At 46.5% G+C, this 70,367-nt stretch overlaps 3 protein-coding genes and 2 pseudogenes across 10 annotated transcripts in view; 2 read left to right on the plus strand and 3 right to left on the minus strand.

Annotated features, from left to right (window-relative positions):
* The first annotated feature begins 9,077 nt into the window (after positions 1–9,077).
* Dhrs7b (dehydrogenase/reductase 7B) lies at positions 9,078–29,190 on the plus strand. 6 transcript variants are annotated; one of them, XM_040748784.1, is made up of 8 exons: positions 9,105–9,227; positions 10,340–10,459; positions 17,912–18,090; positions 22,782–22,891; positions 23,485–23,701; positions 24,283–24,375; positions 27,012–27,164; positions 28,754–29,190. In XM_040748784.1, exons 3-8 carry the CDS (start codon positions 17,919–17,921, stop codon positions 28,957–28,959), a joined length of 951 nt encoding a protein of 316 aa, XP_040604718.1. In that variant the 5' UTR covers positions 9,105–9,227; positions 10,340–10,459; positions 17,912–17,918; the 3' UTR covers positions 28,960–29,190. The 6 variants fall into 6 exon arrangements, with proteins under 6 accessions (XP_005067720.1, XP_040604718.1, XP_012966865.1 ...); XM_040748783.1 differs by lacking the exon at positions 9,105–9,227 and adding an exon at positions 9,420–9,618; XM_040748785.1 differs by lacking the exon at positions 9,105–9,227 and adding an exon at positions 10,034–10,081.
* Positions 9,966–10,494, minus strand: LOC110340426 (annotated as a pseudogene).
* Positions 29,191–33,913: 4,723 nt separating the features above from the next.
* On the minus strand, positions 33,914–43,956 carry Tmem11 (transmembrane protein 11). 3 transcript variants are annotated; one of them, XM_005067662.4, is made up of 3 exons: positions 43,813–43,937; positions 40,950–41,228; positions 33,914–34,809 (listed from the first exon to the last, which is right to left on the minus strand). In XM_005067662.4, the coding sequence occupies exons 2-3, from the start codon at positions 40,961–40,963 to the stop codon at positions 34,293–34,295; spliced, it is 531 nt and encodes a 176-aa protein (XP_005067719.1). In that variant the 5' UTR covers positions 40,964–41,228; positions 43,813–43,937; the 3' UTR covers positions 33,914–34,292. The 3 variants fall into 3 exon arrangements, with proteins under 3 accessions (XP_005067719.1, XP_040604721.1, XP_005067718.1); XM_040748787.1 differs by lacking the exon at positions 43,813–43,937 and adding an exon at positions 43,602–43,622; XM_005067661.4 differs by lacking the exon at positions 40,950–41,228 and having other exon boundaries at positions 43,813–43,956.
* A 7,793-nt stretch (positions 43,957–51,749) lies between these two features.
* Positions 51,750–52,952, plus strand: LOC121141097 (annotated as a pseudogene).
* Positions 52,953–69,525: 16,573 nt separating this feature from the next.
* The window catches only part of Natd1 (N-acetyltransferase domain containing 1), a 10,038-nt gene continuing 9,196 nt past the window's right edge, over positions 69,526–70,367 (minus strand). Inside the window, exon 3 of the mRNA XM_005067660.4 lies at positions 69,526–70,367. This exon is cut by the window's right edge and continues 2,166 nt beyond it. The gene's annotated coding sequence lies outside the window, so the exon portion shown is untranslated.

Raw genomic sequence — 70,367 nt, forward strand, 5'->3', positions numbered from 1 at the left:
CATCTGTTTTCAATCATGTGTACCGGTTATATATAGGCATAGGTTGGTGAATAGGTAATTTCCCTTAAAAAGTTCACTTAGAGGACCCAGTTTGCCTGTACCCAAAACTAATTCAGGCTGGATTGACCTTCCTCCTCTTATACCTGGACATAAGTGGAGTAGAACTGAATACAATCTGTCTAATTTTAATGATCATTAAGGAAAGGGGAAACTTGTTCTATTGTTTAGAATGATATGTGCACACAGCCTGAGGCAGGTGGATTCCCTAAGTTGCTAACAAATTACTGGGTACATTGTTTGGAAGGTGTGTGTGTGTGTGTGTGTGTGTGTGTAGTGCATGCAGCTAAGTGTTCTATGATGCCAAGTACCTTATTAGAAAAGGTGTGTGTGAGCCAAGCGGTGGTGGTGCACGCCTTTAATCCCAGCACTCGGGAGGCAGAGGCAGGCTGATCTCTGTGAGTTCGAGGCTAGGCTGTACAGACAGCCTCCAAAATAATACAGAGAAACCCTGTCTCGTAAAAAAAAAAAAAAAAAAAAGGTGTGTGTGTGTGTGTGTATAGGCCAAACCAGGTAGAGTCCCAGATGACTAAACTATTTCTCTTTTTTTTTTTTTTTTTGGTTTTTCGAGACAGGGTTTCTCTGTGGCTTTGGAGGCTGTCCTGGAACTCGCTTGGTAGTCCAGGTTGGTCTCGAACTCACAGAGATCCGCCTGCCTCTGCCTCCTGAGTGCTGGGATTAAAGGCATGCGCCACCAACGCCCAGCTTCTCTTTGATTTTTTTATGGTAGGTGAAAGCAGATCAGCCTTCCTGGGATTACTTGTGCTAAGAATTTTCTTTTGGGGGAGGCGGGGAGTTTCAGAACTGTTGTGCCCAAGTTGCAAAGATCCCCAGAGGCCACCAGGAAGATAGACCCACCAAACTGTAAAAGTAAGGTTTTAATTGTTTATGTGATAGTGACACCCCCCCCCCTCTAGCAAGCTGAAGCAGCAGTCTCCAGAGGGAGTGAAGTTCCCTGTCAACTCTTAGGTTTTAGAGACAAAAGTTACAGGATTACATCAATAGGTATGGGATGGTTTCTGATTGGTTGACATTTGGGAACAATCAGGAGAACTTGTCAAAGTCATATTTTGGCATGAAATACCTGCGTTCCAATTATTTTTCATTGCTCTGTGGTTTCTATGGCATTGTCTTGTTACTTGCAGGTGGCCTGTTGTACATAGGTACCAATGGTTTTCAGAACTATATCCTGGAGACTACAGGGGAAGTTTTGGTCTACCCTGGAGTTTGTTTTGTGGCCAAACAGTTCCCAGGAACCAAGTATCTAGGAGGCTATGGGGGTGGTTGGAGTTTCTTTGTATTCAGTTTTGGCCCTAGGCTCTGGGAGGCCAGGGGATCTGGAGTTTCCTTGTGTCAGAGGCCTATGTGTCTTTTCTGTAGCCTGTCGTGGCTGCTAAAGCAGGGGGCTGAGTGAGGGTCTGGTCCCTTTATTTCTAAACTATTAGAAGTGAAACCTTTGAGTTTAGTTTACCCCTTTAAAGAACAAACTCTAAAAATTACATTTCAAGTCACATAGCATTTCTTGAATAAAAAATAAGAAACACAGCCGGGCATTAGTGGCGCACACCTTTGATCCCAGCACTCGGGAGGCAGAGGCAGGTGGATCTCTGTGAGTTTGAGGCCAGCCTGGTCTACAGAGCGAGTTCCAAAACAATACAGAAAAACCCTGACTCGGAAACCGCCCCCCCCAAAAAAAGAAACAGAGCCACATCACACTGACTGGCTAGGAATGAATAACCATGACAATACTTGGCCATGCAGGCAGGAGGCACAGCCTATCTGCACATAGCCTGAGAGAGATCATGGAGTATGGCATTGCAATTCAGGACCTAAGCAATAAACAGCTGACTGAACCTTGAGCCTCGTACCAAAACAATGAGGTTAGGAGTACATGCAGAAAATCAATTGCTCCAGGGAGCTATGTCTTAATGTCATCAGCCTGATTTTGCTTCAACAAACAGACGCCTGGGAACTTGCCCTTGTACATATTTTACAGGGACAACTAGTCTATTTTGAATTTGTTTTGAGATCTAAAATCAGTCAATGGTGTAAAAAGCTGTCTTTGTGCCTGAGAATATTGTAATTTTTCTGTCAGTCTGAGCTATGAAAAAATATCCTAGTATTTTTTCTATTCATTAAAATTGTACAGTTTGAGGGGCTGGAGAGATGGTTCAGAGGTTAAGAGCACTGGCTGCTCTTCCAGAGGTCCTGAGTTCAATTCCCAGCAACCACATGGTGGCTCACAGCCATCTACAATGAGATCTGGCGTCCACTTCTGGCCTGCAGGCATACATGCAGGCAGAACACTATACATGATAAATAAATCTTAAAAAAAAAGAGTTAATAAAAAAAGTTGTACAGTTTGAGCAGAAATCATCTTCCTGACTATCCATGACTATAAGTGTGCCCAGTAGATGGAATACACATACACACACATATATGTTATACACACACACACACACACACACGCACACACACACACAATAAACATGCAGGAAGTGGGGAAAATACCCATAGTTGTTTTTAGGGAAAGAATATAGTGGCATATGAGGAAAAATTACAATAAAAGCAACTAGTTTTCAGAGTATGTGGCCCTGTAAGCCTTAATTGATGAGGTTTTCTCCATCAGAGAGTTATCCATCTGGTGTGTCAACACCTGAATTATTAATTGTGATCTGTTGTACATTCTCAGTGGCCTCTGGTAAAGCCATTTCTACCAGCAGCTCTTGGTAATCCAGGGTGCTGGTGCTACTGGAAAGGTGACTCAGTAATTATGAGCACATACTGCTTTTGCTGAAGACCTGAGTTCAGTTCCCAGCACTTACATCAAGCAACAGTAACTCTCACTTCTGGGGATCCAATAGCCTTTCTGATCTCTGATGGTACTGTGCTTATACATACATACATACATACATACATACATACATACATACATTCCCAACACACAGTCACACAAACATGCATGTAATTAAAATAGAATAAAATGTATGAAAAGGAGGGAGGGAAGGTGGGTTAGCAGTGGCAGGGAACTGTCAGGACCCATAAAGATGGCTCCACTTCATTTTGCCTCATGGTCAGAGAGTTCAAAACTGTCCTTAGTAAGTAAAAAGACCTAAAGGTCTAAGACCTGGCTACAGCAGGATGTTTTGGTCTTGGTAGCAGATCTCTTATCTAAATAACAGACTTGGGCTGAGGTGTGTTTACTCTGGACCCTCAAGACTGGATAACAGGTGTGGTTATCAAAAGCTTGGAGGATTAAAGGAAGAAAATCTGTTTGCTCGTTATACATAATGATAGAAGTCTTCTGTCATGTCCCTCCTTTTGTTTGGGGTACTTAAGAACACTGAAGAATAAACTTGGGGCATTCAGTATTCACTGGATTGCCCTCCTGACTCTATCCTGTGACTCTGTCTTTTTCTTAGTGTCTTTACCTGCCCTTTCTCAATCCACACTCCCCTTCTCAGGAATGAAACGGGCAAGTTGGCTGGATCCGACTAAAGGCCCACAAAGATGAGTTTCCACAGGGAACCAAGAAAGGAAAAAGCTGAAGACATTTTGAGAGTCACTGTGAGTAATTCCACTAAATAATTAGCATAGGGCTTCCTGCAGGCTTCCCAACCAGGGATCTAGCCCTTTTCACAGCATGGACAAAAAGGGGACACTTGAGTCCCAGGTTAGATGTATGAACCAGGGCCTTCTGTGAAGGAAAATGTTCCCATTTGGGGTTAGTCAGGAGTGGTCTATGCATCTCAGACCCTCACCCAGCCTCCTGCTTTGGCAGCCATGACAGGCTGCAAAAAAGACTCAGAAAGATATAGGCCCCTGGCCAGGCATTGGTGGTGCATGCCTTTAATCCCAGCACTCGTGAGGCAGAAGCAGGTGGATCTCTGTGGGTTCCAGGCCAACCTGGTCTATAGAGCAAGTGCCAGGATAGGCTTCAAAGCTACACAGAGAAACCCTGTCTCAAAAACAAAACAAAACAAAACAAAAAGATGTAGGCCCCTGACTCAGCAGTATGTGCTGAGCCCTGTACTTTGCCCAACCTTGCCCTAATCACTAGGAAGCAATCATCAGACACCCTCCATGTGGTAAGGAACCAATCAGAAGTTAGCTGGCAGGCTCTGGATATGCTTTTACTGACAACAGTAAAATGCAGGGCATAGCAACTGCCTTGGGATGGCCTCTAGGCACAGTAACCTTTCTGCAGCTGCAGCTGACCAATCAACTCAGGACAGATTCCCCTAGCCTGGAGGTGCACCAATCCTGAGACTGTTGCTGTGCAACTATAAGACCCCCCCAGACACTTGACTTGCTCTGCCCCAATATATATATATATGCCCTGCCCCACTGCTGCTTGGGGGTCCCTCCTGCTCCACCTGCTGTATTGGATGGATAGAGGACCTGAGTTAACTCCAGTTAACTCGTAAATTAAAAAGATTCTTTGCGCTGGGCTTGATGGTACATGCCTTTAATTCCAGCATTCGGGAGGCAGAGGCACACAGATCTCTGTGGGTGTGAGACCAGCCTGGTCTACAAAGTGAGTGCCAGGACAGCCTCCAAAACAATACAGAGAAACCCTGTCTCAAAAAAACAAAAACAAAAACAAAAACAAAAAGCAAAAAAAAAAATATTTGCTTTTGCATCAGATCTGGTCTCTTGGTGGTTTTGGGGATTCAGAGTCTGGGCACAACATATACACTAGTTCATCCTTCCAGGCTGATTGCTAGCAGCTAGTGGGGGTCCAGTAGGATGAACCTGTGAAAGTAAGCCGTATATTCCAACACACACACACACACACACACACACACACACACACACACACACACACACACACACCTCTTTAGTTTCAGGACACAGAAGCAGCATTGGGTTTGATTGACACATTTTCTGTCTTTAGTCTTCTTTTATGGGCTTTGATTGAATGTAGGACCTCATGGCCTTGTGAGTTTAGGCTCATATTCCATTTCTGAACCATATTCCCAATCCTAATTTTTTGGGGGGTGTTTTGGAGGCAGGGTTTCTCTGTGGCTTTGGTGGCTGTCCTGGAACTCACTCTAGTAGACCAGGTTGGTCTTGAACTCACAGAGATCCGCCTGCCTCTGCCTCCCGAGTGCTGGGATTAAAGTACACCACCACTGGCTGGCTCCCAATCCCATTTTTTTTTTTGGTTTGGTTTTTCGAGACAGGATTTCTCTGTATTGTTTTGGAGGCTGTCCTGGAACTCGCTCTGTAGACCAGGCTGGCCTGGAACTCACAAAGATCCTCCTGCCTCTGCCTCCCGAGTGCTGGGATTAAAGGCGAGCGCCACCAACGCCCGGCTCCCAATCCCATTTTTATCTGTTTTAAATTTCATGAATTTCCCTATTTGCTTATTTTTGGGACAGGTTCACTCTGTAGCCCAGGAGGGCTAAGAACTTATGTTGTGCCCGGACTCTGAACTCCCCCAAACCACCAAAGACCAGATCCGATGCAAAAGCAAACAGTCTTTTTAATTTACAAGTTAACTGGAGTTAACCCAGGTCCTCTATCTATCCAACACAGCGGGTAGAGCAGGAGGGACCCCAAGCAGCAGAAGGGCAGTGTTGTGCCAGGTTTGCAGAATCCCAGAGACTAACCCAAGGAGTCTACGCTTCTGATGCAAAAGCAAAAGATTTCTTTTTATTGTTCAAACTGGTCAGCTTGGATCCCTTTCCATGGTGGAGGAAATGAGATGCCAGCCAAAAAGAGAAACTTTTAAAGGGAAAAAGGGGAGGAGAAGTCCTGAGACCACAAGTCTCAGTTTGCAAGTTTCCCATGGTTACAGAGATTACTTAGCACACAAAGTTTCCATACAAGATTATCACGAAACAAAGGGCCTTGAAGAAGGCAGTAACTGTCATCTGGTTAGGCAAAATTAATTGGCACATCTGTGGGCTAGGGCTTTATGACTGGAGCACATCCTGCAATCTAAAAGTTTTACGACCAGTAGGGCAAGAGGCTATCTGGTTCTCAGTCTTCTCAAGGCAAGGGGGTAGGTGCAGATGCTGGCACAGCTGCTCGTGGGTTTGAGCTTCTTGTCACATACTCTGTGGTAAGAGGGCTCTCTCTCTTTGTCATAGCCTAAACATTTATGTCTTTTAGTTATTAATTTTTCCATCACAGGCAGGGCATATATGGGGATAGAACAAGTCAAGTGTCTGGGGGGTCTGCTTGTTGCATAGCAACAATCTCGGGATTGTGCACCTCCTGAGGCTAGGGGAACCTGTCCTGAGTTGATTGGCCAGCTGCAACTACAGAAAGGTAGCTGCACCTAGAGGCCCTCCCAGGGCAGTTGCTATGCCCTGCATTCCACTATTATCAGTAAAGCATATCCAGAGCCTGCCAACTAACTTCTGATTGGTTCCTTACCATATGGAGGGTGTCTGGTGGTTGCTTCCTAGTGATTAGGGCAAGGTTGAGGGCCCAGCACATGCTGCTGAGTCAGGGGCCTACATCTTGCTGGGTCCTTTCTGCAGCCTGTCATAGCTGCCGAAGCTGGGGGCTGGGTAAGGGTCTGCGCCCTTCACTCACTCTTTAGCTTAGATTGCTTTCAAATTGACAACAATCCTTCTTCTTTAGCCTTCCAACCAGTCTTGATACTACCAGTGTCAACTATCACACCTAGAAAATTTCATTCATTTTTGTCCTTATTTCTTTCTGCTTTCTTTTGATTAATGTAATGTCTAAGCTCATTAGATTTGAGACTTTGTGTTGGTCTTTCTTTGGACCACTACTGTGACTTATTAATTATGAAAGCTTGGCCTTAGTTTAAGCTTGTTTCCAACTAGCTCTTTTTTTTTTTTTTTTTTTTTTTTGGTTTTTCGAGACAGGGTTTCCCTGTGGCTTTGGAGGCTGTCCTGGAACTCGCTTGGTAGACCAGGCTGGTCTCGAACTCACAGTGATCCGCCTGCCTCTGCCTCCCGAGTGCTGGGATTAAAGGCGTGTGCCACCAACGCCCGGCCCAACTAGCTCTTAAAACTTAAATTAACTCATTTATATTAATCTATATTTTGTCACATGGCTCATTTCCTCTCCTCAGTGCCATGAGTCCCACTGCCTTAATGTCTGGCTGGCGAATCTAACCCTCTTCTTTCCAGAGCTCCTATCTCCTCCTGGAAGTTCCAGCTATCCTCTCCCACCTATCTATTGGCTGTATGTTCTTCATTAAACAAGTCAGAAGGTGCCTTGGCTGAGACACATCGTCATAGTGTACAAAAAGATTATCCCACACAATGCATTGGTGGCACATGCCTTTAATCCCAGCACTCGGGAGGCAGAGGCAGGAGGATCTCTGTGAGTTCGAGGCCAGCCTGGTCTACAGAGCGAGTTCCAGGACAGCCTCCAAAACAATACAGAGAAACCTGTCTCGAAAAACCAAAAAAAGAAAAAAGAAAAAGAAAAGAAAGAAAGAAAGAGGAGGGCAGAAAGACTGGAAGGGAATATACTCAAAGTACTTTTGTTTCGAACAGGTAAACGAATTTTGCCCTAAGTACTGTCATTTTGACTTCAGACTCCATTTTACCTGCAGGGGAAAATAAAGTTCAAGTTCCCAAACTCTGGGGGAGCTAGGGACTTCCCAGTAACTGACCAACTCCTCCTTAATAGAAATAGCCTCTTATACATTTTTAGTTCTCTAGAAACATGATGACTATTCCTAACAACTAAAAGAACAAATGAATCTGATTAGCTGGACGGAAAAGCTTGCATTGTTTATGTCGGTTGACAATGATGGAACACTCAAGGAAAGCCTCTAATTTTTGAATTCTAATTGGTGAAATATTGTTTAGCTTGGCACTGATGTTTGTGATTTTTTTTATTCTTTTTTTTTTTTTGAGACAGGGTTTCTCTCTATTGTTTTGGAGGCTGTCCTGGAACTAGCTCTTGTAGACCAGGCTGGTCTCGAACTCACAGGGATCCATCTGCCTCTGCCTCTCCAGTGCTGGGATTAAAGGTGTGTGCCACCACCGCCTGGCTATATTACAAATCTTATTGCATTTCCACTCTCTTAATTGTGTGTCACTATTTTTTAAATTTGTTTGCCTGCCTTTGTATATTCCTGCTATGCTATTTTTTGTCAGCCTTTTACTTTAGAGTTTGTATTTGTGTTCTATCATGAACTATTTTTCCTCTTTATTCTCAGGTTAATTTGCTATTAGAGTTGTGCTTTTTTGTTTGTTTGTTTTCAAAGAGTTGTACTTTTTACATTTGACTAGAATTCTTTTGCATGAGTAAAAGATTCAAAGTCACTGTTTTTGCTAGATGTAATGGTGTGAGCCTTGTGACCCCTGCAATTAGGAGGTTGAGGCAGGAGGATCAAGGAGAATCAGCACAGCCTGAACTAGGTAGGTATGTAGTAAGACCCTGTCTAAAAAGAAAGTTCCCAACCAAAAGAAAAAAAGAAAAGAAAAGGCAAGCCAGGCTGTAGTGGCCCATGTCTTTAATCCCAGTACTTGTCAGGCAGAGGCAGGTGGATCTCTGCAATTTGGGGCCAATCTGGTCTACGAAGAGAGTTCCCTGGACAGCCAGGGCTACATAGAGAAACCCTGTCTTGAAAAACCAAAAAAAAAAAAAAAAAAAAAAAAAGTTTCACTCCCCCAGTCCCCCAGTGGATAGACCTAGTACTATTGACAGAATAGTAGGTTCCTAGTTGTGTTAATTGTGGCTATTAGTTGGGAGAAAAAGTCACTACTTATGTGTAGGTCTCTTTTTAAACTGATAACTGCCCTCCCTTTTCTTTGTGCCGACATCACATCGTTCTTTATAATACTCTTGACAACTGTAGCATTTAGTTTTGCCTGTTGAGAAAGTGTTGTGTAGCCTAACCCGAAGGTGATCTTTAATTCCAGAACTCTCTCCACCTCCGAAGTGCTGGGATAACAGGAACATGCCATGACACCCAGTGTAAATTAAGTTTTTCTGAAAATCAATGGAACCCAAGTGACTACTCAGAATTTCTCTCCGGAAGGTTTAACGGAAAGGACTTGAACAGGATTTCACTCAGACCTCAAAGGTTAAACTCTACCCCTGGCGGGCGGTGCATCTCCGAAGCGCATGTGCTCCTCGAGAGTTGTGATTGGACAGAGCCAGCTGCATTACGTCAATTCCGAGGCGGGAGGATGAAGTTGATTGACCATGGTTTCTCCGTCCACTAGGTAAAGCCTGGGGATGTAGAAGTCTGTGGGTGAGGGGGAATGAGGAGATCAGTGTACTGTCTAAAGCTGAGGCGCCCGGTGCATCCGGTTCGAGTGACTCCTAATCCAGGCGAGGCAGAGCACGGTGCAAGGAGGCCGTGGGCCCTGATGGCTTCCGGTTCCCCGCGGCGCCCCACTTTGAAGGAAGCTGGGTTCTGGCGTCCGGACTGGAATGCTGGCCCGGCGTGCTCATCGCCGAGGTCGCTGGGTCTGCTTGTGTGTGTGTCGGGGTCCGCGAAGGGCACCTGCGCCTGGAACGCTCTAGCTCACGTGCGCACAGCTCCTGCGGCGTGTGCGGATGCGTGACCCAGAGCTGGAGCGCCCGGGCCCGTGACACCCCATCCCCGGCATGGTTAGTACTAACAAAGAAGATCTAGGTTTTCGGGAAGGGCGGGCAAGATACTGATCCTGGAACATCCACCGGAATAGCTTTCTTAGATTAGACACTCCTTCAGCCCTAGCTCTGCCGCTTAGTGGGTGCAACTTTCAGCGACCGTTTCTTCAGTTAAAACTTTAGGAATACGGCAGTAGTGAAGTGTAGATGAGATTTCGCTTGCAAGCTAGTGGCTTACTGCACGTAGCAGGTACACATGATACACATAAAACTCTCTTCAGTTCATAAGCCTTCAGTATAGTGGTTTGAGAGTGGATACACATTCCCCTCCACACGAACACGACCTTGCACTATCTCTCAGGTTATCAAATTTTGTTATTTTTGTCTTTGTGCAATATTTTATTAAGTGTCTTTATATGGCAACATTCAGCCTCTAGATGCAGCTGCCAAGACCCTGTAGGCACTGACTGCGGCATGGCAGGTGACTCTGGCTTCCTTTGTCCTGAGATGGGGGTAGGGTGGGCAGGATCTCATCTGTAGCTTCCAGGATGGTCAGACAACGGCTTCTTATGACTGATCTTACCACTTGGGTCCCAGGGCAGCATGGTCTTTTACTTCGAAGTCCAGCACACCCTGCCTGAGCAACACATGGTGCAGGCGGTGTCAGTATAGTAGTTAACAGGGTGGGCCTCTACTGTGAATATCCACAAGCTTCATGGACTTGGCCCTCTGTCCTCAGAGCTTCCCGGACACCACAGCCTGGAAGCCCTTGGCCCCACTCTCCAGATGAACCCTAGCACACCATAGCAGGCCCTTGGAACAGCAAAGCCCTCCTAGAAGTTTAACCTAGAGGTTCCAGGTGGGTATCTTTGTGCCTCAAATGTACATGTCCATGCTACTTTTGGTGGAATTGCCTGTAAGGGCTTTTCCATCTTTTAACTCTGTAGGGGTGGAGGAAAACTCTAGAGAAGTGGCAGGTGGAGAGGGATCCCTTAGGGATACAGTTTAACTAGCCATCAAGATCTACTTGTTTTAGAAGAGAGGGGAAGGGAAGCACCCACCATGGATGTTATCGAAGATAGAAACCCATGGTCCTCATCGAAGCAGAGTAAAGCCAGTGGTATTGCCAGGTTTCACAGGTCGTGACATTTCTATGAGGATAGGTTGTTCCGTTCTGACACCAGGCAGCACTCAGTAGTTCTTGATGAGTACTGAATTAATGTTTACTGCAGCAGCTCCGCCTGCAGTAGGAGGAAAAAGAAAGGAACTAAGCTATTTTTCCTCTAGAAAACACCTGAAGGGTGTTCCCTGGATCCTGATCTTAAGCACTCTGACACTGGTGTGGGGACACGAAGTGTCTTTCTGGATACTGCTTCTCAGGCACAAGCTATGGAGGAGTGGGCGCTTTTATTCCTTTTTATTTTTTTAAGTTTTTTTTTTAAAGATTATACTTTTGGGGGTAGGGCTGGAGAGGGGGCTCAGTGCCTAAGAATACTGACTGCCCTTTTGAGTTCAGTTCTTAGCACCTTTATTGGCCGCTCACAACTGCCTGTAACTATAGCTCCAGGGGATCTGGTGTTTAGTTTTTAAACTCTTTGTATATTCTCTACACTAATCCTCAGTCAGATGTATAGATGGCAGAGATTTTCTCCTATTCTGTAGGCTGCCTCTTCACACAATTAACAGTTTCCTTTGTACAGGAGGGTTTTTCACTTTATTAGGTCTTACTTGTTGCTTGTTGCCCGTGTTACCTGAGTGTCTAGAATCCAAGTAAGAAAGTCATACGTGTGCCTATATCTTTTTTTTTTTTTTTTTTTTTTTTTTTTTTGGTTTTTCGAGACAGGGTTTCTCTGTATTGTTTTGGAGGCTGTCCTGGAACTCGCTTTGTAGACCAGGCTGGCCTCGAACTCACAGAGATCCACCTGCCTCTGCCTCCCAAGTGCTGGGGTGTGCCTATATCTTTAAGTGTTCACCCAACTTTAAATTAAGGTCTTTGATCCGTTTGGAGTTGATTTTTGCAAGTTAAGAGACAAAGATCAATTTTCATTTGCTTGTCTAAATGTAGACATACAGTTTTCCCAGCACTATGCTTTTTCTTTCTTTTTAGGGGGTAGGGGGCAGGGTTTGAGTCACCATTTCCCTGTAACAGCCCTGGCTGTTCTGGAACTTATAGATCAGGTGGACCTCCGATTCAGAGAGCCACCTACCTGTCTCTGCTGGGATTAAAGGAGGTGAGCTCTGCCGCCTGATGATTTACAATTTTTTTAAAAAGTATTTATTTTATGTGTATATGTTTGTACCTGAGTATATGTATGTAACCCACTTGCATTCAAGAGCCTGTTGGGGTCAGAAGAGATCATAAAATCCTCTGGAATTAGAATTGTGAGCATCATGTGGTTACTGGGAACTGAACCTCGGGCCTCTGCAAGAGCAGTCAGTGCTCTTAACGCCTGAACCATCTCTCAGCCCCTGATTTGTAGCCTTATTCCAGTATAATCAGATAGAATACAAGGCATCATTTCAGTTTTCCTCCATTTATTGAGACTTGCTTTGTGTCTAGTAAGTGATAGATTTTAGAGAAAGGACCATGAGCTACTGAGAAAAATTGTGTATTGTGTTTTTGTATAATGTTTTATAGATCTCTGTTAGGTTCATTTGAGCTCTGTTAGGTGCCATTTAATTATAGTTAATGGTTTTCTTTTGGGTCTGGTTAATCTGTCTAATGATGAGAGTGGAGGTTTTGAAGACACTGTTTAGTGTTGAGATTAATCAGTCGTTTTATATATACCCAGATTCATCTCCCCTTCTTCTCTCTGCCCAGAAGTCCTGCTTAACCTTCCTGCTTAGCTATTGGTTGTTCAGCTCTTTTAAACCATTCAGTCAGAAGGTGCCTTGGCAAAGACGCATCTTCACAGTGTGCAAAAAGATTATTCTACAACAACCCCCAGTGACACATTTCTTCCAACAAGGCCACACTTCCTAATCCTTTCAATTAGTGCCATTCCCTAGTGACCAAGTATTCAAATCTATGAGCCTATGGGGGTCATTCTTTTTGTTTTGTTTTGTTTTTTGTTTTTTGTTTTACGAGACAGGGTTTCTCTGTATTGTTTTGGAGGCTGTCGGACCAGCCCGGCCTCGAACTCACAGAGATCCGCCTGCTCTGCCTCCCGAGTGCTGGGATTAAAGGTGTGCGCCACCACCGCCCGGCTGATGCTTTTCTTTTACACTGTGTAAGGCATCAGGCTCTCTCCTCAATGGTGGTCCAGCATAAACCCATCATGAACATGGAGTGCCAATTGCCTATAAAACAGTCATTCTTTCCTTTAGCATTATGGAGAGTAAAGAAACACCACCAGCAGCACTATGTGTACTAGTGTATTAGTTGTTGTGGTTATGAGTGGAAAAAATTAAAAAGAAGAAAGAAATTACAGTGGGATTAGTGATCAGTAACAGACTGCCATTTAGAAGAAGACATGTACACAGGAGGAATGATAGAAAAAGAGAAAAAAATGTGGGGTGGAGATATAGGAGTTTTGGTTATAAGGAGACTAAGAAGTGTAACACGAATAATAAAAGATTCAAAGTCAGATATTGGGGTACAAGTTGAAGATCAGAGAAGCAAAATAACCAGCTACTAGCTCTAAAAGGGCTGTCCTGTCTCCATGAATCCTCAGAGGCAAAAGCTCTGAATTCCCATCTCTTCCTGCCTTATACTCCTTTCTCTGCCCAGCCATATCACTCCTGTTTCCACCTCTCTGGTGCTGGGATTAAAAGTGTGTGATCCCAAGTGCTGGGATCAAAGGTGTGAGCTCTGCTACACCTCACTCTTGTGTAGGCCAGGATGGCCTTAAACTCAGAGAGATCTATCTGCCTGTCTCCTGAGTCCTGGGATTAAAGGTGTGTGCCACCACTGCCTGGCTCTATGGCTTGCTAGTATGGCTGCTGGGATTAAAGGTGTGCATCACCATTGCCTGATCCCTATGGATTGTGGCTAGCGATGCATTCTGTACCTTCAGACAAGCTTTAATAAATTATAAATAATGTATCACCACAAAGAAGAAGGGTTAAAGATACGCATGAAAATAACAGAGCAGTCTTTTCTCACAGAGGTTGAGTCACAGAGACTAGGGCAGCCAGAATGCTAGGATAGAGAGAGAAAAGAAAGATAATAGAATGCTGAAGGGAAGTTGGCATGGTGGTGGTGGTGGTGGTGGTGGTGGTGGTGGTGGTGGTGGTGGTGGTGGTGGTGGTGGTCCACGTGGTGCACACCCTTAATCCTAGCACTGGGGAAGCAGAGTCAGGCTTTATTTACAAAGCTAGTTCCAGGACAGCCAGGACTGTTACACAGAGAAACCCTGTCTCAAAAACAAACAAACAAACAAAAACAAAGCAAAAAAAACAAAACAAAACCAAAAGAATACTAAAAAAAAAAAGAAAGAATCCAACAACATCAAGGGACTATGATGGCCTGCTCCATTGACCTGGGTGTATTTTATAAACAAAAAAGAGCTGTGGAAGGAAACTAGAGCTGGGAGGAGCCTGGGTGTGAGGCCAGATACTCTACTGACTCCCTGACCTAGTAGGTGCCTTGGGCTTTCGTGCCAAAGTCAACGTGTATTCAGCGGTCAGAGGTGTCTGGAGCTGGGACCGGAGAGCTGGTGGGCTCTCTGACTTCAGATGACGAAGCAGAGCAGGTGGGCTCTAATTGCTAATGGTTAACTAGAGTTGGGACTGAAGAAAGGGCAGGCTGTCCTGTCTCTCCCTCCCCACTTCCTCTTCTCTGACTGAAGTCCTGTCGGGTCTATTACTTGAACTCATGGCTAATGCTCCTGCTTTTGCCTCGAGTGCTAGAATTACAGGTGTGCACTGCTATACCTGCCCCTGTGCAGACTTCTGGAAAACAGATACAAATTTTCAGATTTCTGTAGATAAATTCTCGTCTTTTGGAACACTGCCCGTTGGCCCAGTTTGCTTGTAATGTGGCTCGGTATTGCATGATTGCCTTCTTACAGACCTGGACCAATTCCTCTCTAAGCTCTGGAGAATTCTTAGGTCCTGTGTTGTGATTTTCAGATTTGCATGTTTAATTTTGGGTGTAGTTTCTGCTTAGATTACAATTGTTTTGTTTTTACTGATGATTTGGTTTTTAAATCATTATTTGAGTGAATAAAGGAGTCTTAGGAACAAGACTGAGAATGGTGAACTTTGACCAAAGTAATTGAAAGGATTAATATCATGGGTGACATAGTTTTTATAATATCTAAATTGCTATTCTAGAAGCCATTGCCAAAATACCTCTTGGTGGAAGAGAAAGAGAACAGCTGAGTGTGAGAGCTCATAGATGTGGCCGCCTGGCTTGAGGAACACCTTTGGCACCATTACTGCAGGTCTAGAATTCACTAGTCTTGTACAGGCAGCCTGGGAGCTCCTTGGCTCTGTCACTTCCTTATGCCAGTTCATATGACTCATTAGTGCAAGTTCAGGCCTTGCTTACTGGCAGTTAAGAGTGGCTGTGACTGGTGTGCATACTGCATGTGTAGGCGACACCTCCTCCCTTCTGGGTGGTCTGTGCTCTGGGTTTCTGTGGAGGAAGCCTTCTTTTTTTCTGATGTCTCTCCCTGTTTGCTGCTGTGGTCAAATAGTCCTGGAAAGACTCTATCCCTTTTTCCTACCAGTTGAAATCTGGAAAACTTGAGCAAAGTCTGCTCCCGACCTCCTTTTGGTTTTTGTTTTTCTTTTGGTTTTTCGAGACAGGGTTTCTCTGGGTAGCCTTGGCTGTCTTGGAACTAGCTGTGTAGACCAGGCTGTCCTCAAACTCGTAGACATCTGCCTGCCTCTGCGTCCTGAGTGACGAGTTGCCACCACTGGCAGGTTTTGTTTTGTTTTTCTTTGAAACAGGGTCTCACAGGTAGACCAGGCTGGCCTCAAGCTCACAGAGATCCTGTTGCTTTTACTGTTTACTAGGATCCCACTCCATTTTATACTGTCACTCTTGCCTTCCTAGTCCGTGATTTGGCCACATCCTGAACTAGAAGCTAATAAATAAGCATTTTGATGTAAAATGTGTGTTTTATAAATGTACTAAAGCCCTCTTGTGTGCTAGGAAACAGACTTGTCCTTTATAGAGAAAATTTGTTTCCTAATCTGTTAATTGGACTACCCAAGACAAAATTTCCTTCTACTTTTCAATGAGATTGCCCATACTCTCTTGGCTATCTTTATCCAGCTATTTCAGAGGCCAGGAAGGCCCAAGCAGCCTGGGGGCTCATTGGTGTGGTTATGTACACAGCAGTGTAGAATAGGTTGGTGGATATTTAAACATTTGAAAACTGATCGTGTCTTAGGTTTAACATTGCTGTGATGAAACAGCATGACCAAAGCAAGTTGGGAAGGAAATGGTTTATTTTATTTAGGTTTTTCAAGACAGGGTTTATCTGTGTAATACTGTCCTGGAACGCACTTTGTAGATCAGGCTGGCCTCAGACTCACTTTGTAGACCAGGCTAGTCTTGAACTCACAGAGACCCACCTGCCTCTGCCTCTCAAGTGCTGGGATTAAAGGCATTCGTCACCACCAACTGACTTGGAAAAGGGTTTATTTGGCTTACACCTCCACATTGTAGTCCATCGTTGAAGGAAGTCAGGATACACGAGTTTAGACATGGAATGCAAACTTTTTTTGTGTGTGTGAAAAATTTTGTTCTGTTTGTTAATTTAATTAAAATAAATGATTTATGCAGGTACAAAACTTAAGCTTCATTGAGCCCTACTTAGTGAGTTTCTTTCATTTGGAAAGAATGAACATTTCCCAGGTCTCTTTTAGCATCTGTTTGCTATGAAGTGACTTTCTGAGGACTGAGATTGCTCTGCATGAGGCTGCTACTGCTACTGGCAGCTGCATCCCATGAATGTGCACCCGAGGCATGCACAAAGATGGTTCACACCTGCCACACACAAAGATGGTTCACACCTGCCATGCACAAAGATGGTTCACACCTGCCACACACAAAGACGGTTCACACCTGCCACGCACAAAGACGGTTCACACCTGCCACACACAAAGATGGTTCACACCTGCCATGCACAAAGACGGTTCACACCTGCCACGCACAAAGACGGTTCACACCTGCCACACACAAAGATGGTTCACACCTGCCACACACAAAGATGGTTCACACCTGCCATGCACAAAGACGGTTCATACCTGCCACACACAAAGATGGTTCACACCTGCCACACACAAAGATGGTTCACACCTGCCACACACAAAGATGGTTCACACCTGCCATGCACAAAGATGGTTCACACCTGCCATGCACAAAGACGGTTCACACCTGCCACACACAAAGACGGTTCACACCTGCCACGCACAAAGATGGTTCACACCTGCCACACACAAAGACGGTTCACACCTGCCACACACAAAGACGGTTCACACCTGCCATGCACAAAGACGGTTCACACCTGCCATGCACAAAGATGGTTCACACCTGCCACACACAAAGACGGTTCACACCTGCCATGCACAAAGACCGTTCATCACACCTGCCATGCACAAAGACCGTTCATCACACCTGCCATGCACAAAGACGGTTCACACCTGCCATGCACAAAGATGGTTCACACCTGCCATGCACAAAGACGGTTCATCACACCTGCCATGCACAAAGACGGTTCACACCTGCCATGCACAAAGACGGTTCACACCTGCCATGCACAAAGACCGTTCATCACACCTGAGCTGTAAGTGACAGCGGGATTGTACCCACCAGGTAGATGGTTCCTCAGGGCTCTGCTCTGCTGTTGCTGCAGCACTTGTAGTGTCTATAAGTTGCTGGAACCTCTGAGTAATTCTTGATGCTTTGCCCTGGTGGCCTTCAGTGTAGCTGTGGTTCAGTTCCATGTTGTGGTTTTGAAATGGGGTTGACTCTGCTAGTTGTGGTCTTGAGGGGCCCAGGAGAGAGTGTGCAGTGGTCTCCAGTTAATAAACCTAGCAAGGCTCTGGTCCTTGTCCCAGAGGCTAAGCTCTGCTGTCCTTCCCTGAGCAAGGGCCCTACCTGTCTGTCTTCCTGTTATCTGGGAAGTGACCAGCTTCTGAGCCATTTTGGACAAGGCAGGGTCATTCCACACTGAGACTTGCCTGGTACAAGGAGCTGATTGCAGTGAGAAAAAAATTTCCCTGAGTCTTCAACTCAGTTGGGTTGAGCCCCAGTCTCTTCCCATCTATGGAAAGGCTGGAGTGGGAGCTACATAGCGTCGGCTAATCCCCGTTCTCCTGCTTTGTCCCTGATTGATATGGTTTGGTCTTCCAGGAAGTGTATGCTGAAGGAGAGGGTCATGGATTTGGTCACCCAGACGACCATCCTGCCCTTGCTGTTTGGCTGCCTGGGGATTTTCGGCCTCTTCCGGGTGCTACAGCGGATCCGCTCAAGGACCTACCTGAGGAATGCTGTGGTGGTGGTTACAGGTGCCACCTCAGGGCTTGGCAGAGGTAAGTCATGGGTCTGTGATGCCAGGAGTGGAATTGGCAGGCTTCCTGGGAATCACAGGACATGCAGAAGGGGTTGTCCATGGTCCAACTGGAAAGGAAGGATGTGTAAGCAATGAAAAATGCCTGAGCCTCAGTGAAGAGGCTGTTGCTGAGAAGCAGTGGCCTTCCTCAGCTTGGCTGGGTATTGAAAGAGGGATTTTCAGCCGGCGTTGGGAGGCAGAGGCAGGCAAATCTCTGAGTTCGACGCCAGCCTGGTCTACAGAGCAGAGTTCCAGGACAGCCTCCAAAACAATACAGAGAAACCCTGTCTCAAAAAAAAAAAAAAAAAAAAAAAAAAAAAAGGAGGGATTTTCAGAAGTGGAGAACCAGGTAAATAGGTGTGTTTATCTTTTCCTGGGTTTGGTTGATACACTGGCTTTGGGTTTCAGGGTTGACGCTAGCTTTCAGGCTTTCTCCTCTTCCCCGTTTGGGACTCAGCAGGATTAGAGTCAGGCCCATGAGGTCCCTGCTTTCCACAGCCAGGCCCTCCAGGTCAGTGCCCTTGCCCTTCAGTAATGCCTCAGGGAAGGTGTGCTGGATGAAGCCCAGCCCTTTCCTTCCCTGCAGCTCTATCAGTTGCCTCAGCAGCCCAGGCAGAGGCTTATCACAGACCTGCCACAGAGGGCGCCTGCCCTCTTTCCTCAGCCTCTGCCCTGCAAGCTCCCTGTGGCTCTAGTGCCATTCCAGGGAGGAAGGCTGAGGAACCCTGGGATTGGGTTGCAGCGCTTGCTTCAATACAGTGTGGCCTCAGCAGTGTGTTCCCAACAGGTGTGGTGGGGAGGGGTTACCAGTGCTCTCCCTGCCCTCACAGCTGAGATTCCCCACACCACGACTAGATCTAGGACTGGCAACAGCAGCTGCTGTAGTCCTTGCCATTTGCTCTTGTTGCTTCACTGGCAGTGGATCTGCTTGTTCTTATTTTTCCTTCTCCGTGTACGTACTTGATACTTGCCATCTTTGTATATAGTTTTGTATTAAGTCTAAGTCTTTTTCTTTAGACTAAAAGGGGAATTGTAGTGAGAGATCTAACTACGTACCTGTGGCGCTGATCACACCCATTTGGTTCCCCTGAGTGTGGGGAACTTAATCTGGTGCCCGGGACAGGCTCGTTCTCTTGCGCTGGTCAGGTCACAGGGAACAGCCTGGGAGGATCCTTGGAGCTGGAACCTGCGGCGATCACCCACCTCTTGTGCAATCTCCCCGAATAAACTTCACTTTACCTGTCCTGAGTCTAGTGAATCTTGATTCCCATGCAATAAACTGTAGAGCCAGGAGCCAAACCCAGGTCTGACTCCAGAGCTCGAGCCTAAAGCTGCAGCTGGGGAAGCAAGAGCCCTTCAAAGAATGTGTGGGTCATAGGATAGTCTGTGTGCACCCACAGGTGAAGCAGAGGGTGGGAAAGTTGTGGAAGGTGGATGTTCTGGAAACACAAAGGAGCAGCCAGGCCTGCAGCGTGCCAAGGGAGGTAGGGAAGGCTCTTGGGCTCGCTTGTACTCCTGATGCTATGGCTGGTACTTGTTCAAGTTCAGAGGTGCCAGGCCTCTGACCTCACCCAGCTACTATAAATAGGGTAGTCAGCAGCTGCTTCTTGGATCTCAGTGAGGAGGAGCGATTTGGGCTCATTTTTTTATTTTATTTTTGAGACCCGGTCTTACTGTGAAGCCCTAGCTGACTAAGAACCTGCTGTATAGACCAGGTTGGCCTTGAACTGGTGATGGTCCTCTGGCCTCTGCTTCCCTGGTGCTGAGATTCCCATGCCTAGCCTGAGAAGAGCAAATTTTAAAGTCCTTGCAGAGTGACAGCTGAAATGGTACAGTGCAGGGCTGGACATGTGGAATTGTAGGACATTGTCTTTTATCTGCACTTTATCTCCCAATACCAGACTGAAGGGAACAGAAAATACGATGGAAGAAACTACACCTGAGCCTATTGTGCAGTGTCCTTTTCTGTGTTCCAGTCGGTGTACTTACAGTCTGCCCATGTAACAGCTACCTCAGAGATAGACACAGGGCCACATGGTGCTGTCGGTAAATGCTGCTGTCCCTTAGCATCTGCTAGGAAGAGCATCCATGAGGTCCTGCCTACCGTGTCTGCTATCCCGAGCAAGCATTATAGAATTTAGTTTTCAGATAGACTGATTCTCAAAGTTTGTCTTCTGTTTTGTGATTTTGGCTATATGACCTTGTCCTTGTAGGACACTGACTAAACGTCCAAAGGATTTTGATGTGCTGGATGCTGACTTGGGCCAGCCTGAAACATGGCTGTCTTGATTACAGCCTAGGCACACCAGCCTAGATAACTGTTGACCTTCTGCCTCCTGATGTCAGTGAATGGAATCCTTTCAGGCTGTCCTCATTTCTGTCACTCATTACAGATTTTAACTTCCTCCCTTTTAGGCATCTCTAGGAAGCAAAGCTCACATAAAGTCTAGGAGATGCTTTTCTGGAAGCTGTCTAGACACCAGCATGATGCTCTCACTCTCACTCCACTCTCACTCTCCTCCTCACTCCACTTCCTAATGTCCCATCTCTTGGTCTGGACAGGACAAGACAGGGTGAGGAGCCCAGCAGGGCTCAAGCTTCTTACCTGCAGGATGATGTGGTAACCCGGGTGAGCGGATCTGGCTGCAGGAGCTAGTCTTTCATTAGGGCGAGCCAGTGAACAGAGTCGCTGATGTCCTTCAGAAATGGCAGCATCCTGTCATGCAGTCTGCTTTGCACCTCCTTCCAGAAGCCTGTGTGAGGGGTGCTGGACTGATGTGCTGGGGAATGCCGTGCAGGAGGCTGAAGGAACAGCTGCAGGGCACAGAGGTGCCTCTCTGTCCCATGAGCTGGTCCCTTGACAGAGCACCTCTTTTCTTTTCTTTTTTTATTTTGGTTTTTCGAGGCAGGGTTTCTCTGTGGCTTTGGAGGCTGTCCTGGAACTCACTCTGTAGACCAGGCTGGCCTCGAACTCACAGAGATCTGCCTGCCTCTGCCTCCCGAGTGCTGGGATTAAAGGTGTGCGCCACCAACGCCCGGCGTCAGAGCACCTCTTTTCTTTGTGAAGGACACTGAATTTCTTCTGCCCTCTTGGCCTGACTCTTGTGTGAGGGAAGGGTTGTTCATAACAGTGTCCAGTGCATAAACCTTTGACGCTGGCTCTTTTCAAGTAAACAAATGACAGCCCCATTCCTTGCCAACACTTTGGTGATGGCTTTCCGTGGTTGATTGCCCTGCAAGGCAGGCTTGTCCTATTCTTCTTAGCCACAGGGCCTAAGAAGCCACTTGATTGCTTGAACCTCTAAGATTGGTTCTGAGGGGCTGGAGAGATGGCTCAGAGGTTAAGAGCACTGGCTGCTCTTTCAGAGGTCATGAGTTCAATTCCCAGCAAAGATTGGTTCTGAGACTTGTGGTTACTCAGGGGTCCGTGTGTCCTGAGAAGATACATTCACAAGCATTTGCAAAACAAATTTATACATAATGACAGCTGGTTAGTTTGTAGAACACTTTTAAGAGGCAGTTTGGAAATATTAATGCACTGGCCAGGCAAGGTGAATGTATCCTAACACTTGGATAGTAGAGGCAGGAGGATCATGCGTTCAAGGCCATCCTCAGCTACATGGTGAGTTAGAAGCCCAGACTAGTCTACAGGAGACCTTGTCTCCAAACAATAGAAAGGTTAAAGTATTAAAGACAGTTATTAAAAACCTTCATATTGCTTTACCTGCAAAGTAATTACCTACTTTACCTCATTCAATCTTAGTCCCCTCTGGATTAGGTATTATTTGTATCTCACAGAAGGAGAAAGGGAGAAACAGATTGTAATGTAGGTGGATATCACAAAACCTATATGCAAAGGATGTCTAGAGTTGTACACAGACCTAGCTCAAGTTCATTCTCTGGAGCACTGGGCTCCACTCTATCCAAAAATGCAGATGTTGGGGCACGGAGAGTTAGCTAGGACATGTTTGGAGGAGGGAAACAAGGAGCAAGAGACATTCCCATTTTCCCCTACGTAATATTGCTGCCTGAACCTCTTCTCCAGCCCAGCAAGGCCTCAGGCCCAGTATGACCTTCCATGCCTCTCAGGTGCTTTAGATTCCAGTCCCTGCCTCCAGTATTTCCTAGGCACCTACCCTTTGGGGTCAGGACTCCCAAAGGGCCCCAGCTTCTCTGCTTTGATGTTCCAAAGAACTGTGGGTGTGTATCTGCCCAGCTGCATTAGTGGTCCGGGGAGCAGTGTTGATGGTGGAACACAGTCTCCAGGGACATGAGAGCTGGCACCACTTGTGAAATTGGTGGATTGAGTTTATTGGGACAGGTCTTGACCTCTGCTTAGCTTTGCTGGGCTTTATCAGTAACAAGTGAGTTGATGCTCACAGGGTTGCTCAGGGTTACATGAGACCATGTTACATGAGACAGGAAGTTCTGAGCATTATACTCATAGACTGTCCACCTTCCTGGCTTTTCTCTGCCTCATAAATGTGTCACACCTCTGGATGGGACCCTACCTTGGACCTTACCTCTTAGCTCCACACTGGTCTACACATAACGTGTCAAGTATGTGAGAAGCAGGCATTGTGCAGGGTTGGGTGACTTTGAACTGAATTGCCTGGAGAAAAAATGGCATTGGATAATTTCAGCTGTCAGAGTTCTTTTCTTTTCCCTTAGAATGTGCCAGAGCCTTCCACGCTGCAGGGGCTAAGCTGGTGCTCTGTGGTCGAAATGTGAAAGCCCTTGAAGCACTCATCAGTGAACTTGCTGGTTCTTGTACCTCCCAGGTGAGCCTACAGCAAGGGTTCTGTGGGGAAGGAAGGACTGCCATGGGCCACAGTAGCCCCTCTAGGACTGCTGAGCTACAGGCATCTATCCGTCCATGTGACCACACTGTACTAGAAGGTGGCAGGCTCCAAGCAGCTGAGAACTGTCCCCATTTTATACCTGACATAGCCATCAGCTGCCAGCCACCACTGCCTAGGCTAAGAGCTAGGGAAGTCCCTGCCATACTCATCTAGTAGGGTGCTGGCTGGAGAAGTGATGATGATTGGTTTTTTTTTTTTTTTGAGACAGGGTTTCTCTGTGGCTTTGGAGGCTGTCCTGGAACTCGTTCTTGTAGACCAGGCTGGCCTCGAACTCACAGAGATCCACCTGCCTCTGCCTCCCGAGTGCTGGGATTACAGGCGTGCGCCACCACCACCCGGCTGATGATGATTGTTTTAAAAACAATTGTCTTCCGGGCTGGAGAGATGAATTAGATGGAAGAGGGCTGCCACAACCTATAGCATTTATGCCAAGTGGACCAGTCCCAAAACTCTGAAAAGTAGGAATATTACTGTCACTCATGAAGTGCATTTTGTACTTTTTATTTGGCCAGGGACAGACACACAAACCTTACATGGTGACCTTCGACCTCACAGATCCTGGTGCTATTGCTGCTGCGGCAGTTGAGATCCTACAGTGCTTTGGCTATGTGGACATCCTCATCAATAATGCTGGGATCAGCTACCGTGGTGCCATCAGTGACACCAGAGTGGACGTGGACAGGAGGGTGATGGAGATAAACTACTTTGGCCCTGTTGCTCTGACAAAAGGTGGGTGGCATCTCGCGGTAGGAGGTATGAGTACCAGTCATTAGAATGTCTGTTAATCTTGCTTGGTTTCTTTTTAGTGAGACACTGCTTGCCCCTGTCCATTTTGCCCCTTGCAGTGGGTGTGGTCACTAGAGTCTGGGTGTTTGACCTTTTTTGGGTTCATATTTGTATTGTATCTGTTTTGTATTTGTTGGTCTTATTGATGCAGCTTTGCATTTCTGCTACACGGTACCTGCGTCCCACTGAAGGCCATATATATATATATATAATTTTTTTTTTTTTTTTTGGTTTTTCGAGACAGGGTTTCTCTGTGGCTTTGGAGGCTGTCCTGGAACTCCCTTTGTAGACCAGGCTGGCCTCGAACTCACAGAGATCCTGAAGGCCATATTTTGATGTACACAGGCTTCAGACCAGAGGGCAAACTCCCAGCAGGGCAAGGGGACTGTGCTGTTTGCATGTTCTGTTCTCTCCTCCCGGTCCTCCGGTCCTCCGGTTCTCCGTGGAAAACTATAGTGTCCTCTCCAGCAGCACCAGGCACAGTGACTGGGAGATGTTGTCTAACTTTCCACCCTGTCCCTCAGCGCTCCTGCCTTCCATGGTCAAGAGGAAGCGAGGCCACATTGTTGCCATCAGCAGCGTCCAGGGCAAGATCAGCATCCCTTTTCGATCAGCATGTAAGCACTTTTACCCTTTCTTAGAGCATTTTCTTTTTTTCTGATTATAAGAATGTGTTCATTCATTAGATTCCTACACTGTAGAAATACCCTACATGAGTAACTTCATCAAGAATGTTTTTTCTGAGTCTTGTTTTGGTTTTCTTGGGGTTTTGTTTGTTTGTTTTTTTGTTGTTAGTTTTTTTTTTTTTTGGGTTGTTGTTGTTGTTCTAGACAGGGTTTTTCTGTGTATCTGTGGAGGCTGTCCTGGAACTCACTCTGTAGAGGCTGACCTCGAACTCACAGAGATCCGTCTGCCTCTGCCTCCCAAGTGCTGGGATTAAAGGTGTGCACTGCCCCCACCTGGCTTGGTTTTTTAATTTTTTTTATGTTTTTTTTTGTTTGTTTGTTTTTTGAGACATAGTCTTTCTACTTAGGCTTGACTGTTTTGGAACTCACTATGTAGACCAGGCTGTCTTAGAACTCAGAGATCTACCTGCCTCTGCCCCAAGTGTGCACAATCACACCCAGCACTGATCAGAATGTTTTAAGCAGTCACACGCCCTAGTTTATTTATTTTGTTAATTTTTTTCACACCCTAGTTTAAATTCTAGTTTATTCCTTATCCCTTAGGTGACCTTGGGTGGGTGTCCCTCCCTCTGTATGCTTATCCTTCCTTGCAAATGGAGACAGCTCAGCCTGGCAGGCTGTTCTGAGGAAGGACCTGCAGTGGCCCTGGACTGAAACCCTTTCAGGACTTTGGGGCATATAGCTCCAATTTCTTCCTTACATAAAGTCAAATACCCGAAATAGGATTTTATTTTGCATAGTATTTCTGATTTGTTAGTCCACTAGATAAGCATATAGGTTCTTTTAAGTAGATCTGATTAAGTAAATGACTATGGCATAATTAATAGCCATTTTCATAGCCACTGGGGAATCCTCTATCCCCACCTCAGACTTTGACCTTTAGTAGTAATCTATGACAGAATATCCTTGAATATTGATATCTCTAGTTGTTCACAGGGAGAGTAAGATAAGCCCCAAGAAGGGGAAACATCAGGTAACACCCAAACATTAAAAACACCCAGTGAGGGAAGGGCTGAACTGTTTCAGGTCTTGGAAAGGACAGTGACAACACTCAATTCAATACAAAGGGTAGCTGATCATTAAACAAAAGCATTTTCTTTGTACCAGGCCTGGACCTCAGTTCTGCCCTTTGGCTGCCCGTCACTTAACTTCAGACCCTAAGCTTTCCACTGCCACTCGCAGTCACCATCATACATGCCTCCCAGCGCTGGCTCAAAGATGCAACGAGATGTACTTTGTAATTTAAAAGCAGTGCAGCCTTAGTTTCTATGGGTATTTCTCTGTTGTCCCATCTTTGTTTTAATCCTGATAGCATTGAACAGTTACCTAAGGCTGCTCAGATAATTCTGCAGAAAAACAAAACCAGAACGCCATAATGAGGAATGATTAAACAATGTTAATAATGGGTAAACTGGAGTAGAGGCTTACAGAGTATGTAATGAATTATTATTCTCCACATTTTACTTTGACTTGTTCCTACTAGCTTTCTCTAATTGTCCACTGACTATAGTAGGTATACACAGTGGTCTGGCTATCATATGGTTAACCAGATTGAGTCTGGCCAGCTTCCTAGGGAGGTAGGGTTAACCCAGTGAAGGGGGACTTCTTGGCAGTGGAGTGGGAGAAATGGCCTTATCCCCTTCTGCTGTTAGACTTCTGAGAGGTTCACAGCAGGGCATGCGCACTGAGGAATGGCACTGTGTGCCCAGAGGAGGGGCCAGCTTTAACTGGCAGCATTGTGGGCTTGGTGTGCACAGCACAGCTGAAAGCCCATGGCCTGGGAGCTCTGCAGTAACCCATCTATCAGTGTGGATCCAGAATGGTTGCTCTCCTCAGCCCTTGGGCTGCTTCCCAGAGTCACAGTCGGTCTGCTCATCCAGCCAGCGTCTCTGCTCACACTGCCCTGCTGCCTCCTGGTGCCTGCTTTGCCCTCAGCACGTTTGGCTGATGGGAACCCCTTTTGACAAGTACTAAAAACGTGTAGGATTCCAACCTAGAGGAAACAGGTTTCCTGTGGAGATGCTGGTTTATTTCCTAAGAGCCCCACTCAGGGTCTCCATGCTCCTGAGCACCTGACCCCAGACTGGGGAGCTGCTGCTGGGGAGCAGAGGGCCCTGTCTCATAAGCAGAACAGACTTGGTTCCTCCATATGGAAGCAGTCAGAAGTGCCCGAACAAAGCTTCAGTCTGCACAGCCCTCCTGGAGGGAGGCTCCCTGGGACCGTGCTCAGCAGCGACAAAGATTGGAAACAACTTGTGAAGGCTCCTGTGGGGTCCAGTTCTATCATCTGGGACCCCCCACAGGACTAGATGGACCCACTTGACAGGGCTGAATATATTTATAGGTGTGTGTATATATACACAACACATCATATATACTATTTATTTTCTGAACCATTTGAGGATGTTGAAGGCATGACAGTGCTCTATTCATATTAGCTCAGTATCTGCTAAGAGCAAGGACAAAGTCACTTGTCAGAGTCAGGATATGAACATTGCAGTAGTGTTGTAATCTCTTAAATGGAAAACCTACGCCAGCACCCTTTCTGCCTCTGTCCACACCTACAGATGCAGCCTCCAAGCATGCAACCCAGGCATTCTTTGACTGTCTGCGTGCTGAGATGGAGCAGGATAACATTGAGGTGACTGTGATAAGCCCTGGTTACATCTATACCAATCTCTCTGTAAATGCTGTTACTGCTGATGGTTCCATATATGGAGGTAGGTCTGGTTTCTCTCCTTCATCACTAAAAGCTACAGATTGGCCATAATGCAGCACTCAGCTGGCCTAAGTGATTCTTGAGCCTGAGTATTGGTCACAGATGTGGACTGCTGTGTACTTGGAATTTCCACACTGAGACCCCCTTGGCCTTTATCGTTACAAATTCAGCTTTGAGAACAGGATCCCCTATAGGTAGAGAAATGGGATAGGAAATCCTTCACCAAACTTCCCACTAACTTAGCTACAGATCCTAAGGCCCAAGGCATATTATAATTAGGACTAAGTAAATTGAACTCAGGGCTAATGGAGGTGTGGGGGCACTTGGCGTGGTATGATCGGCTCCTGCCCAGGGTGTTGGAGAAATGGTTGCTTTCAGGGACAGTGTTCAGGTGAGGCTGCATGGGTTGCAGCAGTGTCAGTCTCCAACCTACTCAGCTAGGAGCCATGCTGAGCTGACTGCAGGTGCTCATGGGTTGAGCAGCCTGACCCCTGCTTACATATACAGGGATTGGCTTCCATCTTGGGTCAGCTGGTCCATGAGTGCTGGAGCTACCTTGCTGAGCTTGAAGCATGCCTGTCACAGTCTGTGTGTCTGCTGCTGTTGCCCAGGTCCTGCAGGTCTTGCACCCATCTGAGCAAGCCTGAACCAAGACCACCCCAATCTGGGTGGCTGCTTTGCCACAGTAAAGTCTCTTCACAGAAAGCCACAGTGGTAGGAGCCAGACAGCTGCAAACCTGTTTATCTTAGAAAATGCAGCTCAAACTGTTCTCAATTTCCCATTCTCCTGTGGTGAACACACAGTAAGGACAGATTCCTGTGGGAGCTCAGGTTCTGGGTGGTGTATGCTAATGACCTCTTCTGTGCCTGCCGACTGGTTCTGCTCTGTTAGCAAGATGGATGAGTCACCAGCAAAGAGAGAACATCAGATGCTGTTACCCTACACCCTTCTAACTGTTGCAGCTGTTTGTCATCCAGCCTTTGCATGCCACTGGGAACTGGGACAGCTGTTTACTCTCAGCTCAGTGCACAGGGGTCAAGATGGTCTCTACCACCTCCTGCTGACAGACTTGTGAACCAGCCAGCCAGAGTAGATGATATACCAAGATTCTCAGGCCAGTGAAATGGCTCATGGGTAACACTTGCCACCAAGCCTGATAACCTCTCTCTCTTGTTAAGATTTATTTATTTGTATGTATATGAGTGAGTGCTGCCTTCATGCATGCCAGAAGAGGGAATCAGATCCCATTATAGATAGTTTGAGCCACCATGAGGATGTTGGGAATTGAACTCTGGAAGAGCAACCAGTGATCTTAACCTCTGAGCCATTTCTCCAGCCCTGGCAATCCTTAGATGTGGGGTGAAGTTCACTCTGAGACCTACCCATGCTGGTTTTGGATGTCTGTCACAGATCACCAAGCAGGCACACTCACTAGTTAGTTGGATTTCTTTATTCCTATTTACCTACTTTGAACCATAAAATAGTTCCTTATTTTCTCAGTGTAATCATCCCCTTCCAGGAAGAACTCTGGGAGCTGACCTCATGACTCCTCATTTATCCTTATATTCTTTTCCTTTTGTTTACTGTAGCTCTAGACAAGAACACAGCCCAGGGCAGAAGCCCTGCAGAGGTGGCCCAGGATGTCCTTGCTGCCGTGGGGAAGAAAAAAAAGGATGTGCTCTTGACTGACTTACTGCCATCCCTGGCCGTCTATCTCAGGACTCTGGCTCCTGGGATTTTCTTCAGAATTATGGCTTCTAGGGCCAAAAGAGAGCGGAAATCCAAGAACTCCTGATATTGCTCAGAGCTGCTAGCCTGGATCATCGTGATCAGACTGAGTACCACACCTTCCTTGGCTGGAATGGCTCTGCAAGGGATCCATGGCTGACACATGCTAGAGAGCTGCCGTGCACTCTAAGGTGGACAGAAGCACTTCTGTTTTCCCTGGGGGTGGGCTAGCCCTTAAGAAGTAAAATATGGAACTGTGCCGGGACTCTAAAGATATAAAATAAATGACTGAACAGTGGGTCAGAATTCTCAGTAGAACCACATGTCCTCTGAGTCCTGGACTTGCCAGGTTCCAGAAGTTCTGGAGGTTTGGGAACAAGGCATCCTAATAGCACCAACCCCAAATCTGGCTTATTTATTTTTTAAGACAGGGTTTCTCAGTATAGCCCTGGCTGTTCTGGAATCCCCTCTGTAGACCAGGCTGGCCTCGAACTAGAGATCTGCTTGCCTCTGCCTCCTGAGTGCTGGGATTAAAGGTATGCACCACCACCACTAGGTACATTTTCTGTTTTATTTTCTTTGACAGTTTGACTTTCATATCTTATATGGAGATATTTGATCTAGTTGGAATTGACTTGTGCAGGGTTAGATAAAAGATCTAGTTTCATTCTTAACTATGTGGATGCCCAGGTCTCACAGTACCATTTGTGCATTTTTGGCATCTTTGTGAAAAATGAGTTGGCTCTAACAGTGTGAGGTTTTATCTTGTCTTTTTTTTTTTAAGATTTATTTATTTATTACATATAGTGTTCTGCTAGAAGAGGGCACCAGATTGAATTGTAGATGGTTGTCAGCCACCATGTGGTTGCTGGGAATTGAACTCGGGACCTCTGGAAGAGCAGTCAGTGCTCTTAACCTCTGAGCCACCTCTCCAGTCCTTATCTGTCTTTTCTTTCTTTTTTTGTTTTTTGAGGCAGGGTTTCCCTGTATTGCTTTGTAGCCTGTCCTGGAACTGGTGCTATAGACCAGGCTGGCTTCAGACTCTGCCTCCCAAGTGCTGGGATTAAAGGCTTGTGCCACCAACGCCCAGCTATCTGTGTCAATTAATCTATGTCTGTGTTCAAACCCAATACCATGCTGTTTTTGGTACTATGACTCTAACATAACTTGAAGTCATTTATGGTGGTAACCTCCCACATTTACTTTTTGCTTAAAATTACTTTGGTTACCTAGGGTTTTTTGTGTTGGTTTTTCTAGTTTTTAATATTTTTAAGAATGGCTTTTGAATTTTGGTACAATTGCATTTAATTTATATGGTAGCCAGTTTCCTTCCTTCCTTCAGTCCCTCCCAGACTGTATCTCAGTCTGGGCTCAAATTCTGTAGCCAAGGATGGCCTTTAACTCCTAATCCTCCTGGCCCTCCCCTCAAAGTGCTGGGTTTCCATGCATGTTTCACCATGCCAATTCATGAAATTGTAAAGATCAGTCACTTATAAACGGAGCTACACCCCTAACCTAAATAGCCATTTTCATAAGAATGGAGGTCTTTTCATCTTCTAATGCCCTCAGTCGTCCCCTCCCCCCCCGGGATTAAAGGTGTGTACCACCAGTATCTGGCCAGTTTCTTTCTCTAATGTTTTTTTTTGTTGTTGTTGTTGTTTTTACGAGACAGGGTTTTTCTGTATTGTTTTGGAGGCTGTTGGTCCAGACCAGCCTCGAACTCACAGAGATCTGCCTGCCTCTGCCTCCCGAGTGCTGGGATTAAAGGCATGCACCACCAACACCCGGCTCTCTATATAATGTTTTAAAGCTTCCTTTGTAGAGGTCTTTAACCTCATCCTGAGGGAGCTTCTCAGTTCTACTTTCCTGGTGGAATCTTTAGAGTCAATGTAGAAGCATAATTTTGTAAATAAGGTAGCTTCCCACTTTATTTCTTTGCTTCTCTTATTGTTGAGCTGTTATGGGTGTTTGAACTTCACGTATGTCTATGCACTATGTACAATGCTTGCTGCCTGTGGAGGCCAGAGAATACATCAGATTTTCTGGGACTGGTGGGACTGGAATTTGGATCCCCTGGAAGAGCAGCCATCTCTTCAGTGCCTTGTACTTCTCTCTTGACCATGATAGGTAATTAAAATGGCTGCAGACAAGCCTAGGGTCAGTTTAGGAGGCTTTTAAATTCCCTGAGAGGAGAAGGAAGGTGAGTGGGTATCAGACCTGTGGCTTGGTTACCCTGACTCACACCTCGTCCCAAATGGCCCAAGTACTGTGGATGAAATGTGGATACAGACCATGGGTGACCTCCCATCTTCCACAGATGCCATCCACCCTTCTGCCAGGGAGGAATCAGCACCAGCAGCAATGTCCTGGGGGCTGCATGCAGCCTAGTTCCTGGTAGCAAACGCTATAAAGCACCCAGCATGTTCCTAGCGAACAGCAGCAGGGACACTCCCCTACATGGAAATGAGAACATCTTCTCTGACACTTGTTGGCTGGCACTCGAGAAGGGTCACATCCAGCCACCATTCTTTCCTCCCCATTAAATAAAGTGTAAGCCGTAGCAACAGAGGACAGAACATCAAACTGGTTGAGGGGGTTGGTTTGGGAGAGACTGTGGTAGGCAACTTGGAGCTGCTGAGCCCTCACAAGAGAGGGCACCAAGAATTCAAGTAGCCTGCACATTCATGAACATTCTAGCCATGTCCTTTGCTTCCCATGCCAGGTGATGACCGAAGCCTCAGGTCTGAGGGCCAGAGAACCACCAGCAAGGTTCTGTTATATAAAGCTACTCCAGCCAACCTGAGTGCCTTCTTCCTACCTGCTGTCACCCAGATGCTTGGAAGGCTCAGTCCTAGCTTGCCTTCAACTCATGCTCTCGAGTGAATTTTATTCCTGACATTTTCAGCCTAGCACCTATTGTGAGCAGCTGCCGCCACCTGAGATTGCAGTGCTTCAGCGGTCTGACTTTCTGGTCTCTGTAGGCTTCCCCCTAAAATCCCTTCTATCTAGGTGGTCAAAGCTCCGTCTCCATCTTGCTCTTTAAACACTGTTGTGGTGTCTGGGCACTAGTGCTTCTTCACCCAGTTTGTAGCCCATCCGACAGGGCAAGTAACAGGTAAGGGCTCAAGGGCAGTCACTGAACAGATGTGTAAGGGGGTGAGACACAAGTGCAAGGAGCTCCCCAGATCTGCTGGTCCATGTTTCCTGTTAACTGCCCTTTATAGAGCTCTTTGATCTTAAAGTGGTAAGTAGGTGGGCAGTTAAGACTAGACTGGTTTGAGCCAGGCGTTGGTGGCGCACGCCTTTAATCCCAGCACTCGGGAGGCAGAGGCTGGCGGCTCTCTGTGAGTTCGAGGCCAGCCTGGTCTACAGAGTGAGTTCCAGGCCAGCCTCCAAAACAATACAGAGAAACCCTGTCTCGAAAAACCAAAACCAAAAAAAAAAAAAAAGACTAGACTGGTTTGTTAAATTCATTCCATGCCCTAAAAGGGCCACACACAACTCTTACCAGGTGGGTTTCCAACAGGCGGGCCCAATAGAGAAAGCTATTGTGGAAGCACTGTGGCTATCACTAGAATGTGAGGTTCACAGGCTGCTCATCTCAGAGCCCAACCCAGGCACACCCATCCCTACCCCGCTGGGTAGGGGTCAAATTACTAAGATGGCATTTCAGAATCTGGGTTAGTCCACTCAACAAGAGTCACTTTGTTCAGTGCAGCTTGGAAAATAGGAAGGAGCTGTTTGTACCTGGTTTCTATTTTGGGCAAGGGCATCTGCTCAGCTGTAATGAGGTTCCCCAGCCCATAGTCACCCCTCACCCCATGCAATCTGATGTGCAGAAAGAACAGCCAAACCAGGTGACTGCTTGTTATAAAACCCCTCCCATGCTGTGCTTGCCCATCGGGCTCAGAACCAGCCTTCGCCACTGAGGGCTCTCACCTTGCTGAGAACTGTTCATCTGGGATTGCTTGCAGCTCTTCAGCATCCCTCGACTACCACATGCCACAGGACAACCCTGGTTACATAGCTAACATCTTATCACTGAGCACTCAAACTGAGCCCATTAGGATTTCTACAGTACTTGGTATTAAGTCAAAGGTTTCCTCCCCAAATTTTCTTATACTGTGTGGTCTTTTTAAAATCTCACCCAAACTCTGGATCTCTTCTATTACAAATGTTCCAATCACCCCTGGGAGTTCTCTAAAACAGTTGCTTCCTTTACATCCAGGTTAGGACCTCTTTCTGATGATGGGCGTCAGAACTTCCTATGGAGAAGCTATCTTGGTGATCACTGACGACCACAGAAGCATTGTGCTCCAGCCTTTGTGCAGGAGATCATTTCCACTTACTGAAAACCTTAGGAAAAAAGACACAAAGCTGGGTGCGGTGGCACATGCCTTTAATCCCAGCACTCAGGGGACAGAGACAAGGATCTCTAAGTTCCAGGCCCAGCTGGTCTAGACACCAAGTTCTAGGACAGACTGTCTCGAAAACCAAAAAAACCTCCTAGCACTTGGAAGGCAGAGGCAGGCGGATCTTTTTGAGTTCGAGGCCAGCCTGGTCTACAGAGCAAGATGTAGGACAGCCTCTAAAACAATACAGAGAAACCCTCCCTGTCTCAAAAAACAAAACAAAACAAAAAACCTGTAAGGCTCACTGCCCTAGGCAGAGGCAACTCCCACAGCTTGGGGCACTGGGGAACTCAGGGCTACATAGGAACAGCAGATTTGTTTCCTGTGCTCTTTGGAAAACGGCTTCTGGGCTTGATGTCCCTAGGTGAACCAAAGGGAGACCAAGGCCACCTTATCCTACTATATCTGGCAAACAACAGCCAAAGGGCCATGACAGAACTAGACTAGCAGGCCAGAAGCCAGTCCTATTATGTTGTGCATTCTCTCTTTGGCAGAATATCAGCTCTAGTCCACTCTGCTGTAACAAATTGCAGCAGGGTGTGTCTGTAGCACTTGTCTGCCCCACACAGCAGCAGCTGCAGGCACAGGCATAGACAGAGAGAACAGAAGTTGAAATTCTCATAATTTTAATGGTCAATAGCTTCCGGTTGGCTTCTGAATGGTATAGTTAAACAATATACTTAAGACACCCCCACAGCAAGTTCACACCCCTCAGTAAGTAGCGTTGGCTCCATCCACATTCCATTGCCCAGTCAGACTTCCACAACCTGGGACCCACTTCTGGGTTATGGAAAGAGACATCTTAGTGTAATGAGCTGAATAAACCCCTGGCATACCCATGATCTGTTATTTTTGTTTAAAAATAACAAGTATTAAACCAAACACTTTCCCAGGTGCTGTTGCCTCTCGGAGAAAACCCAAGGTGTTGCTGTAGGGATCTGAGTCCTGTGGGTCCTGTGGTTCTGCTTCACGTCCCACTCTCCTGCAGTCATACAGCGTAGAGCTCATAAACCTTCTTTACACAGTACACCAGGGCAGCCAGTGCTATTGTGTTGTGCAATCTCTTTCTGTGCAGGTCGTCCTTCCGAACCAGCACCACTGGTGTGGAGGAGGTGAGAGTGTGCAGAGGCAGGCGGGACAGTTTATAGGCATCATACTCCACCTGGTACTTGCAGCAAGGGTCAAACTGCCAGGAGATCCCATAGAGGGTACAGCAGGCCAGGCTCAGCACACCAGCGGGCAGGGAGATATAGTGGGAGTAATCCAGGGGCAATGCCAATGGGGTGAAGAGGCAGGCAGTGCCAGCCAACACGGCCGTCTTGTGCAGGCAATTGCCCACGGTGATCCAACGTGCTGTCTCATCTCCAATTCGGGTGGGCTCTATCACAATGTACTTGTACTGGGCTTCCAGCGCCTGCTCCAGCTCATACTCAAACTGGTCCTGGGCATTCTCCCCACTGTAGATTTCATGCACTATGTAGCAGTCGGTGGCTGACAAGCTAACCCTTTAGTGGAGGGAAAAAGACAAGGAGGTTAGGTGTACAGTCTAGCTTATATGGATGTGTGGTATCTGGACAAGTGTTTGTCTCAGCCTCAAGGACATTCCACTTACAGGTTCATTTGCTTCATAACCCAAACCAAAACACCATTTTTTCCCCCCTGAAAGAAACAGTGAAACAAAAAAGGCCACAAAGGTAGCCTGGCACGAGGCACACCTTTGATCCTAATACTTGGGAGGCAGGCAGATATCTGTGAGTTCAAGGCCAGTCTGGTCAACATAGAAATCCCAGACAGCCAGAACTACACCCTGAGACTTTGTCTTGAAAATAATCCCCCAAAACCAGACTGTACTTCCAGTATGGGGGGGCAGGCACTGCACATACCCAGACCAGCACCCCTTCATAAAACTGGCTTGGATCAGGCAATGCAAATGCTTTACCCCATAACAGTGACTGTAATTAAACTGAACTCAGGTAAGGCTTAATTAAGTCAAATGCCCCAAGTCAGCTGTGCGCCAGGGAAAATGCTATTCCCTGGGGTGGGACTAGAAACCTCAGCATGGGAAACAGAGATTGCTCAGAGGCAGAGCTTGCCTAGTCTTCACAGGGCCCCTGGGCCCATCACTAACACACACACACACACACACACACACACACACACACACACACACACACACACACACACACACACACACACACACACACGCCACATGACCAGGCAGTGGTGGGAAACAGAGATGGCTCAGAGGCAGCACACACACCTTTAATCCCAGCACTTGGGGAGGCAGACACAGGAGGATCTCTGTGAGTTCAAGGCCAGCCGGGTCTACAGAGTGAGTTCCAGGACAGACTCCAAAACAATACAGAGAAACCCTGTCTTAAAAAACAAACAAACAAAGATCTGTAGATCTAGAGTACATTCCAAGGGAAGGAAGGTGAGCAGAGTACCTACAGTTTGTTCACAACAGGACATTTATTTTCAGACACTTTTAACCAGTAAGTCAGCTTGAGGAAGGGGGTCATTCCAGCTCAAAGAGTTGAGACAAGACATGGTGGCACAAGCTTGCAATGCCAGCACCCGGCCTCGGCTAGGAGGACAGGGTTCTAGGCCATCGTGAGCTGCACAGGGAGACCCTGTCTCAAAAATAACAAAGTCCCTCAGTGGTACACTGGTACACGAGGCATTAGGGATTCTTTAAGGGGGTGCACTTCTGGCCAAGAGATTCCCTTTGTGGTCTCATGGCCATAAGTCAATAAAGCCAAATCATCACAAGTCCTGCCCACTTCCAAAGTGGGCAGAGAATCTGAGGCAAGCCCTCTCTCCTGTGGAACAACTCAAGGCAAAATGTAGGTTCAAGCTGGGATTGCAGTGCCCTTCCAATGCCAGTCAACTTTAGTATCATGGCCATCCTCAACACCGGGGAACCAGTTTTCTCAGTAAGGCACATCCAGCACCTCCCACAGACTGCTCACCTTAAAAACCTGTATCACTAGGCAGACGACACTCCTCATCTCTGCCTGGCCAGTCCCTAGCACCTTCTGCATGCCTAGCTAGCACCCAATCTACCCAGCTCAGGCTGAGAGAGTCTATCTCTTGCTATTTGTCAGGACAGATGAATGGGCATGTTCATGATTATAGACATGTCTGGAAATGGGAGCCAGTACTCCATACTATGGGGTGACATGAAGCAGGCACAGCCTGGGAAGAGCTCTGAGTTAGTGGGTCATGACCATCACAGTTCCTTACTGCAGGCAGTTTTGTGAACATCACAGTCTGCAACAGCTATAGACATAGGTGTGTCCACCCAATCCTCATATATCCCAGCTGGTTCTGTAGACACACCCACCAAAGCCTCTTTCCACCCATTACAGATTTGGCCCACTATATAGCATGAAACAAAAGCAAAGCAAGCCAACAGAGGAAGCAGAAGTACCACACAAGGAGTTTCTCAAGTTCACAGGTTCGCAGCACATATACACCCATGGGTACCAGCGACACCAATTCTATGGGGACAGAAGATTAAGAAAAGTAGTTCTGGGTCTCCTTTGGGATGGTACATTCTTTAGAAAAGTGTATTTCCAGGAAGAAAAGAGCACTCAAACCAAACATCCATGAAGCACAAGGCCCCTATGTTGAAGTGCATGGGATCAGACAAGATGCCAGGATCCTACTTTGTAATGCACTGGCAGGTGTGTGTTTGTTTGTTTGAGATGAGGTTTCTCTGTGTAGTCCTGGCTGTCCTGGAACTCAAGAGATCAGCCAGCTTCCGCCTTAAGTGCTGGGATTAAAGGTGTGCACCACCTCCAGTTCCATCTTATTTTTTTAAACAGGGTCTCTCACTGATCCTGGAGTTTGCCAACGGGCTAGACTGACAGGCCAGTGAGAGCTCCAGTGATCCACTCGTCTCTTCCCTCCCTGAGCACTGGGGTTACAGACACAGGCTGCCACATCCAACTTTCATTTAGGTGCTCCTCCTGCAAGCAGAGTTGAGTTTATCCACGGACCCATCTCCCCAGCTCCTGTAAGGTGTTATGCACACTGCTAACACTGGGTGAGGGGTCACTCTATCGTGAGCCTTCAGTGGAGCCGGTGGCACCTAAGGTCACGGGCCTGCCTGGTTTAACAAGCTTTGGGTAGGGGAGAGGGATAGTTAGCAGAGGAGTCACTTGGAAATGCTGGCATTGAAGCCAAAGGGGAGCCATAAGGAAAACTCTAAAGTCCATACTCTGCCCTCTCTGGGATACAGGTGCCCTGAGAATGTCTGGCAGGCTGGGCAGAGGGCTCTGTAATCCCTGTCTCACCCCCACCCAAGGCCAAATTACAAATGTCAATCTTCCCAAAGTCTAAAAACACCTGCTCAAGAGCTGATGAGAGCAAAACCTGCCCGTTACATGAGAAAGAACTAAATCTGGCTGTCCACTACCCAGGCTGTGGATGGCACAGCATCCTGTAATGGAATGCAAGCAGCAGATTCCTCTCATGCTTCACTTAGGTATAGAATAAGGTCTGTCATTCAAGCCTGTCTTTAATTGTCAACTATGAGGAGTAAGAAAATGAGGCTTTGTAAGGAAGAAGCAAGGTGGTATCTGCATGAGGGAACTATGTGGGGTAAGGCAAGGCTAGCTTTCTACTTAGAAAGTTAAGTGGTGGGCTGGAGAGATGGCTCAGCAGTTAAGAGCACTGACTGTTCTTCCAGAGGTCCTGAGTTCAATTCCTGGCAACCACACGGTGGCTCACAACCACCTTGAATGTGATCTGGTACCCTCTGCTGGCCTGCAGGCAAAAGGCTATATGCACAATAAGTAAAATATTTAAAAAAAAGAAACTGAAGTGGTAAGTACAAGTTGGTTTTTTGTTGTTTTTGCACACATGGTATCCCTGGCTGACCTTGAACTCAAAGGGATTAGCCTGCCTCTGCCTCCTGAGTCCTGGGATTAAAGATATGGGCCACCAGGTCTGCTTGGTTCAAGCACAAGTTTTATTATTATCTATGATAAAATATACATAACAAAACTTAGCACTTCTTAAGTACAGCCACACCATTACACAACTAATCTCCTTAAGGTATAAATCCAAAATCATACCCACCAAACCAGTCCTTGTACCCACTACTGTATTTTCTACACAGGAGTTCAACTATTCTGGGTAACACATTCATGGAATGGTATTTGTCCTTTTGTGGCTTGGCCATTTCACTTAAATGATGTTTTCTTTTAAAACAAAACAATTTTCTTTCTCTCTCTCTCTTTCCTTCCTTCCTTCTTTCTTTTTCCAGACAGGGTTTCTCTGTAGGTTTGGAGACTGTCCTGTAACTTTCTTTGAAGACCAGGATGGCCTCAAACTCAGAGATCCACCTGCTCTGCCTCCCCAGTGCTGGGACTAAAGGCGTGTGCCACCACTGCCTGGCCAATACCACAATCTTATGACACTTTCATCACCCTAGAAACTTTGTACCACTTAGGGGTGCTTTTTTCCCTTCCTTCTCAGTTGTTAGTAGCTACCAATCTGCTTCTTGACTTGCCAATTCTGGTCATTCCAGATAAACAGAACCATACACCATATGGGGCTTTGTGACAGGCTTCTTTCACGTTAGCACTATGCTTTTAAGGGGCATCACGTTACCAATGATATTTAATATAATTTTTACAAACTCAAGAGCTATATGGGACACATAACAAAGACTCCTCTGCATACCAAAGATCAACAGCCATTTTCTTCCTAAGATTGTCTAATAGTTTACCTTTACATTTTTTTTTGTTGTTGTTAAGACTTTGTTTAAAAAAAAAAACAAGAAGCTGGGAGGTGGTGGCTCATGCTGGGAGGCAGAGGCAAGCAGATCTCAGTGAGTTCGAGGCCAACCTGGTCTACAGAGTGAGTGCCAGGAGAGGCTCCAGGCTTCAAAGCTATACAGAGAAACACTGCCTCCAAAACAAAAACAAAACAAAACAAACAAACAAACAAAAGAGCAACCTGATTAGTGACTCTGTATTTCCAAGCCCCAGAAAGCTTAAATGTCACCAGTTTTTCTCTTCCTGTCTTTCATCTCATTCTTGGGAACCGCATTCAGGCAGAGTTAGATGGGGAACCACAAAAACAAAAAACCAAATGAATATCAACTGCTAGCTTAAATATGAGTTCCCATTTGAACCCTGCCAGTAAATCTGGGGTCTAGAGAGACCCTCTCCCCACCAAAAAGTCCAGAGCTTGCTAGAGTGAAACAGGAATTGTCCTCTTCTCAGCAGGACTATAGGATGGAGTCAGCACAACACAGCTAGGAGACCCTTAACTGCCACAGTAGTACTACTGCCATTCCAGAGCACAGCTGTTTCCAAAACTCACATGAGGTAGCTCACAACCACTTATAACTCCAGCTCCAGGAGATCCAATGGTCTCTTTCTGGATGCCACAGGTACCCACTCAAACACACCATTAAAACAAATCTTGCCCGGCAGTATGGTGCACACCTTTAATCCCAGCACTCCAATGGCCAGCTTGATCTACAGAGTGAGTTCTAGGATGGCTAGGACTATACAGAGAAACCTTGCCTTGAAAACCAAAACAAACAAAACACCAAAACAACCAACCCCCCCCCACAAACCTTGTGTTCTTACAAAGAGGGAAAGAGTAAAACACCTGTAGCTGTTTAAATGTAAATTAATTACCCGATAAAGTAAAAACCTCAACCCCTTTGGCATAATAACACTTCAAGTGCTGGCAGACATAAGCAACCAGTGGTATCACCAGGGACCAGCAGGGATGCCGCCTTCATCTAAAGAACTGTGGGGAAAACTCATGGGCTACTGCCTTTCCCCAGGAATTCTGTGCCCATTAAAGTTGCTGTCGGGCATCAGGACCCAAATACAGAGGCAGTAAGAAGGTTCCCTGTGTATGCTGGCTCATGAATCACACTTCCCACCCCACCCACAGCTCTTTCCACACTCAAGAAGCAAGCCATGGTCAACCCAAGCTAGGCAGAGCAGCCTCAGCCTTTCCTCCTCCCTGGATACTATCAACCCTACATTCCTCAGAGGTGGGATCCACTGAAATAAGCCTGCAGAACTGATCCACAGAAGCAGAAATCAAAGCAAGCAGAACCTAGACTGCTTGAGTAAAACCCAGGAAAATAGAAATACACCTCAAAGGATGGACCATGGCAGACTTCCACATTCAGATCTGTGAGCAGAACATGTGGTATATGTCCCAGGCCTGCTCACCTCATCCAGACCAGGAAGGAAAACTACCACATATCCGAGCCAACATGGGAACCTCTTGAAATAGTAAATGCCTCTAATCTCTGGAGTTCCCAGCTCTAAAAGGGAAGGATCAGAGCAGAAATCTAATACTCCAGAAATGTAAAACAGCCTGCCCACATGGCTGTTCAAATGGAGTAGGCACTAACTATACATTGGCCACTGGGACCTCATGGCCCTGTATTCACAAATATGACATAGCAAGGAAGGATGTGGAGGTATCCCCATAATAACTGGCTGCCTGACAAATGCACAGAGCAGAGGAAGGAAGGAAGCTTCAATACCCCAGGCATCATCATCATCATCATCATCATTATCATCATCATCATCATCATGACATAGATCAAGTCAGGATCATCAAAAAAAAGGAATTCAGAGTACAGGGCTATACTCACATTCCAACAATCATGGAGATCTCAGGGGCCCTGAGAGCAGCACCAAGTAGCCCAAGAAAGGATAGGCAGGGCTGTTTGAGAGCTGGTCCAGGCTGGCACACAGGTGGCAGAATACAGATACCTGCTCTGCTTTCCTAGATGGGTAAATGTGCCTCAAAGAGGCCAGCAGGACAAACGGCAATCTGTTTGCTGTGCTCGCTGTCAGTATGCTCAATTTTGGACAAGAATTCAGATACAGCTCAGAGTTTGATGTTCTTCATTACAAATACTGTTGTTTCCCTGGATTTAATGGAGTGGAGAGAAAAATCAACACATAAGCAGCTCTCAGTTTGCTCCTTTCCCCCTTCAATTTCAGCACTGTCCCTAGCTACTGGGCTGATGAAGTTCTCTCTATGCTTCGCCATTAGCCCAAAATGAGTACTGGGCACCGGAAACATGGTCTGTGATCTAAGAGCTGAACTTTTCATTGTATTTAATATTAACTTCAATGTAACCACTGTATAAGGCAGCAGCTACTGAACTGCTACAATAATTGTCACACAGCTCTAGTACTAGAAGCAGGCAAAGCAAGAACCAATGCACACTAAGTTGACAATCAGCGTCAAGCAAGGCTCCAGAGTATGCAGCCACTGGCAATATGATGTCTGTTCAAAGCAATGCCCACTCTAGCCCTTGCCACAAACCACACAGCATCTCCATCAGTTTCAGCATAGGGCAGGCAGCAAGGTGTGAGCAACTCTGAAGTACTCTTAATATGAAGCTGAAATTTGAGTAGTCCAAATGTGACATGGAACAAAGTCACTTAGGAGCCATAAACAGCTTACTTATGTCATGAGAGCCAATAATACACTCAGTCCTCATAATCTATGGTGCTGAGCATACAATTATTCTGACCTGCTCCACCCAGTCAGGCCACCAAGTGAGCAGGAATAGAGGTGTGCCCAGAAGTCAGCTTGCTAGTCAGGTGGGGCTGTTTCCATACACTGCTCAGAGTGGGAGGGCCTTAAGGTGATGGGATCCTGGGAATAAGTCCTTTGGCAAGGGCCTTTGCACAAAGGCAAACGGGAAGCCCCCAGTCACTACACATTATCTAGGAAGGCAGATGGCAACTCTCAAATCATAAAATCTGACACTCATTCCTGGCAGACACACAACAGCTGCGCGAGTGGGTAAAAACTTCAGTTCCTGACCAAAAGTCATAACCTGAACACCTACAGGACCCACACAGATAACCCAATTAGTCATGTTGTCAGGTGAGGAACTAAACAGAAGCTGCTCTGAAGAGTGTCAACAACGATCTAGTTTTACCATGAAATCTGTCTGCATTTCATTTAAATTCCCTTAAAAGCGGTTGAAGCTCAATCAAGGACTGAACTCCTATAAAATAGTTCTCTTTATCTATTTTCTTAGGTAGGCTACAGTGCAAGGCTCTTGTCCTATGCCTGAGGCCTTTCAGTATGTACCCAAGAATAAGAGTATCCTTGAGCTTGGTGACCCACACTTTTAATCCCAGTACCTGAGAGGCGGAGGCAGAGGCAGGCTAATCTCTGTGAATTCAAGGACAACTATGTCTACAGAGTGAGTTCCAGGACAGCCAGAGCTACATAGTGAGACCTTGCCTCTAAAAACAAACAAAAGGAGTAGTAAAAGTGTCTTTGTCCCACTCATCGGAAAAGGAAAAAAAAAAAAGCCAAACTTTCTTTTCTACTGACATCTACTGGGTTTTCTAGGAAGTATCTTTCCTGTTACTAATGGGCTGAAATTAAAAACCTGAAAGCATTCTTTAAGGTTTAAGGACATGGAAAACAACAAAATAACCTCTTTTGATGTTCTTATCTAAGAAACATGTGAAAGTTAGAAAAACCACTCTTTGCCATTGCTTTTCCACGGAACAACAGTAAATGCACAATAGATTATTTTGCATAACTGAAATCAAGAATAAAACCAAGGCTATCACTACTGCCAAGCAGGAAGAATCGTGTGGGATGGGAAAGTTTTCTAAGCAAAAGCAAGGAACATGGGATGCATCAGTCAAAAAAGAACAGTGCAGATTAGTTAAGACAGAACTTTTATGTTTGACAATACTCATCGGAAAAGGAAAAAAAAAAGCCAAACTTTCTTTTCTACTGACATCTACAGTAAAATGTGGAGGCTTTTGAAAAACGGACTGGGCAGTTTAATCCAGTAGTTTCACCGGTATACACCCATCTCCCCAAACTTCTAGTGACTGAATAGTTTCTAGTAACCTATTAGCTAAAAATACTTCCCAGAAGAAAACCATTACAAGTTCAACATAAAACAGGCCAACTACTCTCATCTTCGGGAAATCACTGGAAGAAACAAACCCCTAGCGCCCCCAAACGCATTCAGTTGAAAAGGTCACTTTAAAGGACTTAGGGCAGAAGCGCTTGCAGCGAACCCTCTGAGAGTGGCGATGATTGCCGCTCAGACAGGCCCTTGGAGGTGCGCCCGGCACGCTGCTGCTCTCAGCAAACGCCCCTATAAGCACACCGCTCTACCCTCCTCCTCTTCCAGGAGTCCATCCACGCCACGTCGGGCGCCCCAGGCCCAGACAGCCACGTGCGCGAGCCAGCGGCGCAGAGCCCGCACGCCGCTCCTCAGGACAGCTTGGCGGCCCTCGCAGTCGCTCACCCCGGCTCACAGACCGCCTAGTACCGGCCGCTACCCCTCCTAGTCGAGCTCCCCGCGCTCTTCGGCCGTCGCGCCGGCCCGCTCCTCCCACAACAGAGCCCCGCGGACTGGGCCCCGCGCGCGGCAGGACACGACCCGGAGTCGCGCGTGACACATGAGGCTTCGCCGACTCTAAGGTCGGCGGCCGCCCGCAGTCGCGAGCCCAGCTCACCTCTCTCGGGAGCCACCGCCGCCCGGACCCAGACGCCTCCTTCCCCACGCGGCCATCTTGGAGACTCTCGGCTCGTCGGAGGCTGGCGCCGACGCGGCTCGGGGCGCGCACGGGATGAAGGGAAACGTAGTCCGGTGAGCCGCTCGTACGCAGTGGGAGGTTGCGAGCGGACTACAATGCCCACAATGCCGCACGCCGGAAGCCTGCTGTAAACTGCCGCGCGCAAGAGGGCGAAAGGTGGGCTCCGCCTGAGGAAAGAGTCTCCGAGTCGCAGTGTGCGAGTTGCTTCGCCCACCGCCTGGACGTCCTTGGGCTCCCAGAGCGAGTGGCTGAAGGAGAGCGGAATGAAAGCGCCTACCACTCCCAGAGCGCTTCGCGCGGCGACCCCGCCCTCACGGCCTGAGAGGCCCAACCCTTGGCTTCGGCTCTCTTGCCCTTCACTGTGGCCTCGGCCGTTGAGGGCCTGCGTTTCACCTGTCCCACACTTTACAATGACTTGAGCAGCTTAACCTCCTCCATTTCTGTCTTCTTATCTGCAGACTAGAACTCGTGCTCCCCCAGTTTGAAGGCTACCTCTTGTCTGTCCGTAGTGTCAACTTACCCCTCTTCTGACCAGAGATTTTTTGAGGGTCTGTAGATGTGCTTGACCCAAAATGCCTTTTCCTCCCAGTCAGTTTTTATGCTTCAAGACCTTGGATCTGTGTGGTTTCTAGTAAGTTCCTGGTTTTCAAATTGAATGCTGCAACCCTGCCTCCAAGTGCCAAACTGTAGCAAGTGTGGCAGAAAATTAAGAATTTGTAGAGAGAGATCAAGCATAAGGTATGAGGGACTGCAGAGATGGTTCAGCAGTTAGGATACTGACTGCTCTTCCAGGGGACTCAGGATGGATTCCTGGCACATGGCAGCTAACAGTAGTCTGTCAATCCAGTGATGTCCAAGGCCCTCTTCTGGTCTCGTGAGCACTGCACACATGTGGTACACAAATACACAGCTAAAGCACCCAGACGCATTAGAAAAAGAAAGAAAAAAAAAAAAAGAAGAAGAAGGTATGAAAAAGCCCATTGATAGTACCTGGGAACCCTTCCCCACCTGGGCTACTCTTAACAAGCAGCATGCAGGAGAAAAACTTGGCCTAGAGAAGGCAGGTGGTATGGAAAAGGCCTATAAAGGGTTCATGAGATTATGGCTAAGGACTTGAGTTTATGCGTTTTTCCAGATCACTAGCCTATTCCCAACTTCCTGAGTATCTTTGTAAATTTTTTAATAAATCGCCTCTATTATCTCTGATACAATTCTTTGTCCTGAGACACAAGGACCTAGAAACCTAAGCAGGTGACCCCTGTGACTCATCAGGAGGTAAATCTGTGCTATTTCTTATTTCCCATTTTCCCTTCCTTATTTACATTATTCTTTCTCTTTCCCAGGAGCGTTTCAAAGTGGTGGGAAAGCTCTCAGCTCTAGAGAAACCCTGTTAATAGTGCAGGGGCATGCTCCCTTCCCCTGCATCCTTCACTTTTCTGTGGTTTTGCCACCTATGGTGGCCTACACTCATGGCCCAGGGAAGCCTGGACCCTTCTCCCCCTACCGTGACATGAGCAAAAAGGGAAAAAAAGATATGCATTGACCAGGGGCTCCCAAGCTCACGTTAAAACTGAGAGGTTGGGAAGTGGCTGGTCAGGAGGGTCTGCCCTTTACTGTGAGGTTCTTGTGTTCCGGTACCAAGTCTGAGAAGTGCTGGGTCCCATTGGGGAGCTATGTCCCTGTCTTATTTTTGTTTCCTGTTGCCATGATAAAAATACCCTGACACAAACCACGTAAGGGAGAAGATCTGGGTTGGCTCACACTTCAGGTTATAGTCTGCAGTGGTTTTTTCCCCCCAGACAGAGTTTCTCTGTATTGTTTTGAAGGCTGTCCTGGAACTAGCTCTGTAGACCAGGCTGGTCTTTAACTCACAGAGATCCACCTGCCTTTGCCTCCCGAGTGCTGGGATTAAAGGCATGCGCCACCAACGCCCGGCCTCTGCAGTGGTTTTAATGAGAATGTTCTCATGGGCTCATATTTTTGAATGTTTGATTCCCAATTGTGCTGTTTAGGAAGAATTAGGAGGCATGGCCTTATTGAAGGAGGTGTGTCACTGGGGGTTGGCTTTGAGGTTTCAAAAACCCAGGCCAGGTGCAGACTCTCTTCCTGCCTGGTAGTTGTTTCAACACGCAAGATCTCAGCTACAGCTTCAGAGCCTGCCTGCCTACTGCCAAGCTCAGCAGCATGATGGTACAAGGTCAGAAGATGCCATCAAATTCACTGCCGTTGTTATTACAGACACTTCTTAGTGACCATCTGGGGTGCAGGGAACCCAACCAGGGTCCTCTACAAGTGCTCCTAACCACTGAGCCACCTCTACAGACTCCAACTTCTTTTACACCCTTCCTACACAACAGTTCCAAAAGCCTAAAAGCCGCATATCAGGTTTATCACAGCAGCATCTCCACTTCTGGTACCAATTTCTGTCCTAGTTCCATTCCTTGATGCTGTGATACCCTGATAGAAGCACTTATTTGGGTCACAATTCCAGGTTGTAGTCTATCATGGCAGGAAAGTCACAATGGAAGGAGTTTGAGAGGATCGGCTGCATGACACCCATCATCAAGTAGAAAGACTATGTCTCAAAAAACAAAAAACCATAAAAAATTTTTAAAAAATCAAGCCAGGTGGGAGCAGTGCACACCTTTAATCTCAGCACTCGGGAGGCAGAGGCAGATGGATCTCTATGAGTTAGAGGCCAGCCTGGTCTACAGAACGAGTTTCAAGACAACCTCCAAAGCAATACAGAGAAACCCTGTCTCAAAAAACAAAACAAAACACCAAACAAACAAACAAAGAAGAACATAGGCTGAGCAAGCGATATGGAGCAAGCCAGTAAGCAGCACCCCTTCATGGCCTCTGGTTGAGTTCCCACCCTGACTCCCTTCAATGATAGACCATGATGTAGAGTGTAAGCCAATAAATCTGTTCCTCCTCTTGTTTTTGATTAGAGTATTTCATCATAGCAATGTTAACCCCAAAACATCATCCATCACATGCCCATAGGCCAAACTAGGGAATCCCTCCTTAAGACTCCATTTCTAGGTGGGTGGTGGCAGCACACACCTTTAGTCCCAGCACTCCGGAGGCGGAGGCAGGAGGATCTTAGTGAGTTCTAGGTCACACTGGTCTACAGAGCAAGTTCCAGGGCATCCACTTTCAGATGATTGTAGAATGTGTTGAACTGGCAATAAAAACTATCATAGCCCCCCGGGAAATGATCCAGTGCTGGCACAGAACTGACGCTGACCATATGGGCAATCAGATATGGCAAGGCCACAATGGTGCTATTAATAACAATAACGGACATGTGACAGCTCCAGCTTCTGCCATCCACAACTTTCCTGTGATGTGGTCACTATTTGTCCACTTCTGTATTTCCATTCTTCATCCATTTTACCTTCTTTCTCTCTTCTCAGATGACCCAGGAGTAAAGGGAAGGGCAGCTATGGTGGATTGCAAATGCTGACTGTTTCCTGCATGGTCCAACACCTGTTGGCTTCATATGCTGACCCAGCCAGACTATTTCTGGCTGACTATGTTCCCTCTTTTCTAACACTATGATTTGTCTACTCCTGCCTTATTATACTGTAAGTGCTAACTCCTCCCTGTCTAATTACAGTATGCAGTGCTACCCCCAGGTGTATGGAGAGAATGCCCCAGCTAACAAGACATCCCTTGAGAATTAAATCTGAAGGGGAAAAAAAATCCCACTCATTTGGACTTTTAACCTGAATAGTGATTTAAAACTCTTAGGAAAGCAATTTTATTCCATTGAGACAAAACCAGCCTTAGAGATGCTCACAGCAGGGAACAACATTCTAATTTGGGGGACTAAGTCCCAGAAAAGTGACAATGTAGGCAACTGGCTTAAAGCCCATTTGGGTAAAGAGTAATCGCAGGAGCATTTGAGATACAAACTAGTGCTTCTGATTTTCCTGTGGCTAGTCTCAGACATACCAGCAGATGCTTAGGGGTCATAAGACAGTATGGTTGATCCCTGATTAGGGCTGGAGACATAGCTCTGTGGTTTAAAGTACCTGTTGCCTTTGTAGAAAACCTAGGTTCAGTTTTCAGCACCCATATGTATGGAGGATTTGACATTCTGACCTCAGAGGACACCAGGCATGTGGGCAGTGCACATGCAAAAGTGAAAGCAAAACACCAATACAAAGCAATCTTAAGAAGATGGAGCCGGGCGTTGGTGGTGCATGCCTTTAATCCCAGCACTCGGGAGGCAGAGGCAGGCGGATCTCTGTGAGTTCGAGGCCAGCCTGGTCTACAAGAGCTGGTTCCAGGACAGCCTCCAAAGCCACAGAGAAACCCTGTCTCGAAAAACCAAAAAAAAAAAAAAAAAAAAAAAAAAAGAAGATGGAGAAGAAGAAGACAATGATGAGATGGAGAACAGCCTTTGAAGGCTCAGTGTGGGCAAAAGAGATGTTCTTTCTACTGGAGAGCCCTTAGTACTTGTCTCTCCACTAAGCACCCTTTGAATTCCAATGCATCCTCAGGAATTGGAATAATGTTCTTTGAAAATCTTTAAGAGAGAGAGAGAGAGAGAGTGTGCGCGCATATGCATTTAGTTTATGTATTTATGTATATAAGCATGTAGAGGCCAGAGGTAGATGTCAAGTTAATTTTCTACTATTGTGGCCATCTTATTTTTTACAACAGTGTCACTCAATGAATCAGGCTGTCTCTAGTCTAACTGGTCAGCAAGCTCCAGTAATCTGCCTGTCTCTGTCAGAAGTAGGCATCAGGTCCCCTGGAACTGAACTTACAGACCGCTGTAAGCCACCTTGTGCTGGGAATCACACCCATTTGGTTAGATTTTAGAAGGAATATAAGAAAAATTCCCCATTACTTTGGAAGTACACCACATAACACACACACACACACACACACACACACACACACACACCATAAATATGTAGATTATTTATTATTGTCAGTGGAACAAAAGAATAAAATTAACAGCTCAACAGTTTAGCCCTGCTAAATTTCCTGAGGGACAGAGACTTGGAGTTTCTAAAAAGAAGTTACGCCGGGCGTTGGTGGCGCACGCCTTTAGTCCCAGCACTCGGGAGGCAGAGGCAGGCGGATCTCTGTGAGTTCGAGGCCAGCCTGGTCTACAGAGCGAGTTCCAGGACTGCTTCCAAAGCCACAGAGAAACCCTGTCTCGAAAAACCAAAAAAAAAAAAAAAAAAAAAAAAGAAGTTACAGGGGCTGGAGAGATGGCTCAGTGGTTAAGAGCACATGCTCCTCTTCCTGACGACCTGAGGTCGATTCCCAGCACCTATATCAGGTGGCTTACAACTGCTTATAACCTCGGCCCCAAGGGGATCTGACACCTTGGACCTCTGTAGGCACTTGTATTCATGTGCATATCTGCTCCCATCACTAAAAATAATAAAAATAAATATTTAAAAAGTTACAACTTGCAGAAACCAGGCCTTTAAAAGCTTAAAGTAGAGACTGAAGAAATGGGTGATATGCATAGTAAGAAATGCCTTTTAGATCTCTAGAAATAGCTTAGTTGGAAACCCCACTACACTCAAGGCTGCACCTGATTGATAACCAGGACCCAGTGACATCAAGAAACCAGACACAAGAATGTGTAAACGGACAACTCCATGACTCCCACCTGACAGTATATTAGCAGAGATCACGCGCAATCAATGCATAGCTCTTCACCTCTTCAGGACTGCCGAAGACACTGGGGAGACACCACCTTGATCTGTTCTGCTGCTGGAGAGTCCCCCCTTGGCATCCTGACCCTAGAATTTGAGACTATGGTTAGAGGCTGGACCTGACCTTCAGCTAAGATACACTTCACAGGTGACCAGTCTTGGGGAGATAGGCTTAGGACTGTAGTTAGGAATTTAGAGTGTGAGTCTTGTGTGATCTTCAGCATAATAAAATATAACTTTTGTTATACCAACTATGCATACTTACCTTCTTACTTCCTACAAATGACCCAGCAGTTAAGAGCACTTCCAGAGGACCTCAAGTTCCATATCCAGCGTCCACATGGCAGCTCACAACCATGTGTAACTACAGTTCCAGGAGACCCGGTGACTCCATCAGGCATGCAAATAGTTTTCAGGCATACATGCCTGCAAAACATCCATATACATTAAAAAAACAGAAAAGAGAACACTCTCTCTATATATGTATGCATATACACTCATATATATATATATGTGCGCGCACACACATAAACACACACACACACACACACACACACACACACACACACACACACACATATATGCATTTAGAGTAGATCATGCTGACCGGGCGTTGGTGGCGCACGCCTTTAATCCCAGCACTCGGGAGGCAGAGGCAGGCGGATCTCTGTGAGTTTCGAGACCAGCCTGGACTACCAAGCAAGTTCCAGGACAGCCTCCAAAACAATACAGAGAAACCCTGTCTCGAAAAAACCAAAAAATAAAAAAATAGAGTAGATCATGCTTTAGAGGCTAATTAAAATATGGGAAGGGGCCGGGCGTTGGCGGCGCACGCCTTTAATCCCAGCACTCGGGAGGCAGAGGCAGGCGGATCTCTGTGAGTTCGAGGCCAGCCTGGTCTACAAAGTGAGTTCCAGGACAGCTTCCAAAGCCACAGAGAAACCCTGTCTCGAAAAACCAAAAAAAAAAAAAAAATATATGGGAAGGGATTTAATTCATAAGGAACTAATTACCCAGGTATTGGAAAACTTACAACTACCTGAGGAAACAGCAGTTGTCCAATCCCTTGGCACTAAAGGGACACGACTCTAAAGCCCAGGGAAACAGACTGGCTGACAAAATACCATGAGGAGGCACAATGGGATCCCTCCCCTCCCACACCTATAACTATAACTTGCAACCTCAGCTGAGAAAATGCCTCCATCAGATTGCTTGTAGCCAAGTCTTAGAGGGCTGGGAGGGATTTTCTCAGTTAATGATTGATGTGAGAGGGTCCAGACCGATTGAAGGCAGTGCCACTCCTGGGCAAGTGGTCCCAGTGTAGAAGAAAACAGGCTGAGGAAGCCAGTCAGCAGAATTCTGCTTGAGTTCCTGCTTGAGAACTTGAATTCAAGTTCCTGCTTGAATTCCTGCCCTTCCCTCGCTTCCCTCGGTTATAGACTGTATTAGTCAAGGTTCTCTAAAGGAATAGAACAGATAGAATGAATATATATGGGATTTTTTTTAGAGTGGCTTATAGGCTAAGGTACAGATAATGACTGTTTCGAGTTTGAAGAAGAATGGCCCTCATAGGATCATATATTTGAATGTTTAATCATCAGGGACTGGTACCACTTGAGAAGGATTGGGAAGTGCGGCCTTGTCGGAGGAAGTGTGTCACTCGGGGTAGGCCTTGAGGTTTCAGAAGTCCAAGCCAGGCTCAGTCCCTGTCTTTTCCTGCTGCCTGTGGATCCTGATGTAGACTTTTCAGTTACTTCTCCTACACCATGTCTGCCTGGGAGCCACCATGATAATAATGGACTAAACATCTGAAACTGTCAGCCAACCCCAAATAAATGCTTTCCCTTATAAGAGTTGCTGTGGCCATGGTGTCTCTTCACAGTAATACAACACTGACTAAGACAGCTGTCTCCCAACGGAAAGATCAAGAATCCAGAAGCTGTTCAGTCTGGATGTCCAGCGACAATGTGATTCTGGAGTCCCAGAGCACTGAATCTTAGAGAGCTGCCTGTCTTGGTCTATGTTAGAATCCTGAAGAAGCAGGGGGTTTTTTGTTTTTGTTTTTCGAGACAGGGTTTCTCTGTATTGTTTTATTGGAGGCGATCCTGGAACTCGAACTCACAGAGATCCGCCTGCCTCTGCCTCCCGAGTTCTGGGATTAAAGGCATGCGCCACCAACGCCCGGCGAAGAAGCAGGTTTTAATACCAGAAAATATCCTCAGCCACAGGATAGATGCCCTTGCCAGTGAGAGTGAGGAGAAGCAGGCAAACAGTGAGCTTCCTCTTTTTTTTTTTTTTTTTTGGTTTTTCAAGACAGGGTATCTCTGTGGCTTTGGAGCCTGTCCTGGAACTAGCTCTTGTAGACCAGGCTGGTCTCGAACTCACAGAGGTCCACCTACCTCTGCCTCCCGAGTGCTGGGATTAAAGGAGTGCGCCACCAACACCCCTGAGCTTCCTTCTTCCATGTCCTGTATGTGGGCTGACACCAGTGGGTGTGTCCCAGATTTAGGGTGGTTCTTCACACCTCACGGGGTCTAACTGAGAAAACCCCCTCACTTTCTGATCGGCCGCCAAGGTGCATATTTTCGTAAAGGCCCTCATGGGAAAACCATCACACTCAAGGTTGAATCATCAGACACTATAGAAAATGTAAAGGCCAGCCAGGTGTTGGTGGGGCACACCTTTAATCCCAGCACTCGGGAGGCAGAGGCAAGCGGATCTCTGTGAGTTCGAGACCAGCCTGGACTACCAAGTGAGTTCCAGGATATCCTCCAAAGCCACAGAGAAACCCTGTTTCGAAAAACCAAAAAAAAAAAAAAAAATGTAAAGGCCAAGACCAAGGATGAGGAAGGAATTCCTCCTGCTCGGCAGAGGCTGCTCTTTGCATGTGAGCAGATGGAAGATGGCTGTACTTTGTCTTACTACCCTTCATCTTCTTTTTCTTTTTCTTTTTTTCGAGACAGGGTTTCTCTGTAGCTTTGGAGCCTCTCCTTGAACTCGCTCAGTAGAACAGGCTGATCTTGAACTCACAGACATCCTCCTGCTTCTGCCTCCCTAGTGCTGGGATTAAAGGTGTGCACCACCACCACCTGGCTCACCCTTCATCTTCTGTTGAGAATTCATGGTGGCGCTAAGAAAAAAAAGAAGTCGGACACCGCTTCCAAGGAGAATAAGCATAAGAAAAAGATTACTTGACTGTGCTGAAGTACTACAAGGGAGATGAAAATGGCAAAATTATTGCCTTCATCCAAAATGTCCTTCTGATGAATATGGTGCTAGAGTTTTCATGGCTAGCCACTTTGACATCACTGTGGCAAGAGTTGTCTGACTTACTGCTTCAACAAACCAGAAGACAAGGTTTCTAAATAAAGGCCCTAAATAAAGGGCCTGAACAGGAAGGGAGGGAGGGAGGGAGGGAGGAAGGAAGGAAGGAAGGAAGGAAGGAAGGAAGGAAGGAAGGAAGGAAGGAAGGAAGGGAGGAAGGAAGGAAGAAAACCCCTCACAGCCAGGTGGTGGTGGTGGTGGTGGTGGTGGTGGTGGTGTACACCTTTAATCCCAGCTCTCAAGAGGAAGAGGCAAGTAGATCTCTGTGAGTCAAGGCCAGCGTGGTCTACAAAGCAAGTTCCAGGACAGCCAGGGCTGTTACACAGAGAAACCCTGTCTCAGAATTCAAAAACAAGCTGGGCCTTGGTGGCACATGCCTTTAAACCTAGCATTCGGGAGGCAAAGGCAGGTGGATCTCTGTGGGTTCAAGGCCAGCCTGGCCTACAGTGTGAGTTCCAGGACAGGCTCCAAAGCTACACAGAGAAACCCTGTTTTGAAAAAAAAAAGTAGACCAACAAAGCTTTGTGGATTATACCAGGGACCCTATTAAGGGTACTGGATGGCAGCAGCTGAATGGGGTAGGAAAATGGACTGGCCCACTCCCAGGAGAGGGTGGAGTCGGGTGTGTGATAAGAGATGGTCATCATTGCACTTTTCATTGCTCGTGACATGGCTCCCGATGGCAGCATTACAAGGACTCTTCCAGGACTATTTGTCCAATGAACTTGAAAGAGGTAAACTAAACTCAAAGGCTTCACTTCTAATAAATCACACTGGGGAGAAATTGTATAAATGTGGCAAAGCCCTAAGTTCCCATTCATCTCTTATTATTCATACTAGAGAGAAACTGTATAAATGCAAAGGTTATAGAAAAGCCTTCAAAACAAATTCAGTCCCCTAGCCTCTAGTTCTTGTGTTGTGAACAAAACTCCAAGACAACCTTCCTCTTAAACTTAGTAAGTACCTGGATATTGTGCTTAGCAACAAACCACCTCCAAGAGACAGAGAAACCACAGAATGCTCTCTCCCAGCACCACCAATGAGAACAAGCTACCTGCAATTAACAGACAAAGCCATAGAAACCACTAATGCTCTCATCTGTAGTCAACCAATCAAAAACACTAACAAACCAGTTGCCCTGACTCTGGGAAATTCCCCTAATTGTTCCCCAAATGTCAACCAATCAGGACCCAACCCATGCACCTCCCATACCTACTGATGTAATTCTATGATTTTTTTTCCTTTAAATTCTGGCAATCGACAAGGGACTTCGCTCCCTCTGGAGGATGCTAGACAGAATCCCTACTGGTAGGATTAAACAATAAAGCCTTGCATTTGCAGTTTGGTGAGTCTGTCTCCTTGGTAGTCTTTGGGGGTCTTCGAGACTTGGGCACAACAAACTGAAAGTTCAGGAATAAGTGACGCTTTCTCTCCTTTTTCTATTCTTTTTTTTTTTTTTTTTTTGGTTTTTTTCAAAACAAGGTTTCTCTGTATTGTTTTGGAGGCTGTTCTGGAACTCTAGACCAGCCTGGCCTCAAACTCACAGAGATCCGCCTGCCTCTCCTTTTTCTATTCTTAAGGAATAGTTGTTTGAAATGAGGTAATGACCTCAGTCCTGACCTTCACTGCTATGGTTCTAGGAGTAACAGTTGTAGTGGGAAGTTGGATAATCTGTGCTTACAAGGTCTGGTTCCACAATCAATAATTGACAAAATTCCTACATTTTATCATGTATATGTTACTGATGACTACCTCAGAGCAGGAAAGTCTGGCAAAATTAATTGAATTAGAAGAAAAGAATGAAATGATACTATAAAAGGGGGTGAGATTGTGGGAAATACAAATGAAATGCATTTTCTTTTCTATCAAAAGGCTTTATGAGACCAAAAATTTTTTCACCCTCAAATTGGTAGCACCACCACATGGGAAAAAGATCTCTCCCTAGGCAGCACCTGTCTAAGACTATGCACCCAAGGCTACATCCTGCTCTCCAAATTGTCCTTTGTGTTGTGCCCAAATTCTGAACCCCTAAATCACCAAGGGGCCCATTCCAATGCAAAAGCAAAGAGTCTTTTATTGTTTAACGAGCTGTCTTAACTTGGGTCCTTTGTCCATTCATCACAGTGGGTGGAGTGAGAAGGACCCGTGAAACCACGAGGCAGGGAATTTACTGGGGTGTGTAAGGGGAGTGTCTTGGGGTATGCAACAGTCTCAGGATTGGTGTGTTTCTGGGCTTGGGCAGCTTATCTTGTGTTGATTGGTCAACTGGTTGTGATCAGCTGGTTGTGATGGCCTATAGGCCCGCCCATGCTATACTCTACATGCTATTGTTACTAGTTTTACCTTAAAGCACTGGAAAGCATGCCCAGAGCCCGCCAGCTAACTTCTGATTGGTTCCTTGCCATGTGGAGGGTATCTGACCCCCTAGTGACTGGGGCAGCTCTGGCAAAGTCAGAATACTGGAAACTGAGCAACATGTGCTGAGTCAGAAGCCTATCTTGCTGGGTCTTTTCTGCAGTGTGTCATACAGCCCAAAGCAGGGGGCTGTGTGAGAGTCTGGTCCCTGCACTTTGGTTACCAGTTGTGACATTTTGAATTAGCCAAACACATAAGAGTGTGAGACCAAGTTCTGACCACTCAGACACAGGCAAAGAAATAAAAAACCTAGTGGGATAAGGGGTGTGGTAACTTGCACCTCTAGGAAAATGGACTGGCCCACTCTCAGGAGAGGGTGGAGTCGGGTGTGTGATAAGGCAGTTAGGAGGCAGAGGCAAGAGTTTGAGGCCAGCTGGTCCACATAGTGAGTTCTAAGACAGTCAGGACTACATAGTGAGTTCCTGTCTCAAAAAGAAACAAAACAACAGCCCAATGGGATAGCTCTGTGTGTGCTTCCTGGACTTAGAGTAGCTTTGCACCCTTCTGCAGAAGTAAAGTTTTTTGCTTTGCTGGAGTACTTTGTATTGTGTGATCATTTTCTTGGAACACCAGACCCATTCCTTCCTTTAAATATTTTTTTTTCGAGACAGGGTTTCTCTGTGGCTTTGGAGGCTGTCGTGGAACTCACTTGGTAGACCAGGCTGGCCTCGAACTCACAGAGATCTGCCTGCTTCTGCCTTCCAAGTGCTGGGATTAAAGGCGTGCGCCACCACTGCCCGGCTTTAAATATTTTTTTACATTCATGTATTATTTTGTGCATGTGTGCACACATAGGTAGATTAGAGGAAAACTTACAGGGGTCAGTTCTCTCCTTCCATTCATGTGATCAACTCATTGGGCTTGGAATCAAACACTGTACCTTGCTGAGCCATCTTCCTGGCCCCACACACCTCTCTCTCTCTCTCTCTCTCTCTCTCTCTCTCTCTCTCTCTCTCTCTCTCTCTCTCTCTCTGTCTCTCTCTCTCCTCTCTCTCTTTCCTTTCTTTTTTTTTAAGTTTTTATTTATTATGTATGCAGTATTCTGCTTGTATGTCTGCCTGCAGGCCAGTAGAGGGCACCAAATCTCATTACAGATAGTTGTGAGCCACCATATGGTTGCTGGGAATTGAACTCAGGACCTCTAGAAGAGCAGTCAGAGCTCTTAACCGCTGATCCACCTCTCCAGTCCCCCTCACACATTTCTTTCTTTTTTTAAAAAAGGATTTTATTTATTTATTATGTACACAGTGTTCTGTTTGCATGTATCCCTATATGCCAGAAGGTGGCACTGGATCTCATTACAGATGGCTGTGAGCCACCATGTGGTGGCTGGGAATTGAACTCAGGTCCTCTGGAAGAGCAACCAGTGCTCTTAATCTCTGAGCCATCCCCCCCCCCACACACACATTTCTAACAGCCACGGGGACCCTCAGATATCAGCTGACCTAGGTAAAAATCTTGGGGTTGCAAGTTCAGAAAGCTCATGCCCGTTAGCATTCAAGATGAGCACTGTGGGTGTCCTGGTTAGTTTTAGTCAACTTGACGAAAGCTAGAGTCATGTGAGAAGAAGACTTCAGTTGAGAAAATGTCCCCACTAGAGTAGCCTGTGCTCTATTTCCTTGACTAATGGTTGATGTAGATGGGCCCAGGTCACTGTGTGCAAAGACACTCCTGGGCTGGTGGTCCTGGATTAAATCCCAGCACTTGGGAGACAGAGGCAGGCAAATCTCTGTACCTTTGAGGCCAGTGGCCTGGTCTTCAGAGTGAGTTCCAGGATAGGTGGGGCTACCCAGAGAAACCCTGTCTAGAAAAACCAAACCAAAGAAAAGAAAAGAAAGAAAGAAAGGAAGAAAGAAAGAAAGAAAGAAAGAAAGAAAGAAAGAAAGAAAGAAAGACTAAGCAATCCATGAAGAGCAAGCCAATCGCAGTGTTCCTGCATGACTTCTGGTTCAGTTCCTGCTTTGAGTTCTGGTCCTGACTTTCCTCAGTGATGGTCAGTGACACAGGATATGTAAGCAAAAAGAAACCCTTTCCTTCCTGTCATGTCCAAAAGAAACTGGGGTCAAATGCCTCTTAGCATACCCGAGAGCATGCTGACATCTCTCAGCATCTCAAGTATCTGTTACAGCTCTTCTCACAACACCCCCGCCCCCCACCCCCTGCCCCCTGTCCCTTTCATGGCCCAGTACAGTCTGCAGGTCATGTTGAGTCCACTACTTTCTCTTCCTGCTCCAGAATCTTCCAAATGCCTCTGACTGTACGCTCCCTGGCAGCTACAATAAAACCCTTCTCCTCAGTCATACCTTGGGTGAGTATGTCCTCATTTCATTCACTTCCCAAGTTCATTTTGGTTATGGTTTTATCCTTAGGGTTTATCACAGCAATGAAACCCTAAGATGGAAGGTGAGTGTGCTGTGGGCTGCAGCCTCAGATACATGATGAGCTTTCAGTGGCCGGAAGACCCATGCACCAACACTGTTGAGAAATAAGCGGAATGTGAGCCTTTGTTCACTCATCATAGTGCTAGGGGCATTAATTCCCAGTGTCACGGACGGAACCCAGGGCCTCACACTTGCTAGGTAAGCACTCTTGTTGCTGTGTCAGAATGGGTTCCATTTGATCTCTAACCTACACTTATTTATAAGGAAAAGTCAGGCCACCCAAGTGACACAGCTGCACCACAGGCTGTTGATGCAGAAAGCAACTATACAGAGAGCCAAGACAGTGTTCTTCCCTTCTCTCTGGGCTTAGGCCTTTGGTGGCTGATGGGGAAGTGGGACTGTGGTCTGTGGCCAACACCCTGCACTCTGTGGATGGTCTGGTTGCTCTGTAGAAGGCAGGCACTTCCAGTCAAGGAAGGCTAGTACTCTGGGCTTTACTCTGCTGAAGAGTGTCAGCTTGAAGACAGAGGATTCTTCACAGCTCGCTGGGATCTGATACTCTCTTAGTATGGGGTACTAATACTCACACACATAAACAGACATACACGCATACATGTACATATAAGTAATAAAATAAATCTTTTTAATGGAAAAAGACAGGGAGGAGAGGATGGTTTGGTTGGTAAAGTGCTTGACACATAAACATGAGGACCAGATTTTGAATTCCCAGAATTCACATAAAAAGCCAAGTGAAAGCCAGGCATGGTGTGGTGGCACACATGTTTAATCCCAGCTTTGGGGAGGCAGAGACAGGCATATCTCTACAGGTTCTAGGCCATTCTGGTCTACAGAGAGAATTCCAGGCCAGCCAGAGCTACATAGTGAGACTGTGTTTCAAAATTCCAAACAAACAAACAATAGTGCAACAGTGTGCCTGTAATCTCAGTATTGGGAGGCAGAGATAGGGTCCCTGGGAATTGATGACCAGTAGAAACAAATCAGAATCTCTAGGTTCAGTGGGAGACCTTGTTTCAAAACACCGGGCAGAGAGCAACTGAAAAAGAAACCTGATTTTATCTCTGGCCTCTGTTCACACATGTACACATACACATGCACACCTCTAGACACATGCACTCACACAGGTGTACATATATGGGCATGAAAATACCCATCCACACACACAAAGATGAAACTGAATTTAAAATTTAAAAATAGAAGAAAAGTACTCACAAAATGAATAAAGTATCTAAAGATGTGGTTGCAGGCTTCTCAAAGAGCAGCTGCACCCATGTCCTAAATGGGTCAACGTAAGAACCTTGAGAATCCTGGGCTTGGGACTCTGTTCTTAGAAGGATAACACAAGCAGGCAGGCAACCATACTTTAATGACACGATTGTAAGGTGACACTAGCAGGAGAACAGGCTAAAGAAAGCCACATCAAAGCTAACTTAGAGAAGAAGTCAGAGAAAGACTAGCCGGCCCCCTCCACCTGCACTTCATGTAAGAGAGGAGCCTGGAGAAAAGCCAGTGTTACAGAGATGCTGGAGAGACAGATCCGGTGGAAATAGCCTATAAAGGGTCCCTGGTCTCAGGGCCAGTGCTTTGGGGGCGTTTGTAACCATGCGTTGTTGGTACAATCCTTGGTTCTCAGACACCAGAATCTGGAAGTCAGTGTCCTCCAAATTCAGATCCATGCCTGCAACAAAACTCAAGTGTGAGATACTAGCTTTAAAAAAAGACAATAATATAGGTCTCTGTTAAAATTATATGGAGCAAGCCTACCTGTATTCTGCATGTGACTGCTTGTTGGAATTGCATCTTCTGTAATTACCATTATGAAAAGGGAGTAATTTGGAAACATAAAGATATGCACACAGATATTTTACAATAGAATTTAATTAATTAATGTGTATGGGTATTTTTAGCTTTTACTTATTAGTTTATTTAGGTTTTTTGAGACAGGGTTTCTTTGTGTAGCCTTGGCAGTCCTGAAACTAGCTCTGTAGACAAGACTATCCTTGTATTCACAGAGAGTCATCTGCCTCTGCCTCCTTGGTCTTGGAACTAAAGACATGAGCTACAACAGCTCAGCTATGTATGCATGTTTTGCCCGTATATAAGTCTATGTACTGCTTGCATGCCTGGTACTGTGGGGAGGCCAGAAGAGGACATGAGATTCTCTGGGTGTAGCTACAGGTGGTTGTGAGCTAACATGTGGGTCTGGGAACCAAATCCAGTTCCTCTGTAAGAGCAGCCGGTGCTCTTAACCACTGATCCACCCTTCTAGGCCCAAGATATTTATTTTGTTGTTGTTTGTTTGTTTGGTTTTTGATTTTTCAAGGCAGAGTTTCTCTGTGTAGCTTTGGTGTCTGTCCTAGCACTTGCTCTGTAGACCAGGCTGGCCTCAAATTCATGGAGATCTGCCTGCCTCTGTCTCCCAAGTGCTGGGATTAAAGGCCTGTGCTACCACTTCCAGCTATTTCTCTCTCCCTCCCTCCCTCCCTCCCTCCCTCCCTCCCTCCCTCCCTCCCTCCCTCCCTCCCTTCCTCCCTCCTCTCTCTCTCTCTCAAGATTTAGTTATTATTTTTATTTTATGTGTGTATAGGTGTTTTGTCTGCATGCATGTCTGTATTGTGTATCAGTGCATGCCTGGTGCCCTTAGAAGAGGAGTTTTGGAGTTACCAATGGCTATTAGGTGCCATGTAGGTTCTGAGAACAGAACCTGGGTCCTCTGCAACGGCAATAAGTGCTCTAAGCTGCTGAGCTGCCTCTCCAGCACCCACCCCACTCATTTTTGAGACAGTGTCTTACTATATAGTCATGGCTGGCCTGGAGCTTTCTATGCAGACAATGGTCTTGAACTCATAGAGATCCTCCTGCCTCTGCCTCCAGAGTGCTGAGATCAAAGGCACGTGACACCATGAAGATCAGATATTACTTAATATGGTATATAAGTCTTTATTTGTTTTTTTTTTTTTGAGACAGGGTTTCTCTGTGTAACCACTCTGGCTATCTTGTAATTGACTTTGTAGATCATGCTGGCCTTGAACTCACAGAAATATGCCTACCTCTGCTTCCTGAGTACTGGAGTACTGAGTACTGCCACCACCGCCCAACATGGAATTATATCTTTGGTGCCTGCATTATCATCAAATAATAAGTGGATCCTTGGCTAGAAAATGAAAGCAATGAAACCAAACTAACTTGTCGGGGACAGTCGATTAAGAAGCAGCAGTAAACTGGGCGTTGGTGGTGCACGCCTTTAATCCTAGCACTCGGGAGCAGAGGCAGGCGGATCTCTGTGAGTTCGAGGGCAACAGGATGGAGGCATAGCTCCATTCTGTCCCCTACAGCAGCCTGGAAAGTTTTATTCCTTTAGGGACTTCTATTCTGGCAAAATCAGGATTTGTGGCTTTAATGCCCAAAGTGCTTTCAGTGAAGCAGAGCAAGAGATTCATTAAAAGATAATATGATGCGGGTGGTGAAGAGCCCCAACAGTTAGCCCCCCAACAGTTAGAAAATTACTAAGCTGTCCCATCCTTGGACGTGAGCAGCTACACTTAAACATCTTCCCCTGGTGGTCCTCAAGGACTTGGGAACATTCCCCAGACCTCAAGGTTCCAGGCCGCTCACAAAGTTGAGCCAGGGCACAGATGTTGCCTGAGACAGATAACGAGCCAGTCAGCCAGACAGCCACAGGCATACGTGATTCATGAAGGTCTGGCACCAACTTCCAAACTCCCCTTGTACCCCCACCACCCCGTTTGCGGTTTCAGGCTTTAAAAACTTGCTGTAATTTCTTCTCGGGGTTCACTCCTTCCCAAGGCTGCTGAACCCCAGAGCACCGGCTTAATAAAAATTCTCTTGCATTTGCAGCGATCTTCGACTCCCTGGTGGTCTTTGGGGCGAAGGTCCTGAGAGAAAGACTGAAGGGTCTTTCAGTGGGACTTGAAGTGGTAAAATCAATGCTATGAAGGATTTACTAATAAACTTGCTTAGGAAATAGGAAGTTACACAAAATAGAATGTAGCTAAAGGAGCTCTGCTTCCAATGTGACTGGAAGAAAAGTATACTGTTAGAAACTGTAGGAATGACAATTTTGTACTGTAAGTGAAGTTTGGGGCTGTTGAGAAAACATTTCTGCTAATGTTTGTTCGCTAAGACTGACTTCCAAGTAGGTTCCATTTCCATAATGAAAGGAGACAGCAGCAAACCCAGGCTCATCCCATATCAAAGAACATGCCTCTAACAGGCAGCAAACCCAGGCTCTTCCCATATCAAAGTACATGCCTCTAACAGGCAGCAAACCCAGGCTCATCCCATATCAAAGAACATGCCTCTAACAGGCAGCAAACCCAGGCTCTTCCCATATCAAAGAACATGCCTCTAACAGGCAGCTCTGGGGTCTGCTGTTAAGTCTCCTGTGCGCTTATCAGGAAAAGCATAATTCTCCCAGGTGGGCAAGATGACCCTGAGCCACAACTATCCAAAAAGACCACTGATGTACTCAGATAATTCCAGGGACCAGGCATGGTGGACACAAGCTTTTAATCCCAGCACTCAGGAGGCAAAGGCCAGCAGATCTCTGTGAATTTGAGGTTAACATGATCTACAAAGTGAGTTCCAGGACAGTCAGGCCTCCGTAGAGAGACCCTGTCTTAAAAAAACAGGCATTAAAAAAAAACCCTAGAAAAGAAACAATTCTTGGGTTGGAGGAATGCCTCAGCCGTTAAAGGCTAGGCTCACAACCAGAAATATGAGCTGAGTTCCCAGCACCCACAGCTGTCCCTTCAGCTAAAAAGTAAAATAAAATAAACAAAAAAGAAACAAAAAGACAAAAAGAATGAAAAAATAATTCTGGTAACATATTTATTATGTAAATCTGTCATTTGCTCAAATGGCCAGATCTCAGTCTCCTGTCTCTGTTTAAATTGTTGAGTGCGACCTGGGGCAGAGATCAGAAAGAGCCTTAGGAATGACACTGTATGTGGAGTGTATAAGTGTAAGGATTATACAAGCCAGAAACACTTTCTGTTCAAGGCTGCTTCCCTTTTGTGCATTAGCTAGAATCGGCCTGTGCACTGTTGTTAAATAACTTTTTCTCCTATTAATCTCTAAGTGTGCAGAGTGATTTCTTACTGGAAAGGTATATTAATCTAAAACAGCTACACTATGGATCTTAAGCCCAGGAGTTAATAGAGAAGTGCTCTGGAAAAGAGAGAGAGATGCATGGGGGCAGGCATTCCTCTGAGATGTCTTTGCATATAGGATTCTGATGGCTCTCACATTACACCTCTAAAAGTTGCTGAGAACTCACCTCCCCTTAAACATTGCTCAAACAGTGTAATTTACAACAAGGTTAAAAGGTTATGAAGGAGTTGTGGAAAATGACAGATGAGTGAAAAGTGCCAAAACTCCAGGTTAGGAGTCATTTGAACTCTAAGTAAACACTGGTGACTTTAGAAGGCTTGTCTCTGGAGGCAACCTTCCTTATCATAGTGCTTGAAGGTTCCTGGCTCTCTGGTAGACCTAAGGAAAGGCTATCACAGGTTTACCATTCCAGGGTAAAGGGCTCCCTTCCCTCCATGCTTCTGGGCCTTCAGACTGGGCAGGTGGTACAGGGAAGGAAATGCACTGTAGGTTGGATTTGTTTTAAATGTTTATTTTATGTGTATGAGTGTTTTGTCTGCATATGTATGTGTACCACACATGTGCCTAGCGCCCTTGGAAGCTAGAGTGAACCACTATGTAGGTACTGGGAATTGAGCTCAGAGCAAGTGCTTTTTAACTGAGTCATCTCTCCAGCCCCTATATTTTTTTTAAAAATTAATTTTATTTATTTTATGTTTGAGTATTTTGACCGTATGTGTATCTGTGCATCAAGTCAGTGGCTGGTGTCCTTGGAGGTTAAAAGAGGGTGTGAGATCCCCTAGAACTGCCATGTAGATGCTGGGTATTGAACTCAGGTCCTCTGGAAGAGCAGCCAAAGCTCTTAACCTCCTGAGTCAGTACAGCCCTTTCTCACACACCTCTCGCCTTGTTTCTTATTTATTTAATGTGTGTGTATGTGTGTGTGTGGTGTGGGTTTTCTGTGTACTTGATGGGCATATGCATGTGTGCTAGTGCACACATACTTGTACATGTGTGTTCACCTATGTAAAGGCTAGAAATTGATGCCAGGTGTCTTCCTCAATTGTTTTTCACCTTCAGTTTTGAGACAGGCTCTCTCTCTTCCTGAACCCAAAGCTCATAGATTGGCCAGTGAAATTCAGGGATCAGCCTGTCTCCTGTCTCCCTCCTGCAACACTTGGATTATGGGCACAAACCACCACACCAAGTTGGTTTTGTTGTTGTTGTTGTTGTTGTTGTTTTCAAGACAGGGTTTCTCTGTGTAGTCTTGGCCATTCTGGAACTCTGTAGACCAGGCTGGCCTTGAACTCACAGAGGTCTGCCTGCCTCTGCCTCCCGAGTGCTGGGATTAAAGGCGTGTGCCACCACCGCCCAGCTCTTGGTGCACTCTTGCACTAGGGTTGAAGTTCACGGAAGTCAGCACAGCCCTCGCTCTCGTCTTTCTGTGCACTCTGCGAATCATGCGAGCTGCTGTCTCAGGGCTTTTGCACTGTCTCTGCTTCCTCTGGGCAGTGTTCCTTTTCTAGATCACCTCACTTTTCCCTTCCTACATTCCATCCAGTGTTCTCTAGCAAAACCCAAGCTCTTTCCCCTAATCCGAAGAAAGGGTGGAGCATGGGTGGACTGCTCAACACTAAGTTCATATTAGGAGAAAGGGAGCACATGCCATAGCTGAGGCTTCAGCAGTGACACAACCCCAAGAGCACGTTCCCAAGGCCCTTTCCCAGTCCCTTCCTGATGGACCTGGATCTGCCTTCCAGGAGGATGCTCCCCATTCAGTTTTCCTTAGGTTCAAATCTGCTGTGAGAGCAGGTTTGGGACTTGAGGCTTGCTTCACAGCCATAGGTTCTCTGGAGTCCTTAGCAACAAAGTCCCCTCAGGAATTTGGTAAGCTTTCTTTGCAGCAAGTTCTGCTTGTGACCGCACCTTTCCTAATATGGACTGTAGTAGCTCTATTGCTTTACTTCCTGTCTGCCAGAGTTCTGTCTCTGTCTCAGTGAACTACACTGAGAGAGTGGCCGTGGAGTGCATTTGATCCCAGCTGGGGCTGGGGGTGGGCTGGGGGTGGGCTGGAGGCATCTGTTCACAGCTCCTGGGAACTCTTCCACCATCTTGGCAGTGGGGAATCCTTTAGACATGATTCCTAGTCCACAGTGCTCTTGGGAGGTGGTAGGACCTTTAAGTGGTAGAGCCTAGAGGAAGTTAGGTCACTGATGTTGTGACACCAAAAGCGATACTGGGACCCCAACCCTTCCATGTTGTTATTTCCTGGCCTTGAAATAAGTGTTGTGTTAACATGTTCCCTGCCATTGCCATCCAGGACCCCAGCAGAGACCTAACAGCAATGAGTCTACAACATCATTGTTTTAGACGACTAAAACTATGGGCTAACATAGGCCATCACTTACAAGTTAATTATCTCAGTAGAAATCAAACATGGAGGCTGTTAAGTAGTTCATTTTTCAAACACTGGTAGGCCAGACACTCCCTATCCTTTCTTGTTTACACACTGTAACTTGCATGAGCTGCACACCCACTCACTCTTCCACCTGTCATTTACCCACCTGTCTGTCTGTCTGTCTGTCCGTCCGTCCGTCCATCCTTTTGTCCATTTACCTGTCCATTCCCTCATCTACCCACTTACCATTCTGCTGACACACCCAATTATTCCCCATCTGTCCATCCACCTTCCCACTTATCCATCCATTCATTCATCCATCTGTCCAGTTCTCTATCCATCACTCCGTCTAACAGATATTTTGTATAGTCTATATTTGCTGGGCATTGAGCTAGATGCTGTGATGTCTCAGAAAGAGAAAGAGAAGCAAGCTGTGAGTCGTGTAGTGCTGGCCTGCAACCAAAGCACCCGGGAGGTTGAGGCAGGAGGATCAGGAATTAAAAGGCCCCAACAACAAAACAATTTTGGAGCCAAAAAAATTTTTTTGTAAGATTCTGTCACAAAGCTGGGTGGTGGTGGCGGCGGCACACGCCTTTAATCACTCAAGAGGCAGATGCAGGTGAATCTCTGTGAGTTTGAGGCCAGGCTGGTCTACACAGTTAGTTCCAGGCCAGTCAGGGCTGTTAAACAGAAAAACTCTGTCTTGAATGCCCCCCCACCCGCAAAGATTCTGTCACAAAACAATATGAAACAAATCAAAAGGCAAACAAAGCACAGAAGATATAATACAGGCTCTCATTGCTGGGGCTGGGGCTTGCATCCTAGCAAAAAGAGACAATGGATTGGATGACAAAGAATATAAAAGAAATATATGGTATAAGAAGAAGTTAAGGCTTGGGAAACACAGAGCAGGGTAAGGGAGTCAGGAGAGGAGGCTGTAGCAATTTAAATGAGGGTAGAAGGATGGAAAGAAAGTCTTACTGAGAAGGAAACAGCTGGGTACAGATCTGAAAATGTGGAGAGAACTAGGACCATGCATGGCTCTCTCTACACCATGAGCAGAGGCAGCAGCATCAACAAAGACCCCAAGGCAGAATAGGAGGAGGTTTCTGGAAAACTGAGATGGAGCAGTAATGGGAGAGAAGGTTGGAGACTGCGGAAGGCCTCTAGGCACAAAGTATCCTTTAGGCTTCCTCCAAACCCCGCCCGTTAGACAGGGTCTCATTATGACTGATGTCAAACTCAGAGATCCACCTGTCTCTGCCTCCTGAGTGCTGGGACCAGGCTCAGGTCCTTTCTTTAAGAAAACCATCTAGGTTCTCAGACAGGAGCTGTGCTCATGTGTAGACATGGGCAGTCTCTCTACAGAGTTTCAGCGTGTGTACCTTCTCAGGACTTTGCCCAGGCGCTAGCAGATCCCAGGAAGATGGAGTCTCGTCTGTCCTGGTTACCTGGTTACTTACTGGTGCTGCCTGCTGGGCAGCCCTGAACCTCAGAGGGACAGCTCCCGGTAAGCAGTGAAGGATCTCCACAGCTTGCAAGAGGCTGATAAGTGGTTATGGGTTGAATCTGAAATGTTCCTTTCAGGGTCCTGCTTTGAATACTTGGAACCCTGCTGGTAGCGAGCGCCATTTTTGCAGGTTATGAGCGTGACTTGGCTGGGGGAAGGCACTGGGAGTGGGGCCTCTGAAGCCAGAGGAGCACATGAAGGCGGTAAACATGGAATTGGTGGGGGTTGGGCTGGTGAGATTCGGTAAATTCTTCAGTTAGGGAGAAGGGCATGGGATCCCCGAGTGTCTAGTTCTTCACTGTGCTGATGAAGAGGCTCCCAACATTCCCACTGCCACAAGCTTCTCCATGACATCATGCTGCCATGAGCGTTGTCATGGCTTCCTCCTCGCTGTGGGCTGACCCCTATGGAACTGAGTCAAAAGAAACCTTCCTTCTGTTGCTTCTGTAAGATACTTTGGTAATACTGACAAAAGAAGCTGATAAACATGTGATGGTCTGATGGCCTGAGTTTATCCTATTTCCTATACCCTGAAACTCCGGTTCTCAAAGAGGAGCTCAAATAGGAGGCCAACATAGTGGGCAGCACGGTGAGATCCTATTTCCTGTTGGCAGGAGGCTCATTCCTCCTTTCCTCAGCCTCACAGCATGCCTGGCTGGGATTGCCTCACCATGCTTCTCCCTCAGGAGGCTGACTTTCAGGAACAAATCTTCCAGGCTCTTGGTCAGGCCTTGTGGATCCCATCCCTTTAATCCATACGTTTACTGACTCTCACCAGTCAGGTCTCAGCCTAACTCCATGCTTCTTGCTCAGGTGTGCTCCCTGACCCTTGAGATGAACTGCTCCAAACAAGAAAACTGTGACTTCGGTAGTGCTGGGTTTGCACTGGCAGTGGGTGAGCTGATCATCCTCTGGAGACCTGTCTTTGAGGCCCATTATTCTCTGGTTTTCTGTTAAGGAGGGAGGATGCTGAGGATGGAGCAGAGAGCCTTATTTATGTATGCTGAGAAAAATGCTCTACTCATAAGGCTTTGCAGTATCAGCAGACTGGCTTGACTGCCCATGTTGTGCCCCTGCTTAACCTGATTGTCTGGGCGGCCAGCTCTCTTCTCTACACCAGAAGGGGCTGCTGGCCTGTAACCCACTCTTGCCAGAGCCTTACCCAGTAAGTTTTTAATCACTTCCTGTTGGTGGGGAAAGGAAGCGAAAGGAGTCTGCTTGCTCTGAGGGTGTTTTTCTTGTGGGAACAAGAGCGGTGCTCTCCTGGGACCTGTTCAGCAGGGAGAACCCTTGGCAACCGTGCGATTATGGCGTTGGAGGATTATGTCCCTCTAGCCTCAGTGCAATAACCTGAGTAGTTCTGAGATTTTGTTTTCATTTATTTATTTATTTTTGGTTTTTCCAGACAGGGTTTCTCTGTGGTTTTGGAGGCTGTCCTGGAACGAGCTCTTGTAGACCAGGCTGGTCTCGAACTCACAGAGACCCGCCTGCCTCTGCCTCCCGAGTGCTGGGATTAAAGGTGTGTGCTGCTGCTGCCGCCGCCGCCGCCGCCGCCACCACCCAGCTGATCAGAATTTTAACATTTAAGTTTTCCGCACTAAATCCTACATTGACTCATCTTCCTGTGCTGGCTGACACATTGCTGGCAGTGGGACTGACTTCCTAGAAATAGTTGCCTAAAGCTGTGAACATGGGATTGCTGATCTTCTCCCACCAAGGCATAACTCAGGAATGATTCCACTGCTGAGAGAATGGACCCCTGAAAACATACATGTGGTGCAACATATACCAGAAAGACCTGATGTTCAACCTCCAACAGTGATGAAAGGTAGACCTTTAAGAGATTTCTGGGTCATGAGGGCTCAGGCCTTAGGCATGGGTTAACCATTGCACTGTTACTGTAAAGGATGTCTGGACACACTCTCTTGCTTTTCTGCTGCCTGTCACATATGGTGTAAGTAAGAAGCCAGATGTGACCCTTGACCTTGGACTCTAGGTCGGGGAATCCTAGAACCATACAGTAGACTAATATACAAGTGCTGCAGCGATCAACTGCTTTGAAAACAAAGCCTCAAAGACCCAATGGCCTTAGAGCCTCCTGGGTGACCAGGGGTGTAGTGACTGAGGACAATACTAAAGACTAAAAAGATCACCATCAACTGTTTGTCCCTACAAGGATTCAGGCACTATGCTGGCCTGCCCCTGTCACCTAGCAGAATGCACTCAGGCAATACCCTGGTCAGCCCAGGGTTCCATCATTGCTTAGTCTGCATGCAAGTGCAAAGGACCCCTTTAAAAGACAGACCCCGCCCACTCACACTTTCTTTTCCAGCTCTTTTTGCCCACTTCTCTTTCCACCCTGTTCCCCTGGGGCAGATAGGGCTTTTCCTGTCCCCTTTTCCCTTTTGTCCTCCGTGTCTCTTTACCTCTTTCCTTCCCTGCTCCTTTTCTTTTGTGTGTGTGTTTTTTTATTTTTCGTTTTTTGAGACAGGGTTTGTCTGTATTGTTTTGAAGCCTGTCCTGGCACTCACTCTGTAGACCAGGCTGGCCTCGAACTCACCAGAGATCCGCTTGCCTCTGCCTCCCGAGTGCTGGGATTAAAGGCGTGCACCACCAATGCCGGGCTCCCTGCTCCTTTCTAATAAAACTTCTCACTTAAGCTCTGTCTGCCTGGCGTTGTTTGTCCCCCACCTCACTCACCCTTGCCTGCCACGGAATCTGCCAAGGTTCCCCCCACTTTATCCTAGCAGCCCAAGGCACTGATAGAGAACCAAAGAGCAACTCTGACAACCAGAAAAGCATCTTTAATATCTTGAAGCCATAGGACACAGCTGAAACCCCCAAGTGTGATCCTGGAGGTTGCAGTTAAAAGCTCAACCCACAGCCACGAAAGATTATGTGTATGAAACGTAGGGCATTGAGTGGAAGTAGGACCCTGAGTAAAAGGACTTGTGGGAGGTCTTGAATCAGCCCAAGTCCTGATCTGAGGAACAAGAGGTGAGTGGCCTGGTGCTTCAGGGGAGTGTTCCTGTTCTCAAGCCAGACTTCTTCATGCTGGTCATGTACTTTATAACTCAAGATAGAGCCCTATCTCGGTCCTTCAAAGGAATAAGGGAATTACTAAAAATTTTATCTATTTATTACTGATGTCATTTGTCTCTCAAAGTAGACATCTGACCACAATCTATGAGCTGGAACCATCTAGAGGACAGGGACTAGACTAATTTTGGATCCTGGGCTGTCTAGCTGTGGGGGTTGCAGCCTGGTGACTCCCACAATTTGACCCTGTCCCTTCATCTGCAGAACAGGCCCAATAACTGATGTCACTTGGTATTTCCATGAGAACTAAAATGGGGATAAGACCACAAAGGCTGCAACTGCTGTGTCTTACACAAGTCCTGGTGGGTTAGGTCCCACTTAAGAGGAGCTGGCACTAGCAGATTCCCTGTGTTCTTATTTTGGAAAACTTGCACTGCTGTTTTCCAATGTTGGACCAGGAATCCCCAAACGACCAACTTCAGGGCAAAGAGCAGCTCATGTACCAGAGGCTAGTGTGATACCATGACTTCTACTAGGAATCCCTGTAAAGTTGTTGCCCAGGCAACGAGGAGTAAGTATACAGTCAG

This window comes from Mesocricetus auratus, unplaced genomic scaffold, assembly GCF_017639785.1.
Source record: "Mesocricetus auratus isolate SY011 unplaced genomic scaffold, BCM_Maur_2.0 Super-Scaffold_100007, whole genome shotgun sequence".
Taxonomy (NCBI): domain Eukaryota; kingdom Metazoa; phylum Chordata; class Mammalia; order Rodentia; family Cricetidae; genus Mesocricetus; species Mesocricetus auratus.

Bases quoted from the DNA above. Each gene is read 5' to 3' on its own strand.
- Dhrs7b (XM_005067663.4), top strand. From the start codon at position 9,208: ATGGTTTCTCCGTCCACTAG. The intron at 18,091-22,781 runs GTAAGTCATGGG...CTTTTCCCTTAG, and splicing joins CACCTCAGGGCTTGGCAGAG to AATGTGCCAGAGCCTTCCAC. The intron at 23,702-24,282 runs GTGGGTGGCATC...CCTGTCCCTCAG, and splicing joins CCCTGTTGCTCTGACAAAAG to CGCTCCTGCCTTCCATGGTC.
- Tmem11 (XM_005067661.4), bottom strand. From the start codon at position 43,868: ATGGCCGCGTGGGGAAGGAGGCGTCTGGGTCCGGGCGGCGGTGGCTCC. The intron at 34,810-43,812 runs GTGAGCTGGGCT...CCTCCACTAAAG, and splicing joins GGCGGTGGCTCCCGAGAGAG to GGTTAGCTTGTCAGCCACCG.